This window comes from Hemitrygon akajei, unplaced genomic scaffold, assembly GCF_048418815.1.
Source record: "Hemitrygon akajei unplaced genomic scaffold, sHemAka1.3 Scf000062, whole genome shotgun sequence".
Taxonomy (NCBI): Eukaryota; Metazoa; Chordata; class Chondrichthyes; order Myliobatiformes; family Dasyatidae; genus Hemitrygon; species Hemitrygon akajei.
Window position 1 is genome coordinate 4,957,322 of NW_027331948.1, and position 72,089 is coordinate 5,029,410.

Sequence of the window (72,089 nt, forward strand, 5' to 3'; positions counted from 1 at the left end):
CATAGGCATTGATCCTACCCTAAACCCAATTCATCGTCTCCAACTTCCCCGGGTGACAGTTTTCTGTGTTCAATTAATCTTTTGATCATTACGTGAAAGAACCAGGACATCCTGGTCTAGTGTCACCTCCTGAGACCCCGCTATTTCATGATGTAAGAGGATGACACACCAGGAGCAAGATGACTTTAGCCTGCCCCCTAGTCTAGGCTGCCACTCACTGGTCTATCTGTCCCATTCCAACACCAATACACAAGAATTGAGAAGTCTTTAAAAAGCAGTGAATACAGCCCACTCAGTCTCAGGAGACACTCTTCCCACCATTGGCCACATTTGCAAGGAGTGTAGACACAAGAAAGCAGCATCCATCATCTGGGACCCCCACCATCCAGACCATGTTCTCTTCCCACTGCTGCCTTTGTGCAGGAGCCACAGGAGGCTTGAGGCTTTTATATCTATCTATATAAATACATTGCCTTCGAAAAATATTCACTCTCCGACCTTTAGTACACATAAATTAATATTCCAATCAGGTATTTAATTTTCCACAATGTGATGGAGCAAGATTTGCCCATTACTCCGCGCAAAAGTACTTAAACTGTGCCAGGTTATTGGGGAGCAGTGGTGGACAACAATCGGGAGTTCTTGTCAGCGATGTTAGATTGGTTAAGGACAGAAATCTGACTGGGTCACTCAAGGACATCAGTTTTCTTTCTTTGAAGCCACTTCAGGGTTGCGCTGGCGCACTTCCTCATCTGTTTATGCTTTCTGGCAGAGCCAGCAGGTGTTTATCCAGGATCTCTCTGTGTTTAGAAGCATTCATCTTGTCAACATTCCTGACCAGATTTACAGTCCCTGCTCCTGAAAACCATCCCGATAGAATGATGCTACCTCCACCAGTTTGTCTTTTACTTTGAACTCGGAAACAACTATGGTCATAAAAATGTGCAGCAAATTCAGGCCTTTTGGCCCATCCAGACCATGCTGACCATCACGTATCTATCTGTATTCATCCCAGTTAAACGCAGTTGGTTCATCGCCTCCGACGCCTTGCTGCTCCTCCATAATTATTCTATCAGAAACTGCATTCCAAACTCCGAGGAACCGCTGGGTTAAATTAGAGTCGTGAAATCTGCTGTGAAACTTTGACTACTGACAGTAGAACTGCACCCTCTGGTAATAACTCTCTGGTCTGAGAATGGCTCCTGGCGACATCTCGGCATTGTGAAAACTGAGAGAGATCAGCCAGCGATTATTGCTTCTCTTGGAATCAACAACAAAGGGATGACATGTTGCAGTGTCTGGGTTGATGGATAAAGATCTCTGCCATGTACTCTGAGATTAGAAATATGAAGATTTGTCAGTGATCGCGTGGCTAAAGTGATATTTCAGAGCAGCGGACTGAAATTATACGGATTTAAATTTTAAATTTTACGATAATAAGACAGTACCTGGCAAATCATAAACACGAGATTCTTCAGATGCTGGAAATCCAGAGTAACCCATGCAAAATGCTGGATGAACTCAACAGGTCAGCCAACATCTATAGAAAGGAATAAACAGTTGACATTTCGGCCTGAACCTGAGGGGGACCAATATCATTGTGAGCAGACTTGCTAGAACTGTTGTGCAGGGTTTGATTTACTTTGGCAGGGGAATGGAAACTCGAGTGATATATCTGAGGATGGGAAGCTGGTACACAAGTGGATACGGTGTATGGCTTAGACAGTGAGGAAGGATCGTCAAGGCAAGTTTCTGTCATTGAAATACGTTCATGTATACAGTAATTAGCATTTGCCTTCACTGTGAAAGACACCATCAGTATGACAGAATACCAAGTATCGAGGGCAAAGTGAGTGTAGTTGCTATTACTAAGAAGAAGGTACTTGGGTAGCTTAACGTAATGGGGATGATTATGGAAGCATTAGTGGTGATCTTTCAATAATCACTGGATTCTGGAATAATTTTGAGGGAACGGAAAATTGCGAATGTAACTTCACTCTTTAAGGAGGAAATTTAATAACAAGAAATTATAGGCAACAGGAAACACATAGATTTGAGAACAAAGAGCTACTCATTTCACTCTCTCAGGTATCAAGTGTTGAAAGCCACAGATGCAAATTCACCCAGAGACAGAAGTGAGAGGAGTTCCTGGAATAGGGTCGTGAGCTGAATTGGGTGACAGTATGCCAGAAATTCGAGCGTGTCAGGGGGCAGAATGAGTGTGAGTGCTTCAAACATCATCAATAAATTTGCCAATTGACAGCTGTTGGCAGAAGTTTAATGGCGACGAGGTGGTGTACAGGAGAGTGATAGATGGACTAGTCAGCTCGGAGAGAGAGAAAGATAAATAGAAAGAGAAAAGTTAAATAGAAATATAAATAGAAACAGAAAAGATAAATATAAATATCATTGTGGGACAATATAATTGTCTAATCCCGCTGCAATCGCATTGCTTCTTTGGAACTAACTACCCGTCCCGCTATTTTTGTATCAATCACAAACCTTGACACAAAGCCATCAATTCTATTAACTAAATCATTGACAAACAATTTGAAAAATAGCGTAATCAATGCTATCCTCTGAGGAACACGATAAATAACTGACGGCCAGCCAGTTTCGCCTCTGCCTGTCAGCTATTTCTCAATGCATGTTAGCATCTTTCCTGTAACGCCGATATTTCCTGAAACTTGAAATTGTAACAGAATCTAATTCTACTCGAATGATCGACGACATTAACAGTAGCTATTGCTCAAATTGGCGAAGTGCTAATTTACAAAACTATCTGATATGGCAGTAGGGAATTGTATAATTTAAATAACCCCGGCGCTGAGATGGGCTTGACGTTTAATTTAACTCAGCTCCGAAGGAAACAGAATGTTATACATCATCGACTTAATTTCAATGTTCACATTTATCAATATTATCTTATGATTCGGGGCCGTTCTGCATGGTTGTTGGCGTACTCTCGTTTCATATTATGTACCTGTGAAGGCACGTACAGTACACGTTGTGGTTCATTACCACACTGCGTTAATTTATCTAATTTACAAAATGTACTTTTCAGGAGTGGGTTTCACTGATAATGTTCAATACGAAAGTTGAGGAACGGAGGATGAGAGGTGGCTTGATAGATGTATACACGGCAATGAGAAGCATTGAACGTGTGGATAGTCAGAGGCTTTTTCCCAGGGCTGAAATGGCTAGCACAAGAGGGCACAGTTTTAAGCTGCTTGGAAGTAGGTACAGAAGAGATATCATGGGTAAGTATTTTACGCAGAGAGTGGTGAGTTTGTGGTATGGTCTGCCGGCGGCGGTAGTGGAGGCGGAAACGATAGGGTCCTTTAAGAGACTCCTGGATGGATACATGGAGCTCAGAGAAATAGAGGGCTATGGGTGGGCCTAGGTAGTTCTAAGGTAAGAATATGTTCGGCACAGCTTTGTGGGCCTAAAGGTCTGTATTATGCTGTAGGTGTTCTACGTTGCTATGCATCACTACTCAACCTTGTAGTCTAACACCTTCTGAGGCGCCGAAGTTGCCCCGCTCCAGCACATTAATCCCATGGTCCCAGCACTGAGCAGGTAAATTTGTATATAATATTTTATGACATCATAACAAAAAAATCAGAATTTTTGTCTCCTTACATCCATCAGTGTGTGATGTAGGAAATTCCTTATCAATCATATACTTTGTAGATGACAAGGTGTAAGACAATCTTTCTTATGTCTCTTTAAATCTTTGATACAGTGTCATATCCAGACCCAGTCATACGAATCTCTGCTAATGGAAATAAAATCTCAGTGACATTCTCATCTAGTGGATTGGTAATAATGATTGCCCAGTAAAGGTGCAACTTTGTAATCTCTCCGTGGAAATCTGAAAAGATCCATCACTGCGAGCGGCTTTGGTAGCGGCACCAAATTAATGTGAGGCACAAGCAACTCCATGCACTTAAATATTGGCATTTTCAGTGCTGCTGGAGATGAATTAACATTTGGCATGTTTAGTGTAACCATGTTAGATATGACAATGCATCTCCACCAGCTATAACAGAATGCAACATCAGTAATGTCCGAGTAGGGTCAATACCCCATTCCCGAGATGTTGCTTCATTTGTTTTGTTCAGGAATGAATCACAAGCTGGAAGGTGAAAAAAAGACGTTAGACTGGAAGAATCATGATAATTGCTAAAGAAGTATTATTATGTGTAAGTTAAAGGCAAGCACAAAATCAGTAATGCCAGAGCCAACTTATTAGTGGTGATTAAGAGTACGCTGTATACAAATACAGTTACCAAACGGAACAGAACCTATTCACTGAATTACTGTGGTTCGTTCTGATGCGATGTTCCCGCAGGGGAGGGGAGCGCTGACGTCACTCCCTCGGGGGATGGCAGTGTTCTGCCGCGGAATGTGAATGAAGGAGCTTCATGATTCAGCTGCTCAGTCTGTCAACTGGGGAACAGGTGGCACTGGAGCGGAACAGCAATCCCTGTTTTATCATTGGTTGGCAGTAACGTCATTTGTTGCAGAACCCGTTTTTCACTGACGCAGAATTCGTTCTTCCTATAAATTGGCAGGCTATCTCGATCCAGGTCATACGCCGATGTGAACTGCACAATCTGAGATAGTACAAACAATCGAAAATGCGTCGACCGGCGATCTTACAAATGAAAGACGTTTGCTACCCTGTTCTAGCAGTGTTTGGTTTACCCGGTAAGTATTAGTAATGCATTTCAAACAGCTATTGGTCATCTGGCAGGGCATTACTTTTATTTATAAAGTATGTTGAGAAGTTTCACCGCAATCTATCCGCTATACAAGCTGCTCAATAAGCGTCGTATTCTTACCTGTCTACATGGCCGGTGAGAAGACATCCTGTTGAACATGTGCGGGTGTCGCCTGTTGTCCGCTACAAAGAGAACGGAGGGATGACATCTCAGAAATCAGCAATTGTGTTTCGTTAGTAAGAACTGTATTTTTCATCGTTCGCGTCAGAGAATCAAAGTGTACTGCAGCACAAAAAGAGGCTATTCGGCCTGCCTTGCCGACCTGATCTTCTGTTGTCTTATCTACAAGCACTCGAAAAAATATCCCTCTGATTATTGACCTTATCCAAACTTATCTTATATGTAACAATAGATCCCTGATCTTTCTCTCCACAAGCAACAGTTTCCACTCTCGCAACACTCTCTGAGTAAATAACTTCTCTTAGATTACCCCCGAAACATTTCAACTTTCACGCTAATCCTATGATCGCTTAAAGTAGCTTCACACAACCTGAAGGGAAAAGGCTGGAGTGCATTTACACGAAATATACCCCTAACGCATGCAACGATTTCTCATTCCCGTCGGTATCCTTGCAAAGATTCTGAACTCTGTCAGGGATTTTGATATAATTCCCGTACTAAGGTGAGTAGAAATGTAAACGATACCACGAATTCGGCTTCAATTCTGTATTGTGCAACTTCAACTCAATAACTCAATTTCCTGATCAGTGACGGCCGATGTGCAAAAATCTCTCTGTGCCACCAACTTTATGTATTGTTTCACTTTAAATGACTGATGGATCTGTATTTACAGCTCCTTTTCTTTTGTACGGAAAACCTCACAACCCACCATCCAGCTTGCAATTGTAAGCTCGTTTGTCCTCCTGAAGGGCAACACATTATCCAGGCTTCCAGTAAATTGCACCTGCTGTTTTCCAGCCCGTTTCCAGCTGGGGAAGATCACACTGCAAAGTGCAGTCCCGTCTAATGAACATATTTCAAACACAAGTTGTAAGATTCACCTGTCTTCCTCCTTTGGTGACGTCTTTTTCTGCTTTTTTTTTTCTTTTCCAGCTAATTTGTTAACAATTATTATTCTGTCCCGGGGAAAATACGGTCTTTCCAAATGCATATCCGCCTACATGACGATGATGGCTGGGTCAGATTTACTGGTCATTCTCATCAATGTCCTTGTCTATGAGATTTTAATATTCCGCCTGTCAAATTCATTTCTGCATTATACGGAAGTCCTGAAAGCCACGATCTACGTTCTGGCGGTCACTCTGGAACTATCACAGTGGTACACAGTGGCCTTCACCTGTGATCGATATGTTGCCATGTGTTGTCAGAAGTTGAAAACCAAATTCTGCAGAGTGAAGACAGCCAGAATCCTAGCAGCAGTAATACTGGCGGGGCTTTGTTTGGAGAATATACCCTTTTTATTTGCATTTCAGCCTCAGCATATAATTGGAAATATTTCATGGGGTATTCGCCCGAAATTGGACGTCTTCAACTCTCCAAACTTTGTCGCGCTCAGCAGATTCAAATCCTTTCAAAACCTGTTGTGCGCATTTGGTTTAGTATTTCTATTTAATGGGATGACGGCCAGGCATATCTTGGTGGCCAGCAAATCCCGAAGGGGCTTCCGAACCTGTAAGAGTAAGACTGAACGTGACACGGAAATGGAGAACAGAAGAAAAGGCATCATATTACTGTTCTGTGTATCGGGCAGCTTCATGCTATTTTGGCTGCCGTGTTCAGTGACCAATTTTATCGCCAGTCTAACCATGTATTCTGATCGCGACTATTACTCTGCCCGATATATCGCTGCTCAAACCGGGACTCTGCTCACGAACATGAGTTCCTGTACAAACACGTGTATTTATGCAGCGACCCAAACTAACTTCAGGGCAGAGTTGAAGACGTTGATACTGTCTCCTTGGACGTTTTTGCGGGCATTGAGCAAGGCAAATGGAAGATCAGCTAAGGTTCTCTCCCCCAATTAGAATTCAGTTCCAGCTCGCACACGTCTTACAACAGGCAACATTTTGTAAAAGATCTGCGCTTTTAGTTTGAAAATAAGATTAAAATTCTCATTTAAAACATCCCGATGCTGGTAACTGAAAGTGTCTCATTTGTACCTGACAAGAATTAGCTCAACGTAGAAATAAAATGTATGAATGCGTGGAATGGGCCGGATGGAATACAATCAGGAATTAGGACAAGCGTCACTTCAATACTAAAGTAACGAAACTATCTGTACCCTGCATTGGATCACTGTAAAGCAGCAGAGAGCTACGGTTAATAACATTCTCATTCCATATTTCCCGAACTGCCAAGCTGTTTCATCTGAAACAGCGAAAAAGTTGGGCAAAAACTTTTCGAATACCGCACAACCGCCTCCAAAAGCCCCAGCAGGATTTGAGAATAGAAAATATTCTTTCCCAGTAATTAGTAGAAGAATACAAATTTAGGAAATAAATTACCTGTTTTATTTTAGCTTACGTTGTGTTGTTGTATTTGCTTCTTGATCGGCAGTACCACTTAGCTGTATCAAAACCTACTCAATTGACCACTCCACCCATTGCCTGCAGAAGACAATCTTCCATTCTCGATCCTCTAACACGTTATATTCCAGATTACCCGCAATATGCCAGTTTATGGAAATTAGCCCTTACAGAAGTCAGAGATTAACACCAAAATATTTGAGTATCTTCTGTGAAAACTAATGAATAAGCAACGATGCAGTACTCCTCGCATTGATATTCTTAAATCATGTACAGATGACGCACACTCACTTTTCAATTAAATCTGAATGTGGTTGATATTTTCGGGAGGCGATACTATCAACAACACTCCACAGTTCTCCCAGGAATCCCATCCATCCCTACATTGCCGAGATTGCGTGAAAACACATTTATTCAGGTTATTAACACAAAACACGAGATGATTCTCAGCTGGTCTAAAGGCTACTGAAAGAAAGCAATCTTGCATTTCTCTTCCACAAGCTTCAATGTCGTTCAAACCTGTCGAAGTGTCTGCCTGATTTATTTACAGCTCATTGTCATGAAGGATTGAACGTGCCGGACCGCGTGCCTTCCCATTTGCTGTGTTTAGACAACAACCATTCCAAAGCATTCGTAACATGATCTCGTCCAAATTCCAAAGAGACATTCCAATTATATCAGCCTCAACTATTTCTACTGTCATCTCGTTCCATGTGCCCACCACACTGAACATTGTGTTACTCAGGAAGCCCTTCAAAACTTCCCTTCTCTCATAAAAATATAGCCACTAGTTCTAGAATCCACTCGGTTGGAGAAATGCTGACTGTCTACACTATCTACTCCATGTTGTTTATATAAATCTTTATATATTCACCCTTCAGCCTCTATCCCAGAGCAAAAAAAAAGTTCCACACAATCCATACTTCCCGTTTACTTCAAACTCCAAGTTCCTATTACATTATTGTGAATCTATTCGGCGTCGTATCGAAGCTTAAACATTACGTAAGCAGTTCCCACTAAAATTCACTCTTCTGCGCAAGTTAACGGACGCACTCTTTTTGATCATCCGTCGAAGGGGCAGGTGTAAAAGTACGAACTATTTTTCCGTATCAGTTCGGTTGATGTTAATGATACAGTGAGCTTGTTGCTGCAGATGTGAATATTGACAGAGTCGCAGAATGACCTTCCGGGTCACGCTGCATCGTCGGATTAACTATATCCCACTGTTCCTGATATCTACACTTACAGGGGATTATCAGCAGGTGGGGTCCGGCTAGCTCCTCGTCCGGTGACTTCACTTATGATCCCAACAACGATCGCTGACGCTTCTGTTAATAATGTTAATAAGTAGATTCACTGCACTGACGCTCGAACTCTCGAATCTCTCTTTCCTGCGGGACCACACAGTCCTAAACGACCTTTGATATTATGAAGTTGTTCCGGGATAGTAGGCAAACCAAGGATAATTGTAACCTGTTCCAGGATTGGATTATTTTAAACTAATTGTGTTAATTAGTTCTGGTAGTTCCGGTGTTCTTCGTTGTTTTAATGTAGAAGTTAAACAAAGGCATATGTTTGTATAAATAAACGGGTGGACCTAGAACTTGTAGAGTGTTGTCTATATTCCACCGACTGTGAATAAACCACGAGGTGCAACTATGCAGTGCCAGTCAGCTTTGCCATGGGAGCCGTCATGATTGGGTTCACAATTAGGCCGGTAGACTTTTTGCGAACGGCAAACGCTGGGCAGTCAGTTTGCTTTCCACCTGGCCGGTGACAGAATGAAATGAACGATCGGGTACAAGAGAAGTGCGTTTCACCCATAGAGTGGTATCGACACAGAGTGATCTATCACTCCAGGTGTGGAAAATGGAAGGTATTTCACTCTGTGGACAGGGAGAAAAGCGTGATGATAATTGAGAATTGATGAAGTATGATGTTCAGGTTCATCTTGCACAGGATACATTGTGACGCGTGGAACAAGGGGTGTCTGTGGGTCACATTAGTTTTCCCGTGTTCCTCGTACTAGCGCTCGGTAAAGAGTAGGGTACTTTTGCGATATCTGAGCAGGGTCATTATTGAAGAGCACGTGGAACAGTCTGGATTCAACCATATGGTTTGAGGGCCGGCAGATGCCAACCTTCCGTAGATTGTTGCTCATCAGTTACAAAAATTGCCTCCTCACCACACACCAACCACGGGCGTATCTACAGAAAATATCGCCTATGGCAAGCATCGAAATTGCGTCCCTCTCCAAACACCTGACACCCACCTTTTAGTTAACTTTATCATAATATCAACTCAAAAATACAAGTTAGGATCGTTAATCTTATAATTAACAAATGATAGTACTACATGAAAATTATAACTACATCTTCCTCGCTTTCATTGATGCAAATTCGTCTATGATGTGATCAAAGACATTTTTTTCAGCTTCTTCTCCTTCTACACTCAGCAGAGCAAGATCCCAGAGTCTGCCTTGACCCACGGAAGCTCACAGTGTTAGTTTTAACTTGCTGAATGATCTCAAAGCTGGCGGAGAAATCTGCGATGGTTAACATTATCTGAATAGCAATAGAAAAATTGGGGAAGACGCTCTCATCTACAAACGGAAACAATAAATTCAAGAACCTCTTCTGGTCGACCCGCCTTGATAGCAACATTCTGTAATCCAAAATTTCATCATATAGCTGCTGTCCACCAACTTCAGAGCTGGACAGTTCGCCCACATTTTCGCATTTCTTCTTTATGACGCTACAGTCGGAGCCGTAACACAATTCCGCGACATCGAGAAGGAACCCAAACCTGGTGTTCTTGTCGTGCAAATGAGCGAACCTTTCGTCCATTTCTCTGTGAAGACGGTCGAGTGTTCCCTTCATGAATTTTTCAATTTCCTCCTTAGCTGTTAACCCAGCGGCTCTCGAGTTCTCATCAGCCATACGCCTCTTTCGTCTCTGACATCTTTCAACTTCACTATTCCATTCTTGATAAAGACCGGAAACTTCTCCGAGTGACGCACTGACCAACGCTTCTCTTTCATCATAAAAATGATCTCGGAGGGCTTTTAAATCCAGGGGAGCATCGTGGAAGTTCACGCTAGGATCCTGCAGACTCTTTTGAATACAATCTGTGCAAAAAAGTACTTAGTTACAAAATCCTAGCAAAATCAGAAAATCGAAACTCAACATGCTGCCTTGCGTCACTTCTTGTTTCACTGGTGTCGTTTTCATTGTCTATCGTGTCCTGGAGAATTTGAAGTATCTCCTCAAGGTACTTGCTGACGGGCTTCACTGCTTCTGTTCTTGCACTGCGCCTGGTTGCGGACTCCGAATTAACAACCACAGGCACGGCGTTTTTGAGTTTTTCCCAGGGCTGTGTCGAACGAGAGACAAACACGTAGAGAGCTTCGATGATTCCATAAAACATGACCATCGTTGTATCCTGCTTGGCTGCATGTACACCCACCAAGTTGATTGAGTGATTGTCGCAATTCACAAACACTGCCAGATTGTTTTACTCACTTATTCTTTGATGAACACCACTTCTGTGTCCAGCCATCACAGCAGCGTTGTCATAGCACTGTGACAGACAAACATGTAGCTACATTTCGTCCTTCCCTAGCTGTTTCAAGATGTCTTCAACCAAGCTCTCAGCATCCTTCTGGCTGATCTGGATAAAACCAAGGAAGGACTCTCACGGACTGTTTTCCTGTTTTCCTCTCAAAATCATCTTCCGCATATCTCACTACTTCTGACATCTGCTCACGGTGTGCCGAATCAGGAGAGGAGTCGAACATGAGGCCATAGTACTTGGCTTTACGAATGCTTCTCAGTAAACTCTGGCGAACAGTGGATGCCATCACGTGGATGAATTCGTTCTGGACACATGGTGAAAGATAAGACGTGGATCCAGGATGACTTTCCAAATGAGTGAGTTGTTCTTTTATCACAGGGTCAAAGATGGTCAGTAGTTTCTGTAAGCCGAAGAAATTTCCCACATTGGAGTCATCGTCTAGCTGAAGTGATTCCCTGTGTCCTCTCAAAATCAGCTTCTGAGTCGCAAGGGATTTTATGCAGTGAAGGATTCTCGTCAAGATACTACGCCACTTCTGCTTTTCCTTCTCAATATGTGACTGAAATACCGCGTCAATAACTCCTCTGTTTCCAGCTAAATTTCTTTCCATTTCTTTCCACTGTGTGAAACGTTCCCAATGATTCTTGGCATTTTCATGAACACTAATCCTTTCGGGTGCTTTCCACTGGTTGAATCCACGTTCCTGCTCCACTGAGGATTGATGGCCTGACCGGGAATAGGGAAGACAACAGATACAAAATGCAGACTTTTTGGAAGGGGAATAGATCAGCCATGAGCGAGTCACTTCCTCACCACGACCATTTCCGAATTTTCTTTTGAACCAACTTTTGTTCATTGAGCGGTTATTTGTTGGTAGGAAAGGCAGAACAGTATTTCCACTGTTCTGGAAATATTTCGAACCCAGCTTTATTATTTCTGCTCTCGACGCGTCAGGCAGAATTGTTTTTCCAGTATCCTTGTCAAACTTCAGCAGTCCAATGTCATGTTGTTCAATCACTTCTGGTCCCAGGCTCTTTGACACCATCCCGTTCATTAGGTTCAGTCTCGTCAGATAAAATCTCGTCAATAAGCTCAACATCACCACCACCACCATCGTCTTCTCCTCCTATCATGTCACTCTTAATCTCGTATTACTGGGATTTATCTGACTTGACTGGCTCCACAGCTTGTGACGCACGTGTACTTGATCCACCTTCGGATTCCAACAAACTTGTAGCAGGTGCAGGCGACTCCATGGAACGCGTCGAACTACTTGTTCCGGGATTTTCAAAGAAGGGCACAAAGAACTTGCTCGACTTCTTGGCTTCCTCTGCCTCCAACTTTCGTCTCTTCCGTCCTTCAGCTCTGCTTTCCTTCTTCCTCGTGAAGAAACGTTTCATGGTCTTCTTACAGAATGCTCTGAAAGAAGGCCATCCTAGTGCTTCTCACCCATGATAATCAAAGACAGATCATAAGCTGAAGAAAATTATTTTTTTTCACTGTCCGACAATGGCTTGTCTGACTTTAATAGAAACTGCTCAGTGGCGCCCCCTTCAAGTGGTGTCCAGGGGACATGCCATACCTGCCATACCTTAGGTATGAGAGGAGAGTGCAGGATGGAGCTGTGGAGGCAAAATCGCTGGGGTGGGGCAGAAGTACAGCGCGGGTGGTGGAGCAGGGATGAGAGCTTGTGGGTGGGGTGTCGCTAGTAACGCGGAGTGTGGGATTGTTGTCACATTTAGGAGAGAGCAGGGTAAGGGGCAGTGGAGAACATTCGGGGTTGGGGCGGCAATAAGATCGCGAGGGTTCTGGTGGCGAGAGGATATAGGCGCCAGGAGATCCCAGGGTGTGGGTCTGTGAGGAGATTGCGGTGAGTGTGTGAGTTCGCGTGGAGTGTTGGGTAGAGATGAGAGGACAGCGGTTTGGGGCGGCGAGATTATGGGGTTGTGTGTCGGTGAGGAGACCGCGGGGATATGACAGTGAGTACAGCGTGAGTGATAGGCATTGGAGAGCGTGGGGAGTTGTAGTAGAACAGCGAGCACGGTAGTAGTGCTGGGCTGTCGAGGAGATATCGGGCTGTGGGATGGAAGGAAAATCGCTGAGGATGGCCTGCGAATATATCACGGGATTGGGATAGCGTTGTGCTCCCGGGAGATGGGGTATCGAGGAGAGCACGCGCTGTAGAGCAGAGAGGAGAAAGCAGAAGCGGGGTGGGTTGAAGAACAGTTCTCGTGGAGGCGATATCGCTGAGACAGTGGCGGCGAGGAGAGCGCAGAGTGGGACGGTGGTGAGATCGTGGGGTCTAGCGGCGTGAGGAGTGGAACGGGTGATGCAGCGAGGCGACCACGGTTAAGGGCAGTGGGGAGAGAGCGGGCGGTTGGATGTTGAGGTGTGTGCGTGTTTAGTGGCGGAGAGAAATCCTCGTCACCAGTTATTTGACACTGCCATGCTAGTCTGAGGTGCTCTAGACCGCTTTTACCATATAACATATAACCATATAACAATCACAGCACGGAAACAGGCCATCTCGGCCCTCCTAGTCCGTGCCGAACTCTTCATCTCACCTAGTCCCACCTACCCGCACTCAGCCCATAACCCTCCACTCCTTTCCAGTCCATATAGCTATCCATTATTTTTTTACCTTAAATGACACAACTGAACTGGCCTCTACTACTTCAACAGGAAGCTCATTCCACACAGCTATCACTCTCTGAGTAAAGAAATACCCCCTCGTGTTTCCCTTACACTTTTGCCCCCTAACTCTCAAATCATGTTCTCTCGTTTGAATCTCCCCTACTCTCAATGGAAACAGCCAATTCACGTCAACTCTTTCTATCCCTCTCAAAATTTTAAATACCTCGATCAAATCCCCCCTCAACCTTCTACGCTCCAATGAATAGAGACCTAACTTGTTCACCCTTTCTCTATAACTTAAGTGCTGAAACCCAGGCAACATCCTAATAAATCGTCTCTGCACTCTCTCTAATTTATTGATATCTTTCCTATAATTCGGTGACCAGAACTCTACACAATATTCCAAATTTGGCCTTACCAATGCCTTGTACAATTTTAACATTACATACCAACTTCTGTACTCAATGTTCTGATTTATAAAGGCCAGCGTTCCAAAAGCCTTCTTCACCACCCTATCTACTTGAGACTCCACCTTCAGGGAACTATGCACTGTTATTCCTAGAACTCTCTTTTCCACTGCATTCCTCAATGCCCTACATTCACCCTGTATGTTCTATTTGGATTATTCCTGCCAAAATGTAGAACCTCACGCTTCTCAGCAATAAACTCCATCTGCCAATGTTCAGCCCATTCTTCTAACCGGCATAAATCTCCCTGCAAGCTTTGAAAACTCACCTCATTATCCACAACACCTCCTACCTTAGTATCATCGGCATACTTACTAATCCAATTTACCACCTCATCATCCAGATCATTTATGTATATTACAAACAACATTGGGCCCAGAACAGATCCCTGAGGCACCCCGCTAGTCACCGGCCTCCATCCCGATAAACAATTATCCACCACTACCCTCTGGCCTCTCCCATCTAGCCACTGTTGAATCCATTTTATTACTCCAGCATTAATACCTAACGACTGAACCTTCTTAATTAACCTTCCATGTGGAACTTTGTCAAAGGCCTTGCTGAAGTCCATATAGACTACATACACTGCCTTACCCTCGTCAACATTCCTCGTAACTTCTTCAAAAAATTCAATAAGGTTTGTCAAACATGAACTTCCACGCACAAATCCATGCTGGCTACTCCTAATAAGATCCGGTCTATCCAGATAATTATAAATGCTATCTCTAAGAATACTTTCCATTAATTTACCCACCACTGATGTCAAACTGACAGGACTATAATTGCTAGGCTTACTTCTAGAACCCTTTTTAAACAATGGAACCACATGAGCAATACGCCAATCCTCCGGCACAATCCCCGTTTCTAATGACATCTGAAAGATCTCCGTCAGAGCTCCTGCTATCTCTACACAAACTTCCCTCAAGGTCCTGGGGAATATCCTGTCAGGATCCAGAGATTTATCCACTTTTAAATTTCTTAAAAGCGCCAGTACTTCCACCTCTTTAATTGTCATAGGTTCCATAACTTCCTTACTAGTTTCCCACACCTTACACAATTCAATATCCTTCTCCTTCGTGAATACCGAAGAGAAGAAATCGGTCAAAATCTCTCCCATCTCCCACGGCTCCACACATAGCTCACCACCCTGATTCTCTAAGGGACCAATTTTATCCCTCACTATCCTCTTGCTTTTAATATAACTGTAGAAACCTATCGGATTTACTTCCACCTTATTTGCCAAACCAAACTCGTATTTTCTTTTAGCTTTTCTAATCTCTTTCTTAAGATTCCTTTTACATTCTTTATATTCCTCGAGCAATTCCTTTACTCCATGCTGCTTATATCTATTGTAGACATCCCTCTTTTTCCGAACCAAGTTTCTAATATTTCTTGAAAACCATGGCGCTTTCAAACCTTTAACCTTTCCTTTCAACCTAACAGGAACATAAAGATTCTGTACCCTCATAATTTCACCCTTAAATTACCTCAATTTCTCTATTACATCCTTCCCATAAAACAACTTGACACAATCCACTCTCTCTAAATCCCTTCGCATCTCCGCAAAGTTAGCCTTTCTCCAATCAAAAATCTCAACTCTAGGTCCAGTCCTGATCTCCATAATTATATTGAAGCTAATGCTATTGTGATCACTGGACCCGAAGTGCTCCCCAACACATACATCTGTCAGCTGACCTATCGCATTCCCTAACAGGAGATCCAACACTGCCCCTTCTCTAGTCGGTACTTCTATGTATTGTTGCAAAAAACTATCCTGCACACATTTCACAAACTCTTAACCATCCAGCCCTTTTACAGAATGAGCTTCCCGATCCATGTGTGGACATTGTCCAAGGTACTGCAGGGCTACAGAAAACCCAGGTTACTTTTACTCCTCAAGTCCGACACCAAGACACAAAGTTATAGCGTTTTATTGATTTCATTGCCAAGAAGTTATAGACAAGGAAGAGGCAAGAGATCTAACAGGACTTTTTTGAACCGGTGGACCGGTCTGCATTCTGGGATTCACCCTTGAGTCTGGATGAGAGCAGTGTGAGCTACCTGGATTACTACTGCCCAATCGCACTCACATGTAAGGTGTTGTCGTGCTTCGAAAGTTGGTCATGGCTAGAATCAACTCCTGGCTTAGCAAGGACCTGGACCCACTGCAATCTGCCCATCGCCACAATGCCTACGGCACGATCGCACAGGATCTCCACGCCGCCTTGCATCTCCTGGACAATACATTACCGATGTCAGGGTGCTGTTTATTGACTACAGCTCTGCGTAAAACATCATCATTATTATTATAGTTAGTCTCCACATTTCTCTCTGAAACTGAATGCTTGACTTTCTAAAAGGTTGACGACGAACTGTGCAGCTAACGTATCCACCTCGTTAACAATCAGAAGATTGTCTGCTTAGCCCATGGCTCTATTCTCTCTACACTCTTGACTGTGTGGCAAGGCTGAGCTCAAATACGATCTATAAATTTGCGGATGACCTGACCATTATTAGCAGACGCTCAGATGGTGACTAAAGTGCATGCAGGAGCACAATATGCCAGGTCGATGAGTGGTGTCAACAACAACATTGCACTGAACGTCAGTGAACTGATCGTAAACTTCAGAAAGTGTAGGACACACCAGTCCTCATTGAGGAATCAGAAGTGCAGGGAGGAGCAATTTCAAGTTTCTCTGTGTTAACTTCTCTGAGGACCTAATCTGGTCGCAACATATCGATGCAGATATAAAGAAAGAAAGACAGCGGATATCTTTCATTAGGAATTTGTGGGAATTTGGTATGTCGCCTGCTACGCATGAAAATTCCTACAGATGTACCGTGGCGAGTATTCTGACTGGATGTATCACGGTGTTGAGTGGTGTCACAGGATCATACTGCACATGATCAAAGCAAGCTGCAGAGAGCTGTTCAATTAGACAGCTCCACCTTTGATATCAGACTCCGCAGTATCCAGGACATCTTCAAGCAGCAGTGCCTGAGGAAGGCGGCGTCCATCAGTAAGGATCCCCACCACCCAGGACATGATATCTTCTCAATGTTACAATCGGGAAGGCACACACTCTGCGATTCAGGAACAGCTTCTTCCTCATCATCATATGATTTCTGATTGAGCTGTGTTCCAATGAACTCTACCTCACTACTTATTTTATTTCTTATTTTGCAGAACTTATTTAACTATTTAATATACATATATGTAAATAGTGTATATATTTCTTCATTTGTTGTCATGTATTGCATTACATACCTACCACAATGTTAACTAATCTCAAGACATATTCTGATGATATTCAAACTGATACTGATTCTTATGACAAGTGTAAATTAACAGAGTGTGAACTTCTAAAGTGCGGGACAAAATAAGCTGCTTCCGATTAATTCACAGTCACACACAATTAACTGACCGGCGAGAACGAGCGACAGGTTGAATAATCAGTCCCGTTTCTCACCGTTACTCTGCGTCGGAGAACAGACGATTATAAAATCACGCTTCAGGGCCGTGTGCGAGATCGCTACAGAGCCCTGCTTACTGCAGAGTTATTTATCAATCTAACATCACAACACTGACCACACTGCTGAATGTATTAACCTTAGCAGAGTGATATTTCTCCCCAGATAATCAATCCGAGGACTGCTGTCCGTTACTGAGCTTCGCCCCTGGACACCTCCTGATTGCCTAATTTTCCAGGGTCTCCTTTGGGGGAAAATTCTGACCCGGGAATCCGGTGTAAGCAGTGCCGTGAAATTTTATGACTGTGATTAGAATCTAATGTGTAGTGCAGTTGGAGTCAGTTAGAATGGTTGGATATCAACCCTGGAGCATGGCGATTAAAGAGAAGGGCAGGGAATCGGCCAAATATTCCCATCCCTTGGGAGAAATGTTCACAAATTCAGATGTTCACAGGATCACTCTCAGCGTGGGTCTGGATTCCTGCAGTTTCATCCTCCCGGTCTCACTGAACTGATTCCTCACCAGCCTGTAACAGATGGAATAAAGTGGAAATAAACAAATGACACAACAGTGTTAACAGCAGAGGACTGTGGTTAAAGTTTCAATAACACTCACAGACAAAAATCACCAGCAAAACCATGGATCCACTGATATTTTATCGCATTGAACTTTAACACAAACTCTCACCAGATCCACTCCAGACTCCGACGAGTCAGTATGAGGCGGCGGAGAGCGGGGATTGATCTGTCTGTGAGCGAGTTCAATCCCAAATCCAGCCCCGTCAGTGTTTGATTTGTAATGAGAGCGGAGAGGATATCGTCGGCACCAGAATCTGTGAGACCGACACAGTTCAGCCTGGAGTTAAGAGAGAGGGTGGGTGAATGACACAGATAGACAGGAGATGGTACAAATTCCCAGTGTTTAACACAATTAGTGATCATATTAATGTTCAGTGTCAGACACCCAGTGACTGTAAACACAATCTCCCACAGTCTGGTACTTACCCCAGTTTCTGTATTTTACACTCCGGGTTCCTCAGAGCCGCAGACACCAGTTTCACTCCTGAATCTCCCAGTCTATTTTTATTCAGGTCCAGCGCCATCACTGATCGGTTTGTACTGAGAGTGGTGGCGAGATCCCTGGTACCAGAATCTGTGAGACCGACTTCAATCAGCCTGCAAATATAAGAAAGAGGGTAAAGCGCAGGTAGACGGGAGATCACATAACTATTCTGTGTCAGAAACCCAGTGACTGTAAACTCTATTTTCCACAGTCTGGTACTTACACCAGTTTCTGTATTTTACACTCCGGGTTCCTCAGAGCCGCAGACACCAGTTTCACTCCTAAATCTCCCAGCTTATTTCCGCTCACATCCAGCTCCGTCAGTGATCGGTTTGTACTGAGAGCGGAGACGAGATCGTTAGCACCAGAATCTGTGAAACCGACTCTCTCCAGCCTGGAGATGAGAGAGAGAGTGAGGGTAAGAACACAGAGAGACAGGAGACGCTACAAATCAACAGTATTCATCAGTAACAGAATTACTGATTCATTAATCTTCAGTGTTAGACAACCAGTGACTGTAAACACAATCACCCACAGTCTGGTACTTACCACAGTTTCTGTATTTTACACGCCGGGTTCTTCAGAGATTGAAACACCAGTTTCGCTCCCGAATCTCCCAGTGTATTCCACCCTAGTCTAAACACACAGACAAATTCATGAAGAAAGTGATTCAAACCATAGATCTGAGTGAATTTCTCTCACTTGGCAATTTCAGAAAATAGTAGACCCTTCAGTAAATCACTGCTCGGAGTTCCCATCACTGTCAATGTCCCTCACTGCCCAGCTCCAGGGTATTCACCGAATGTCGGTAATTTGGTCTGTTGGTATGGCCTTGGTAACTCCACATATTCTGTCACATTCCCCGACGTGGAGCAACATGTTCCTGATGTGAGAGGGTCATAAGGGCAGGGTTGAAGTCTGGGCGGAATTCCCACAATGAGGAATATTTATTAATGGGAATGTGTCGATGGGAGATGGAAAAGGGATAGGAAAACGGAACCTGCAGAGGAAGGGGATGGGGAAGTGCGATCCCACAGGAGGAAGGGGGAATGAAGAAGAGCAATCCCACAGAAGGAAAGTGGATGGTAGAGAGATCCCACAGGCGGAAGGAGGATGGGGAAGAGAGATCCCTACGGGAAGGGGAATGGAGAAGAAGTCGCGCAGGAGGAATCCAACGGGAAAAGATGACCCTCAAGATTAGAGGATGCAGAAATAGATTGCATGGGAGGGGTGGGTCTGAACGGAGTCCCACGGTCGAGAGGTGGTGCCCGCATGGAGATTCGGTATCTAGTGGTGAGATAAGTCACACAGGTGGAGTGATGGTGATAGTCACACACGGGGATGAGCAGAGGAGGGCAAACTCACAGAGGTAAATCGTTTCCCCTCACTGGGACAGTCCGCTGACCCTCTCTTGTCGCTCACTGGGAAGGCGGTTTGCAGCCCTGGTGCACCTGCCACAGTCAGTGTCTGTTTGAGTGTCAGTTGGAGAAGGAAATTTGTCAATGGACATGTCACAGGCAGCGAGAAACGGCCATTCCTGTGATTTACTACATTTAAACCAATGGCCGTTTTTCACGGATCTGATAATGACTCCAAAATATCTTCAGAAGGAAATTCAGACCTTTACTTCCCTTAGAAAGTTACTGACCGACCCCCTGGTTAATTTCTCAAAATTCTTTACTATCTGGTTTACTACAGTTTTACCCAAATTCCTGAACATTGAGAAAAGACAATGGAACAGCTTCTCAGTTCAAAGTGAGAGATAAATCAAGTTACCTCAACTTCTGGCACTTGTGCAGCCCAGGTTCCAGCCGATGGATTCCTTCACACTGAATGCGGCAGTTCCACAGGTCCAGGTGTTTTATTGTATCACAGAGTCCAATGACATGAGACAGGACCGCGCAGTCAATCGGGGTCAGTGTCATTCCACTGAATGAAAGTGTTTCCACAGATCCCAGTGTGTCCTGTGCCAGCCCACGATTCTGAGACTCAAACAGGTAGAGTAATGTTTTCAGAAGGCATCTTTTACCATCTACACTAGATGTGCTTTCAATCTGGCGGTTAAATTCCTCTTTTACCCACTCAATCACCCGTAAGGTTGTCTCGTGAGGAAATGGTCCCAGAATGTCCTCCAGGCAGGGAGTTGTCATTGGGGAAGAGAGACCTGCAACAAAACGCAGAAATACCTCAAATCGCCCATCTGTCGTATTGCCGGATTCAGTGAGGAATTTCTGCATATCCCCAGGATGTGGATTCAGAAATTGTGCGAGTGCAGCTACAAACTCTTGGATGGTGAGATGTGGGAATGTGTACACCACACAGCGGGGAGAATCCTCTCTTTCCAAAAGCTCCGTCAGGAATTGCAAAGGCTGCACATTGTAGTTTAATAAATCTCCATCTGTAAACACAACCTTCTTCTCGGACACTCCTCTGTAGGCCATCTGACCAACCCTGAGTAACACATCACGGGGGTTCTCTATCTCACCTCTGTGGTTTTTCAGGATGTTGTAAATATAGTAGGAGTACAATTGGGTGATGGTCTGGGGAACTCGCTGCGGGTCCCTGACTTCTTGTGAGAAGAAGGGGCCCAGTACCAGAGCGAGGATCCCGCAGTAGGAGGGGTTGTAGCTCATGGTGGACAGGATCTCATTCTCCTTCACGTGTTTGAAAACAGCTGCTGCCACCTTCTGATCTTCAAAATATCTGATGAAATATTCCTTTCGTTCCTCACCAACAAATCCCATGATTTCAGCCCGGACACTGATCACTGCCTTTTCCAATAAATGTAACGCAGTGGGGCGGGTGGTCACCAGCACTGAACAACCTGGGAGCAGCTTGTGTTGGATTAAACTGTACACAATGTCCGACACCTTGCACCTGAATTCAGGATCTGTGCAAGCGTACTGAGATTCTGTGTTTCTCCGGCTGTCAGCAAAATCAATTCCGTCATTGAATTCATCCAATCCATCGAATATAAACAGCAAACTTTCTGGGTTCTTCCACAGTGTTTCCAGAATATTCCTCAAGTAGGGATAGAAAAGCAGCACCAGATCCGAGAGGTTTATTATACAATTGATCATGTTTAACTCTCGGAATTTGAAAGTAAAGACAAAATGGAATTGATGGTATATTTTCCCTGTGGCCCAGTCATAAACAATCTTTTGTACCATTGTTGTTTTGCCGATCCCCGGGATTCCGGTCACTACTGCTGAGCTCCCGGATTTGAAGCTACTTCGGGAAAAGTTGCTCTGGAACAAGTGATCCGTCCGGAGATTTTCCAGCTTTCTGCAGCGATGTGTTTTTCTCCAATGCTCGTGGTCTCTGCCTTTTGCCAGCAGATCATGTTCCGCAAGTCTCCGATCTCCAACAATAGAAATGACCGTGAGCTCAGCGTATCGATCAACCAGCTGGAAAACCTTCACCTTCTCCCTCATCAGGATCGTGTTCACTCTTATTGTTTCAGTTTGTCCCCGCAGAAACTCCTTGTGTTTCTGTTGAACATCTTAAATGGGAAAAGAAATAAAATGATCACCACATTACACTTATCAAAAACATAACTTGAAAACTGCAATCGGATCTCGGTACTAATATAGCAAGAATTGAAAGGTTCTATGGAATACAGTGTGGACTATAAACCCTGGTACATAGACAGCGGACACAATGATATTCAACAACCAACAATATATCAGATTTGTACAATCTGATAGTTAGCAATCAGAAAACGTCAACGTTCACTCTGATTCTTTTTGTTGTTATACCCTACCTGTCCAAGTTATTGCACTTGTGGGGTTTCCAGAGTTTCTCTCCGACGCCCAGTGATTCGTTAAATATCATTGCTAATGACCCCGCCAACACCCTCCTGACTAACTACTCCAACGTTCCTCGTTCTTCTTCAGCCTCAACATGTCTGAAAATACCCGTTTCTCAACCCTCAGCAAGCCCCTTTCAGGCTGCAGCACCTTTCTGCACTGAGATCACTCACTAATATTTTGAATTAAATTCCTTTACTCTTAGACTATTTCTGCTGGTCACGGTCTCTGTAATCTGTCCCAGCAAACGGCCACATTCGCCTTTGTTCCATTAGTTCAGACACTCAGATTCTCCACACTTTCCACCGACAAACTGGATCTGAACTATAATATACATTTCCTGAAACTCCTCAAACCCTCCCAGAACATCTTTATTATTCTGTTTATTATCCGGGATAATGCAAACGCCAATCGGGACAGAATGTGCAAAGTACATGTGACATGAATTTCTAGAGAAAAATCATATGGAATATTCCAGGCAACTATGGATACCAGCTCGCTGACAAAGGTCCTGGTTACACTGCAGAGGGAATGGAACAAGCTTGTACATTATGAGGAATTTTAGCTGACGGATGCATTCACTTTCTCTCTTTGGCCTATAAGCTGGTCTATTATTGGGATGTATTGCAATATTATAAACAAAAAAAAACTGATAAACAAGAAAATAAGCCGTCTTAAAGATTGCAAAATAATTTGACGACATTTAAAATGGAGAAGAACGAAAGGATCAGAAGCATCTATTTTCTCCTATCAATCAGGTTAGCAGAACTGTGGTCAATTGCCATGCATTGGTTAATAAATAGTTGTAGCAAATGGAGTCGTTAGGAAGTGGATGCATTTCCATGGACACTGGGAATCTGAGAAGTGGTCTATATTGATTTGGACATCTTTACTTGCGCGCTGATTTATTTGGACCATGGCACTCTTCGATTCCCCTTCCGATTTCCGTCTCTGAAACTGCACCTGGTTCCACAATATAAGATCATAAGATATAGGAGCATAAGTAGGACATTCGGTCCATCGAGTCTGCCCCACCATTTAAATCATGGGTTGATTTAATTCCTCCAGTCATCCCCACTCTCCTGCCTTGTTCCCGTACCCTTTGGTGCCCTAGCTAAACAAGACCTTTTCTATCTCTGTCTTAATGTACCCAATGACTTGACCTCCACAGCCGCTCGTGGCAGAAAATTCCACAGATCTACCACACTCTGACTAAAGTAAATTCTCGGAAAATTACCTTATCAGTATTTAATATGTTCACCAGCGTCAAGTTAGAATCCCAACTCCTGCCCATAAACGTATTGAATAAAAAAAGAAGCGTAGCAAATCACAGAGGACTTGTCCAACAAAATATTTACTTTTTTGAAGAGAATGTTTATCTATTTAACTGTGAAGTGAAAGCCAACTTTTAAACGAACTTAGTTCCTTCCCTACTGAAAAACTTGCGACCACTCTGATTCAGTTATACCACAGACCTCTGAACAGTCAGCAGGAGATGCTGGAGTATATAAATCACACAGAGCTGTTAAGAGTGCAGTAGGAGCCGGGGTCTCTGACTTTCCCACAAGGAACTTGGATCGGTTTGGAGAGGGTGTAAAATTTAATGTGCGTTCAGGAAAAGTTCCTTTGGCAAAATCATGTGGACAGTAATAGCTGAAGTGGGCAGAACTGGCCTGTTATTTTATGTAGCTTTTTGGATATGTAAATAATGAGGCTGAGCTTAATAGCAGTCATGGAAAGGAGTAAAGGTGGATTGGATATAGATATCCTGAAGTCGAGGAGGAATGATTTTGAGTGTATATGACAGCGGAGACGATTGAACGTAATTGTTCATCCAGTAAACCAGGGTCAGGTAGAAGTGAATAGTCGGAAATTGGGGACAATGTGTCCCCATGGGCTGGGAAAGGGTGAATTGTAAGGAACTTTGAACATTAAAGGATTTACTAATAAAACAAGGTTTTCTCAGATATAGAGAATTAAAAGCAAATAAATTATTCTGGGAAGATTAGAGGAGAATGCTCGAAAGGAATTGTGAGAGCAGTCTGCGACATGACATGATGATGTTTGAGAAAAATGCAAAAGCGTTTTGTGAATATATTAAAGGCAAGAGAGATTCATTGTATCAGGACACTTCCCTGTGTGTTAAGATCCAGACAAAGCTGTCGGCAGTTTTACGGTGCAACAACAATCTACGCGGTCGAAATGTGAACTAAATGAAGTATAGTTGTACAGGTCTGTAGGTCAACTGGTCGCATCAGTGTGATTGGCTGGTGTGGGCGCATGGGCTGAAGGAACTGCTTCATTATTTTTAGAGCTACAGCTCAGTAACAGTCCCTTCCAGCCCATGCGCCCACACAAGCCAATCACACTGATGCGACCAGTTGACCTACAGACCTGTACATCTGGACATAGACTTATTAAGAATAGTCTGCATGGCTTCATGTGTGTAGGAGATGTTTAATTAATCTGATGGAGTTTTATTCTAGGCAGTAACTAGGGGAATTGATAAAGGAAGATAGTCGATGCTGTCTACACAAACTTTAGGAAGGCATTTGATCTGATCTTGCATGGGAGTTTGGTCAAGAAGGTTCAGTCGCTCAGTATTCAAGATTAGTTAGTAAATTGGATTGGTGTTGACTTTGTGGGATCAGCCACAGTGCGGCAGTTGATGTTTGTCTGTCTGACTGAAGGCCTGTGACTTGAGTCCTGCAGGGATAGGTGTTGGGTCCGTTGTTTTATTTTTGTCATCTATGTCAAATATCTGGATAATGCTTTAACTAGCTGAATCAGCACACTTGCAATGAAATCAATATTGTGGGTGTGATGAACAGGGATGAATCCTGTCATGACTAGCAGAGGGATATGGAACATATGGGAAAATGGACTGAAAATGCAGATAGAAATTAATGCAGACTTGCTCGATGTGTTTCACGTTGGTAGAACAAGCCAGGATCCTGCACAGTGAACGGCAGAGCACTAAGGAGCAAAAGGATCCGGAATACAGGTTCATCATTCACTGAACGTGGTGTCACAGGTAGATAGGATCAAAAAGAAAACTTCTGGACCTCATAAATCAAAATATTGAGATGGGAAGTCATTTTGAAGTTGTATAAGACATTGGTGAGTCGCAATTACATTATTGTCTGCAGCTTTAGTCATCTAACCTACAGGGTAGATGTAACTAAGGTTGAAAGAATACAGAGAAAATTCACAAGGATGTTGCCGGGTCTGGAGAACCTGAGCTATAAAGATAGGTTGATTAGGTTGGGATTTTATTCTTTGGAACCTTGAAGATGGAGCGGAGATTGGATAGCGGTGTACGAAATTATGATGGGTATAAATAGGGAAAATGCAAGCAGGCTTTTTCCACTGAGATGGCTGTGACTACAACCAGTGGCTATAGTGAATTTTTAAAGGGGATGTTTGGGAAAACCTCTTCACTCAGAGGGTCGTCAGTGCGTATTACGAGCTGCCAGCTGTAGATTGCTGGGTGTAGATACCTGAGTTACGCTTATGGCTGGATTGTCGAAATAGTGAACTGAATTATTTGCACAACGTCGGTGGAAATGGTCTGAAGTATAACAAAAACTCTAAATACATATCGACAGACCATTCCTCTTCACCGAAACTTACACCTGGATTCCCACTTTCTGTGAACAATCGCTGTCTAATATCATTTCTGTGAAGTAATCAGGTAGGATCGTTTATTTCATCACTCACCCTTCAGATGCGAGGATAACTCATAAAAGCTTCTGGTTATATCCATGTGTTCATATGGATCAGGACCTGTTGACATTGAAAAGCTTTCATGAAACCATGCATTGTTAAATCTAGAAATTTTCAGTCTGTTTTATGGCAGAGTGGGTTATTTCACTGTACCGAGTTCCTGGATTTCCATCAATATCTTCTCCACCTTCGGTAATTTCTTCCTCATTTCCACAAAGGATTCCCACATCACCCTCCGGGCCTGGGCGCCTTTCTCCTTCACTAGACTGAGGAAGAGTTTGCAACTCTCTGTCCGTTTTCCCATCTCCACGAGCTCAGTGACTTCCTGTGAAGAACAGTGAAAAGAGGATGGAGAGGTACAGAATGATTAGGAAAATATCTGCTCACTGATGGGACATTCAGTTAGTTTCACGGACTAAATGCACACGGACAACCACCGGTCGGACTCCAGGTCTATTCTGTAAATCTATAGGTTCAGACGTTGGAAACTGAGGACAATTATATGCTGACTTTATTGTCGCAGTGAGGTTATCTCCGCTGCCAAATTCGTTCATAACTCCAGTGGCCTTATTATATGGTTGTGTTGGTGATGACAATATGAGGTAGACCTTGGGCCATTAACCCGTGAATTATGGCTCGTTACAATTCCATGCTGCTGCACGACCCATTGGCCCATGGAATAAAAGCTTTGACCTGTTCTCCGGTTGGGCATGTGTCTATCAGTATTATGGAAGAGACAAGTGACATAGAGATGCTCAGTATGATCATTCCTTACCTACAAATACTTCAGGTGAAGACCTCTGTTGATGTATACCACAGTGAAAGGTTGAGTATGTTTGATTAAATTGGATTGTGTCTGTGAAATTCGCAAATTTCTGTTCAGGACATTTACAGTTCCAGAGGAACTTTCCAGGTGACCCGGGCTGATGTGCCTTGATCTAACGTGAATCCATCAAGTTAGTTCTCAGATTCTATGCCATTAGTACATTCGCAGTGTCCTGGAAAGATGGAGCTGCTGAGACACAGCGACGCTTTACTGGCAGCAAGCAAAACTCGAACTACTCTATCAATGACACTTCATCTGGACTGCAATTACTTCAATCAACAGCCTGTAATTTTCATTTGCGAATTTTTATTGTTGAACCAACTCCACGAACTGGCATGTGTGTGGTGCTGTGATGAATTCGGCGAGCTGGTGTCACGGCTGTATACGTCTGCCACGGCACAGTTGGTGGTGACTTTGGGTCCAATCGAGGTGGCAGGACTTGTGCTTGAATGATGAAAATGAATTGTTGATTGCCTATAGCTGCAGCGGAATTATCAGCCCGTCAAAGAGACAAGACACGGGCCCGAAAGCGAGAAATAAGCATGTTGAAACAGTTGGCCAGACGAAATGATTAAAATGTCGCCATCCTGAACGACAGGCGGGCCGAGGTCCATTTCGTTGCTCACGGGGTTGACTGCAGCTGTGTTCTAGGCTCCAGGAGCGGCTCACAGTGAATGTAGCTCCGTGGCCGAGGACTCACTGTCGGTCTCTACGCTTCATGTTGTGAGTGTGAATTGATTACCTTTAGTGCCTGGACGACCTGCTCTCTTTTATTTTTCTCAGGTTGGGTGTATGACGGTCTATGTTCTGTGAGTTTTTATTAATAAGTTATATTGAATTTCATTGATACTTGTAAGAAAGCGAATCTCAAGGTTGTGCACTGTATTCATACTTTGATAATAAATGTTATTTGAAACTATGAAATGTTGAAGATAATTGGACAAGAACGTGACAGGGATGTTTTAGAGCGATATGGCCCCTTTTCCTGTTGTGTGGTTCCAATTATAGGGCCACAACATTTCAGCATCTGGCTGTGTATGGAGGTGTTGTGACGATATCGACATGGTGGGCAAAGGTTATATCTGCACCGTGGTTGTAGGGAATGAATGTAATCCGAATATAACCAAAGACATTGATGGAGGTTTGAATCCGATTATTAATTCTGTTTCTGACTCACTGAACACATTTCTTTTACTACTGTTGAGTGCAGCATATTTGGATGGATGAGCTGAGATTGAATCTACAGTTCCTAATTCTCACCACCGTGGTTTTAGTTCTGGTGCCCGAGAATTTGATACAAATTGTTCAATAATCACTGGAGTGAACTGAACCGAGAGGATGAGCCAGACTGACCTTTGTCTCTCATCCCTCTTTAACTAAACGGAACACAAACTGTTCCTCCTGCTCACCTTGTGTTCACTTTCACTAAAATGTCGCCCCTGTCTCAACTTCAAGCTGAGTCCATCTACTCCATTTTCCATTGCAGGTTTCAGTCCTTCCTGGTAGAAATTTGTCAGAAGGAGCAGTTCATAATCCTCGAACTGTGCCAGGACATCTGAAATTATAGGCTTAGTATCTGCAAATAGAAAAGTGGAAAATGCAGTCCTGTGCAACGTGGATCGGAGAGCGTGTTGGTAAATCCAGCGGGGAGCAAAGTATATTGGGAATACTGCGTGTGGAGCACTGCAGGAGGAGAGATGTTCAGAAAGCGGAAGGGCTGTGGGACAAGTGGCAGAGAAGAAATGCCGGGGGTGGCGTGTAGCGCGGGTGCAGATACATCCTGCACTGAGATACCTGTCAAGGCCATTTTGTTTCACACAATTGGCTTAATGATCACTACAGAATGTCTCTCCGATGCTCCCTCCTTTACCCTTATCAAACCATGCTTCCACCTTTTAGTCCACAATCTAAAACAGAATCAAGTTTATTATCACTTACATAGGTCACCCATTTTTTTTTTCTTTTTTAGACGACAGAACAGTCCTATGCATAAACTTTCGACTGTATTATGCAAACATCTTTAGCACCCTGGCTATATATATGTCACTAACAATTTTGCACAGTGTTGCATGCATCGCCAAAACAAGACCTTCCTCACATTAGCCCAGTACTGTGAGCTACACGGAACAGACTTGCCCTTACCATCATTGGTTTCATGAACCTGTCTTTTGTTTCACTAACATAATCATTCCCACCGCAACTGTAATGAAGTAGATGCAAAATATTTTATCCCCCCTCATGTGAACAGCATTGCCATTTTTCCTGTTGTGTGTGAAAATTGCCTGAATATACACAAAGGGGTTTACATGGGGTGGAGTTTTTCGGGTTGTTCAAGAACGTTTCCAGACGCAACATACAGGTAAGCTAACTAGAGGACAGGCTGTACTTTGTCTGGTATTGGGAAAAAAATCAGGTGTCAGATTTCTCCTTGGAAGAGCATATTGGAGGTCATGATCACAAATCTATCTCCTTTACCATAGAGTTGGAGAGGGGTAGGAGCAGACAACTTGGGAAAACGTTTAACTGGGGTAGGCAGAAATATGAAGCTAATAGGTAGGAACTTGGATTAATGATTTCAAGTCATAAATTGGGAATAGATGTTCTCAGGGAAATGCACGGCAGAATTGTGACAAAAGTACAAAGGACGTAGGAAATCTAGTTAAGAAGAAAAGAAAAGCTTACGAAACTAGATACTGTTAGAGCTCCAGAAAATTACAAGGGTGCCAGGATGAAAGTAGAGAGCTAGAAGAGGCCATGAGAAGGTCTTGCCGAGCAGAATTAAGGAAAACACCAAGGCATTCGACAGGTATGTGAAGAGCAAAAAGATGAACCGACTGAGGATTGGACCAATGAGGTGCGATAGTGCATGGAGCCGGAGAAGGTAGCAGAGATACTTAATGAATACTTCGCTTCACTATTCACTAGTAAAATGGACATTGACATTTGTGGGGATGATTGACAGCGGACTGAAAGGCTTGAATGTATCGACCTTAAAAAAGGGGATGTGCTGGAGCTTTTGAAAAGTATAAAGTTATAAGTCACCGGGAGGCTGGAGATTCCTGAGCCTCTGGCGCTAATTGTTGCATCACCAATAAGGACAGGTGAAATACCAAAGAATTGGAAGGTTGCAAATCTTGTTCCCTTGTTCAAGAAAGTGAGTAGAGATAACCCAGATAGCTAACTCAGTTAGTCTTACTTGATGGGTGGGCAAGAATTTGGAGAAGACACTGAGAGGCAGAATTACTGGGCATTTGAAGAGACATAATCTGATTAGGGATAGTCAGCATGGCTTTGTCAGGTGAACGTTATCCCTTACGAACATGACTGAGGATGTAACAACGCATATTGATGAAGGTAGAGCGGTGGATGTAGTGGGCATAGATTTCAGTAAGGCACTTGATAAGATTCCCTATGCAAGGCTTATTCACAAAATGATGAGGCTTTAAAATCCTGAATGGCTTGCCCAAATAATGCAATTGCAAACGGTGTTTGTAGATGGTTCATGGTCTGCATGGACGATGGTGATTTTTAGTGTTCTACAAGGATCTGCTCTGGTAACCCTCCTCTTTGTGATTTTTATAAATGACCTCTATGAGGAAGTATAAGAGTCGGTTACTAAGTTTACCGATGACACAAAAGTTATGGATGGTGTAGATAGTCTTGAATGTTGTCAGAGGTTACAGCGGGATCTCTATTGCATGTGGAACTGGGTTGAGAACTGGCAGATGGAGTTCAACACAGATAAATGTGGAATGGTTAATTTCGGAAGGTCAAATTTGAAGACAGAATCTAATATTAATGGTAGAACTCTTGGCAGTGTGGAGGATCAGAGAACTCTTGAAATTTGTGTCTATAGGAAACTCCAAGCTGCTGCGCAGGTTAAGAGTGTTGTTAAGAAGACGCTTCGTGTGATGGCCTTCATCAGCTGTGGGATTGAGATCAAGAGCCGTCAGACAATGTTAAAGCTGTATTAGAATTAGACTCCACTTGGAGTACTGTGTTAAGTTCTGTTCCCCTCACAACAGGAAGGATGTGGATATTGTAGAGAGTGTGCAGAGCAGATTTACAAGATATTGCCTGGATTGGAGGACGAGCCTTCTGAGAATTGATTGAGTGAACTTGGTAATTTCTACTTGGAGCCACCGAGGATGAGAGGCGCATATGATGATGAGAGGCAATGATAATGCGGATAGCCAGAGACTCTTACCCAAGGCTAAAATTGCTAAAAGGGGTGGCCACATGTACCACACACACACATTTACCCTCCTTCTGCCCAATCCTCACATTTTCCCTCCTCCCTCCCGCATTTTGAGAACACATAACCCTCATATTTCACTCACCGTTTCCTTGCTGAGGACTTGACAATTCCGTGTTTAATGAGCTCGCGAGCTGACAAGCAGTCGCCTCACATGTGCCCGTTGCATGGCCCTGATCGGTGTCTCTGACACCACTCTCTCTGGGCTGACTTTGCTCACCCTCTTCTGTGGCCGAACTGCATTCAACTGGGACATTGCTTTCAATCTGACCCTGCTTTGGTACATTGTTTCCCGCTTCCCGATCAACTTCCCTCGATGAGCGGCCTGGTAAAACTCTCCCGAATACTTTCCGTAGCCAATTTAATTTATCATCTGAAATAGGTGATGAATTAATGTAAATTAATACTAGAGTGATCTAGAGCCGAGCAGAACGAGGATTCACAATGGGTGGCTACAATAAGAACATGAGGCATGTAATAGAATTAGGAAATCGATCCTGCTCCACCAATCAATCATGGTTGATCTTTTTCCCCCCTTCTCAACCCCATTTCCCTGCTTTTGGATGAATGTAAGGTGGGGGGGGGTTATATGGGAGGCAGAAATTGAGGGTCGGCACAACATTGTGGGCCGAAGGGTCTGTAATGTGCTGTACTATTCTATGTTCTATGTTTTTCTTGTAAACTTTGCTGCCGTTTCTAATCAAGAACCTAAAGGTGTCTGCCTTAAATACATCCAATCACCTGGCGTCCGCAGCTGCCTGTGGTAACAAATTCCATAGTTTCACCACCATCTGGCAAAACACAGAGACGCAGAGACCCTGAGGCTGCGTCCTCTTATCCTAGACTTCCCCAGCATGGGAAGCATCCTTTCCACGTCTTCTCTGTCGAGGCTTTTGAACATTCAAAAGGATTCATTGAGAGCCCCCCACCACCTTCAAATTTCTAAATTTGAGCGAGAACAGACCCAGAGCCATCAAACAATGGGGCCAAGAATCTAGCTGACCATATTGTGAGTGGGACTGTGCTGGTGAATGTAAAACGCATTTCCTGCCAGGTGATCATCCCGAAAGGCTGGTGATCAGACACATCCACCCCCAGAGAAAGAACAGAATAGACACAGTAATAATGATCACTGGCTATGTAGTAGTTGAACACATTGATGACCAGAGGATTTTAATGGAATGGTGTCATGTGATAACTGAGAATATCGATGGAATTATTTTCCACAAGCAAAAATCCCCTGGGTCACAAACTGTTCAGTCACCTGTGTCGCACATAAGTCAGCCACTGGATTACACATTCCCTGGATCACATACTCTCCGTCCGTTGTGTCAAAGTGCCCCGTCCCCTAGGTCACACATTGACCATTACCTCGGACCACACACTGTCCGGTCGCCCGGGATACATTGTCTTGAGTCACACACTGTCCAGTCTCCTGGGACACAGACTACCCATTACCTAGATACACACAATGTCCTGTCCCAGGGTCACACAGTGATCAGCCAACGGATTACACTGATGGGTGCCCCATTTCCGTGTGTACCCCCAAACCCGCTGAAATCACCACAGATATATTAGATCTTCCGAGAGCAAAACTGTCCGTACCCTTTGACATACAGTGTCCTGTTCCTTAGATCACAGATTGACCATTTCCTTGACATACCCTTTCCATCATAATGACATCCATCCTGTGCCCTACCTACGTGCATGAACAGCTCCAGGTAATCGTGCATCTATATCCTTGGTCATCCCCACCTCCCATTCTACAATAATTTTCAGGGATCTGAAATTTACTGTGCAACTCCTGTGCTGGTTTAACTTTAGAAAATGAACACATTCCTTGGAGCACTTTTCACGTTCGCCTCAGTCTCCTTGTAAATTCACATAACCCCAAATTACCAACTATTTTGAAGCCATCTGCAAACTAATGACCAGCTTTAATTTTATCTACCAAACCTTTAACATAAAGGGGAAACAGTGGGCATAGCACCCATCCACACCACTGGGCACAAGCCTCCAATCTGAAAAGCACTCAATTATTAACCGTCTGATTCCTTCCACCTCGCCCGTTTCATATACAACTGGTTGCCTTGCCCGCAAGGACATGAATCTCAGTGTTATATACGGAGATATACATGTATTTAGATGATAAATTCAGTGAACTTTGAAATTTTAATACTCCAAAGATTACAGGTAGACAATGTGTGGGGTCGACAGTTAGCATATTTGCTGTCATTGGCTGCAGCACAGAATACAGGCGCAGAGCGATCTTCTGACAAGTTTATAAACCGTTGGTTGGGCCAGTTGGAATAAAGCGTGCGGTCCTGGTAACAATGCTACTGGAAAGATATATTAGTACTGGAGAGATTTCAGATTGAAAATTTCAATTACAAAACATTGCATCGGATATGAACATTTTCTGATTCAGCGAAAATCATTTCCCTCTATGGACGATGCCAGACCTGCAGAGTTCCTCCATCTTTTTGCGTGTTACCCGCTGTAGTTCACCTCTCGAAACGTATGTGATTCACTTTTATCCTCCTCACCAATGCCATTACATTGTCCAGATCGCCTTCTTTGATTCCATGTTTGACTTCTACTCTTTTGTATTTCCAGTGCCAGAACAGCATTGAAGCTCCTTTACCGTATTTTGAGAAAACCAAGTTCACCATTTGTCCACAGCCCAGGCATTCACTGGGGTATTAAAACACTGAAGCAGACCATAAAATTATTTACAATTATCTTTCTCCTGATTCTTAGGTATTCCCAACGCTGGCAATGTTCTCTGCTCGGCTACAGAAAGCATATTTCATAAACACACCTGAATTTCATCTGCTTCGCACAGCAATCGAGAAACCCAGGCGGGAGTTGATAGCTACCCTTCCAAAACCTGAAATACTGTGTTATCACACAATCTCTAAAATCCCGGAAATGCTACAATCATCTGTCTGAATTTTATAAATGATAGTTGAAGGTGTATTTTACCTCGAAACAGGCCCTGATGTGCAACAAATATTGAACATGGATTTTTACGTAACAAACAACACCGCTGTCACATTCCAGTCTGTGTTTCACTCACAAACACTTGATTCAGGATCTCCTGCTTCTTTCACTCAGCTGAATCTTTCCATGGTGAGCGGAGTGATTCGACTATTACCGGGGTCACGTGACTGCAGTGAAACTGTTGGATTGATCCATTACTGAAAGCCTCTTTACCAAGGGATTCAATGACCATGTTTGATGTAACTTTTAGTGCCCGTTAGCACCTATGTAAGTTTCTTCATCTGAACTATTATGCACAAGCGCGACGGAAGTTTAATTATAAAGATCCCAGTGAACATACCTGTAGCCATTCTGGTTCTGACTGAGAATTGTTGATTATCTTCTTCTTGTTTATATTCTGGTCCCGGCAAAGGAAAGTGCCATGTGGCGGTGATGCTCTGAATTACATACAACCAGCAGACATTGAGTCACAGAGAGTACGATTACTTTGTAAATATGATAGTATCTCCATCCCCTGCATCAGAGCAGCAGTTGGCTTAGGGACTAAACATTCTTCGTTTCCATCGATTTCCATTCCATGTCTGCACATTCGTCCAATGATATCTGGCGTATCTACTGAAGGAATCACAGAACAAGAGATCACAAATACAGACCGTTCAGCCCAAAGAGACACTGCCGACCACAGTGTCCACAGAGATGGTCCCAATTTCCTGCGATGGGCCCATTTCCCTCTGGCCTCTTCACTCCATCTATACATCCCATCTGCTTCTGGAATTATAGAATTGTGCCTGCCTCATCCACTTCCTCTTGCAGGTTCCTCCACACATTACCAATCTCAGCGTGAAACCGTTGCTGCTCGTGTCGGTTTTGCAATATATTTATCACTCTCCTGACCATTTAGACCCCTTATAAGCTACTATAATTTTCACTATGAACACCATGTACTAATTTTGTGTTATTCGCTTACTCACTAGTCATGCCTTGTGCATTCACATCCAAATCATTGCTATAAAATAACGACGATGAAATGTCTCAACTTGTAGCCTTGTGGCACACCACAAGTTCACCACCTCAATCCAGAGAAGAAACTTTCAAAAACACCTCTTTGCTTGCTACCTTCATGAAAATACTGAATCCATCTAACTTTTTCTCCCTGGACTGCATGGGACCTTATCTGCCTGCTGAACCTGCCATTTTTCACCGTGTCAAAGGTTTTGCAGAGGCCCAATGTGCAATATCCACTCCCCTACCCTACCCTCATTGATACTCATCATCAAAACCTTCAGAAGTATTGTTGAGCACAACTTTCTATGTACAATCAGACTCCTTATCAGACTCTGTCGATAGAAATGTCGGTGTATGACTGGCGCATATTGTGGAAAATTATCTCTGGCACCTCCCATACAACTTTCCCCACTCACCATCAAAAAGGTCAAGTGGCTACCCGTACTAAGGTAATGCTTCCATAATGCTCAAAAATCCTGTCTCAGGCATTTGTTCCAAGCGTTTGCCGTCACCTATGACATTTGCCATACCCCAATCATGTGTTACTATCCCTGTGGCCAGAGACGATACAAAAATCAATGTCGATGCCTCGTAACCTTTCCCTCACTTCCTGTAGTAATGTGGTGTATATTGAAAGTTTCAACAACACCTCTTTTTTTACATTGCTATGCTCCAATACTAACGTCACAATAACCGTCCATCTTGGTAACTCTGAAGCAAAGCATTCATTCAGCACACCACCTTGTATCCCAACCTCCAGGCACGTATCCATCTTTACTCTTGAATAGTCCTATCCTCAATCTATTTATCCTCATGTTCTTCACCGACATGTAGAATACATTGGGGCTTTCCTTGGTCCTGCTTGCCAAGGACTTTTCAAGTCCCCTTCGACCTCGAAATCCCCTCTTAAGCTCCTTCCTGGCTCTCTTATAATTCCCTAGCGCCTTGCTTCAATTTTGCTTACTAAACCTGAATAATGCTTCATTTTTCCTCTTATCTAAGTGCCCCTTATCTCTTGTGAACCATGGTTTATCTGTATGAGCATTCTTTCCCTGCCTGTGGTGCAAACCTATCCAGAACCTGATATACGTGTTCCTGAAACAATTTCCAGAGTTCCATTGTGCATTTCCTTCAGAAAGTGGTTTCCCAATTTTAGTTTCCATGTTGCTGCGAATACCAGTATCATTATCCATCCACTAAACAAATACTGTCCCGTATCGCCTGCTACTATCCTTGACCACGTTCATGATAAATGTTGGAGTGTTGTAGTCACTATCTCAAAAAGGTTACACGTCGTGCCATCTGCCTTGTACTAGTTACAGTGTGGCATCACCTCAAGTTGGTCCATTCACAGGCTATGTAAGGAATCCTTCACAACACATTGTGCCCTTGGACCTATTTTGGAATTATGACGTGGGAATAAAAATCAGGAAATTTGAGGTCAACAATGATAACAACCCTGTTGCATTTTCCCGTTTTCAAAATCTGCCAAATGATATGCTCATCATTATTCCAGTGGCTTTGGGGGAAGCCTATAGAATAACCCCAGAATGATACTGCCCGTACCGTTTCTGACTTTCACCGACACGCAGTCCGTCGATAGTCCTTACATGATGTTCTCCATTTCTGTAGCTGTGATACCATCTCTTGATTAGCACTGACAATTGTCCCCCTTTAACTGCCCTCCATAATTATTCTGAAACAACTAAACCCTGGAGCATCATACAGCCAATCCTGCACTTGTAACGGTCAAGTCTGTTTAATGGCGATAACATGTATCATCCATGTACTGAACCATGTTGTGAGTTACTCTAATTATCAATACTAATTGTATTGAAGCAAACACACTGCAGCCCATCCAACTGACCAAATGTTACCCTGTCCACAACCGATCCTTACACAGTCAATCTGAACATTGCATCTACCTTTATATCAACTTGCTCCATCATCTGACCTAACACTCTGGTTCCCATCCCACAACGACAGAGTTTAAACCGACTCCGGCATCTCCAGCAGACTTGACGTCAGGGATATTCGTTCACCTCAAGTACCGGTATGACCCCTGCTTTTGGTACAGGGTCGAATGGGAACATTGCAAAATCCATTTCTGCTTAATCATTGATTAATATGTTTTGATATTTCATTAGGAGAAAATTCTTGATGACGCCAGGGTATGTAAATACAGATTATTGTTTGGCATTTGCTAGTTAGGACTGAATGAAATGTCCTTCTGGGCCATTTGGCTTCAATAAGGATTGCTCTTAGCAGACGCTTACAGGACCATATACGCGAGGGGAAATATATCATTGCAGCTTGCAATAGGCGGAGGAATCAGTAACATGTTGCTGTAGTCCATGGTAATTCCACATTTCTGCAATCGCTACAGCAGGAAACAGCTGCAGCATCTAACAAAGGGAGGAAATTCTCAGGGCATTTGGAGATTACTGTGACCTAACACAGCCTAGCAAGCAAATATCAGAACTGGTAAGAGTTTCAAATGAGCCAGGAATATGAGGGAATATGCGTGGCTGCACAGGGCTGGCGTGTTGACAGCAATTAGCAAATCTGCAGTGATTTTTAACTCAAAGCAAGAGGCGGAGAGGGAAGAAGTAAAGGTAGCTCGGAGAGAAGCCGTTTTTTTTTAACTGATCGGTGCAAAGAGGCTAGACTGGTGCAGGCGCGTGACATAGCGCGCCAAAGTTTTAAAAGAAAGACCGCATATACAGCGGCCGTCGTCGTAGCGGCCATAGTCGGAGTGGACTGAGGCAGAGTGGGTCTGCTTTAGCTCAATCAGGCTTCGGTGGGGACACCCCATCAGCGACAAGTTGCATTGGTTGCGTCTCTGGCACCGAGACAGGACCCTCCGCTCAGAAGGGAAGAAGGAAATAGAGGAGAGCAGTAGTGAAAGGGGATTCCATAGTTAGGGGGACAGATAGGAGGTTCTGTGGAAGAGATCGAGAATCCCGGATGGTCTGTTGTCTCCCTCGTGCCAGTGTCCACGATATCTCGGATCGAGTTCTCAGCATTCTCAAGAGGGAGGGTGAGCAGCCGGATGTCGTGCTCTATGTAGGGACTAATGACGTGGGTAGGACGAGTGAAGAGGTCCTGAAAGGTGAATTTAGGGAGCTAGGCGCCACGTTATAGGACAGGACCTCCAGCTTAGCAATCTCAGGATTGCTACCAGTGCCACGTGCAGGTGGGTTTAGAATTAGTAAGATACTACAGATCAACACGTGGCTGAAGACATGGTGCAGGAGGGAGGGCTTCAGACTTATACATAATTGGGCAGTTTTCCAGGAGGTAGAACTTGTTCCGGCGAACCGGTTTACATTTGAACTTGAGGGGGAAAATATTCTTGCAAGTAGGTTTGCTAGAGAGGCTCCAGTGGATTTAAACTAGATACGAGGGGGGAGGGGAACCAGAGTGTAGGAACAGATGTATGGGAGAAGGAAGAAAAATAAGATATGAAAGTTGTTTGGACCATGAGAGATAAACAGAGAAGAAGAGGTGGATAATTTCTTAAATGCATTTATTTTAATGCTAGGAACATTGTACGAAATGTGGATGAGCCTAGAGCATGGATTGATCCCTTGAAATATGATGTTGTAGATATTAGTGAAACATGGTTTGCAGGAGCTGTGTGATTGGCAACTAAATATTCCTGGATTTCATTGTTTCAGGTGTGATAGAATCGGAGGGACAAAAAGGGGATATGTTGCGTTGCATGTCAGAGAAAATATTACAGCGGTGCTCTGGCAGGATAGATTAGAGGGCTTGTCCAGGGAGGCTATTTGGTTGGAATTGAGGAATGGGAAAGGTGTAGTAACACTTATAGGAGTGCATTATAGACCACTTAATGTGGAGCGAGAAATGGAGGAGCAGATTTGCAAGGAGATAGCAGATATTTGTAGTAAGCACAGGGTTGTGATTGTAGATGGTTTTAATATTCCACACATAGACTGGGAAGCACATTCTGTTAAAGGGATAGATTGTTTGGAGTTTGTAAAACGTATGGAGTACAGTTTTTTGCAGCAATATATAGAGATAACAACTTAAGAAGGGACAGTGTTGGATCTCCTGTTAGGGAATGAGATAGGTCAGGTGGCGGAGGTATGTGTTGGGGAGCACTTCGCGTCCAGTGATCTCTATGCCATTAGTTTAAATATAGTTATAGAGAAGGATAGGACTGGACCCAGGGTTGAGATTTATGATTGGAGAAAAGCTAACTTTGAGTAGATGTGAAAGGCTGTAGAAGGAGTGGATTGGGACAACTTGTTTTATGGGAAGGATGTAATAGAGCAATGGAGGTAATTTAAAGGTGAAATTTTGAGGGTACAGGATCTTTATGTTCCTGTTAAATTGAAAGGAAAGGTTAAAAGTTTGAGAGAGCCATGGTTTTCAAGGAATATTGGAATCTTGGTTCGGATAAAGAGAGATAGAGACAATAAATATAGGCAGCATAGAGTAAATGAGGTGCTCGAGGAATATAAACAATGTAAAATGAATCTTCAGAAAGAAATTAGAAAAGCTAAAAGAAGATACGAGTTTGTTTTAGCAAGTAAGGTGAAAATAAATCCAAAGGGTTCCTACAGTTATATTACTAGCAAATGGATAGTGAGGTATTAAATTGGTTCCTTAGAAAATCAGAGCGGACAGCTATGTCTGGAGCCAAAAGAGATGGGGCAGATTTTGAACAATTTTGTTTCTTCTGTATTCAATAAGAAGAGGGATATTGAATTGTGAAAGGTAAGGGAAGCAAGTAGGAAAGTTCTGGAAACAATGACGATTCAAGAGGAGGAAGTACTGCCGCTTTTGAGGAATATAAAATTGGATAAAACTCTGGGTCCTGACAGAATATTCCCTAGGACATTGAGGGAAGCTAGTGTAGAAATAGCAGGGGCTCTGACAGAAATATTTCAAATGTGAATAGAAACAGGGATGGTGCCGGAGGATTGGCGTATTGCTCAAGTGGTTCCATTGTTTAAAAAGGGTTCTAAGAGAAAACGTAGCAATTATTTTGACGTCAGTGGTGGGTAAATCAATCAAAAGTATTCTTAGCGATAGTATAAATAATTATCCGGATAGACAGGGTGTGATTAGGAACAGTCAACATGGATTTGTGCGTGGAAGGTCATGTTTGACAAATCAATGAATTTTTTGAAGAGGTTACGAGGAAAGTTGATGAGGTAAAGCAGTGGAAGTTTTCTATATGGACTTCAGTAAGGCGTTTGACAAGGTTCCGCACGGAAGGTTAGTTAGGAAGATTCAATCGTTAGGTATTAATATTGAAGCAGTAAAATGGATTCAACAGTGGCTGGATGGGAGATGCCAGAGAGTAGTGGTGGATAACTGTTTGTCAGGTTGGAGTCCGGTGACTAGTGGTGTGCCTCAGGGATCTGTACTGGGTCCAATGTTGTTTGTCATTTACATTAATAATCTGCATAACGGTGTGGTAAATTGGATTAGTAAGTATGCAGATGATACTAAGATAGGCGACGTTGTGGACAATGAGGTAGGTTTTCAAAGCTTGAAGAGAGATTTAGGCCAGTTAGAAGAGAGGGCTGAAGGATAGCAGATGGAGTTTAATGCTGATAAATGTGAAGTGCTACATTTTGGTAGAAATAATCCAAACAGGACATACATGGTAAATGGTAGGGCATTGAAGAATGCAGTAGAACAGAGGTTACTTAGAATAATGCTGCATAGTTCCCTGAAAGTTTAATCTCATGTGGATAGGGTGGTGAAGAAAGCTTTTGGTATGCTGGCCTTTGTAAATCAGAGCATTGAGTATAGGAGTTGGGATGTAATGTTATTGTTATACAAGGCATTGGTAGGGCCGAATTTGGAGTATTGTGTACAGTTCTGGTCACCGAATTATAGAAAAGATGTCAACAAAATAGAGAGAGTACAGAGAATATTTACTAGAATGTTACCTGGGTTTCAGCACCCAAGTTACAGAGAAAGGTCGAACAGTTTAGGTCTTTATTCTTTGGAGCATAGAAGATTGAGGGGGAACGACAGAGGTATTTAAAATTATGAGGGGGATAGATAGAGGTGACGTGGATAGACTTTTTCAATTGAGAGTAGGGGAGATTCAAACATGAGGATATAAGTTGAGAGTTAGGGGGCAAAAGTTTAGGGGTAACACGAAGGGGAATTCCTTTACTCAGAGAGTGGTAGCTGCGTGGAAGGAGCTTCCAGTAGAAGTGGTAGAGGCAGGTTCCGTATTGTCATTTAAAGTAAAATTGGATCGTTAATGGACAGGAAAGGAATGGAGGATTATGGGCTAACTGCGGGTAAAGGGACTAGGTGTGAGTAAGTGTTCGGTACGGACTAGAAGTGCAAGATGGCCTGATTGTTATAAGGTTATATGGTTATATGATTGCAACCGGAAAACCGGCACTTTTAGGCTTATTCGGTTTCAACTATTTCCTACCTTCCTTTGTAGACGTATGTAATATCTAAAGGAACAGTGTTTGAGTAAATGGAACTCACCAAACTTTCTACTGACTGAACAAATGGATTCTCCGAATCAGCAAAGTCCTCTCCAGTTGATGCTCTCAATCCTCAGGCTGTTTCATTGTTGCTGTTCCCTCGTCTTCAGTTGTGGTTTTCTTCCAGTGCGTGGGCTTTCCTTTCCAGACCAGGTCTTGCTTCAACCAGAGAGATAATGAAGCATATTAACAATACAAACGATAGAAAAACATTAAACTCATAGAAATTTAAATCTTGAACTCATATATATTTATCACTGGAGTAATCTGCAGCTGTCCCTGACAGTTTATAAAACTTGACATGGAACACCAAGGAAAAAGTAGAAAATGCTGGAGGAACTCATCAGGCCAGGCAACATGTGTATTTCGACTCTACTCTCTTCCTTCGATGTTGCCTGGCCCGCGGAGGTCCTGCAGCATTTTGTGTGTGTTGCTTGGGTTTCCAGCATCAGAAAAGTTTCTCATGTTTGTGATGGGATACGACAAACTCATTGTTCAGTCATGTAATTCAGTCATGATATATAGGAGTAGGATTAGGTGATTCGGTCATAATAACCATATAACAATTACAGCAAGGAAAAAGGCCATCTCGGCCCTTCTAGTCCATGCCGAACGCTTATTCTCACCTAGTCCCACCTACCTGCACTCAGCCCATTACCGTCCAATCCTTTCCTGTCTATATACCTGTCCAATTTCACTTTAAATGACAATACCGAACCTGCCTCTAAAACTTCTACTGGAAGCTCGTTCCATACAGCTACCACTCTCTGAGTAAAGAATTTCCCCCTCGTGTTACCCCTAAACTTTTGCCCCCTAACTCTCAACTCATGTCCTCTTGTTTGAATCTCCCCTACTCTCAATGGAAAAAAAAACTATCTACGTCAACTCTATATATCCCTCTCATAATTTTAAATACCTATATCAAGTTCCCCCTCAACCATCTATGCTCCAAAGAATAAGGACCTAACTTGTTCAACCTTTATCTGTAACTTAGGTGTTGAATCTCAGGTAACATGCTGGTAAATCCCCTCTGTACTCTCTCTATTTTGTTGACATTTTTCCTATAATTCGGTGACCAGAACTGTACACAATACTCCAAATTTGGCCTCACCAATGCCTTGTACAATTTTAACATTACATCCCAACTCCTGTACTCAATGCTTTGATTTATAAAGGCCAGTATACCAAAAGCTTTCATCACCACCCGATCCACGTGAGATTCCACCTTCAGGAGCCATTATTCCTAGATCATTCTACTGAAGTCCTCAATGCCCTAACTTTTACCATGTATGTCTTATCTGGATTATTCCTACCAAAATGTAGCACCTCACACTTATCAGCATTAAACTCCATCTGCCATCTTTCAGCCCACTCTTCTAACTGGCCGAAATCTCTCCGCAAGCTTTGAAAACCTGCTTCACTATCCACAACGGCACCTAGCTTAGTATCATCTTACTAATCCAATTTACCACCCAATCATACAGATCATTAACGTATATGACAAACAACATTGGGCGCAGTACAGATCCCTAAGACACACCAGTAGACACCGGCCTCCAACCTGAAAAACAATTATCCACCACAACTCTCTGGCATCTCCCATCCAGCCTCTGTTGAATCCATTTCACTACTTCAATATTAATATCTAACGATTGAGCTTTTCTAACTAACCTTCCATGTAGATCCTTGTTAAAGGCCTTACTGAAGTCCATATGGACAACATCCACCACTTTACCCTCGTCAACTTACTTAGTAACCTCCTCAAAAAATTCATTAAGGTTTGTCAAACATGACCTTCCACGCACAAATTCATGTTGACTGCTCCTAATCAGACCCTGTCTATTCAGATAAATTTATACACCATCTCTAAGAATATTTTCTATTAATTTACCCATCACTGACTTCAAACTTTGCTAGGTTGATAATTGCTTGGTTTTTTCTTAGAACCCATTTGAAATAATGGAACCACATGAGCAATACGCCAATTCTCCACCACCATCCACGTTTCAAATGACATTTGAAATGTTTCTGTCAGAGCCGCTGCTATTTCTACACTAACTTCCCTTGAGGTCCTAAGGAAGATCCTCTCAGGACCCGGAGACTTATCCACTTTTATATTCTTTAAAAGTTCTAGTACTTTCTCTTCTTTAATCATCATAGTTTCCATAACTACCCTACTTGTTTCCCTTACCTTACAGAATTCAATATCCTTCTCCTTAGTCAATATCGATGCTATGAAATTGTTTAAAATCCCCCCCATCTCTCTTGGCTCCACACACAGCTGTCCACTCTGATTCTCTAAGGGACCAATTTTATCCCTCACCATCTTTTTGCTATTAAAATAACTGTAGATACACTTTGTATTTATTCTCACCTTACTTGCCAAAGTAACCTCATATCTTCTTTTAGCTTTTCTAATTTCTTTCTTAAGCTTTCTTAAGCATTCTAGTCTGCTCCATAATAATTCGTGCAAGAAATGTTCCCAACACTGCATTCTTGCTTCCCTGCTATAATACTCAACCAATTTAGCAATACAAAATAAGAATATACACAAAGATAGCTCCAGCACCTTCTGTGGTGATATATTCCACATGTCACCCAACCTGTGACTAAAGCAATTTCTCTCATCTCAGTTTTAAAGTGAAGTTTATTTACTCTGAGTCTGCAGTCACAGATTCCAGACTCTCCGTCAAATCAAGACATCCTCTCCATTCCCACTGTATCCAGGGTTGGTATATTCAATTGGTGTAAATAATAACCCTCGCCCACACTCCCCCCCCCCACAACCCCCAACAATCCACAATCCCTCTGAACTCCACTGAACCCCAGGGCCATCAAATACTCCTCATATCTAAAACCTATCATTCCTCACCTTATTCTTGTCAACCTTGTTATCAACAACTGTGCTGAACACATTCCAGGATTAGGAGGACAATTGGTACCAGGATAATTTACTGGGAAAAGCTCTGGTTTCTTTACACTTCGACCAACTGTCACAAAACGAGTGCTACTGCACTGGTCCATTTCCAGGAGAATTAAAGTTTTCCAGGATAAATGTAATAAAGAGGAAATGGAATCACTAGAAACGCTCAGTAGGTTGGGAACAGCTGTGGGGAGAGAGACAAAGTTAACGATTCGGTTTCCTAACCTTTAGTCAGAATGGATTCAAACATTATCCAGTTTTTGGTAGACATTCTTGGATTGTTTTCCTGGGAGCGGAGGGGACTGACGGGAGAACTGATGGAGGTTTATAAGATTATGAAGGACATAGGTAGAGTAGACAGAATCAGAATCAGAGTCCGAATCAAGTTTATTATCACCGGCATGTGACGTGACATTTGCTAACTTAGCAGCTGCAGTCCAAAGCAATACATAATACAAAATCTAGCAGAGAGAGATATAATTGAAATAAAACATAACAATGAATAAACAAGTAAATCAATTAATTATTAATTAAATAGATTATTAAAAATGTGCAAAGAGAAAAATACTATATCTTAAAATAAAGTGAGATAGTTTCCAAAGTCCATTTAGGAATCGTATGGCAGAGGGGAGGAAGATGTTCCTGGATCACAGAGTGTGTGCCTTCAGGCTGCTGTATCTCCTACTTGATGGTAACAGTGTGGAAAGGGCATGCCCTGGGTACTGGAGGTCTTTAATAATGGACGCTGCCTTTCAGAGCCACCACTCCCTAAATATGTCCTGGGCATTTTGTAGGTTATTATCCAAGATGCAGCTGACTAGATTTACAACGCTGTGCAGCTTCTTTCGGTCCTGTGCAGTAGCTGCTCCATACCAGACAGTGATGCAGCCTATCAGAATGCTTTCCACGGTAGAACAATAGACGGTTTTGAGTGCATTTGTTGACATGCCGAATCGCTTCAAACTCCTAATAAAGTATAGCCGCTGTCCTGCCCGCTTTATGACTACATCAATATATTGGGACCAGGTTAGATCCTCATAAATCTTCACAATCAGGATCCTGACAGACAGGAAGTAACTTTTCACTGGTTAGAAATGTCTAGTATCAGAGGACATGCATTAAAGGTGCGAGGGAGCAGATGCAAAGGACATGTGAGGGTAAGTTGTTTTTACTCAGAGAGTGATGGATGCCTTGTATTTGCTGTCTGTGTAGGTAAGACTGATAAGTTTTGGGTAGGGTTTGATTTACTTTTCAGCTGGTTTAACAGAACATTGTGGGCTGAGAGGCCTGTTCTTGTTCCTGTGATAGTGTTCTATGCTCTGTTCTATCTCGAGCATCTTGATTTTATATTTGACTCCCACTGACCCACAGACAGGCGACAGGGAGGGGTAATTTCCAAACATAGATTGAACATTGAAACCACTGGTCTATTACTACTGGTGCAAACACAAAGCAGCATATTTAATCACAGCCTCACCCCCTGAGGGGCGGAACAAGAACTCAGTCTCTGCTTTGCTTCCAAAGGAACTATATAATCCAACATCTGTGAACGAAACAGAAATACTAACAGATCACCACATAAAGCAGAGCAAGTTGACCACCGGATTCGTTCTATCTGCTTCAAAACATGAGTGCTATCACAGGTTCCAACCTCACAGGGTCACAGCCCACACCGAGAGGCTTGCATATGTTTTCACATCTCACACTGGGTGGTGTAAACAGAGAATCCTTCTGATAGTTTTCAACCTAACTTCCCAGTTCCACACACCTTCATTTCACAAGAGACTGAACTCGTTCCAAGGCAATGTACTAAAATGCTGCAAACGAAATGAACGCTCAACAGATAAAGATAATCTGTGGAAAGATAATATTTCAAGTTTAACACCCTGTGGCAGAATGGGTTTGAACAATTTCTGATTTGATTTCAGGTCTCCAGCATCTTGAAAGTTTCTTTAATTTCCAGCTGCTCACAGACAGGTGAAAGTGAGAGAGAATTTCCAAACACGGTGAGAATACTGAACCCGGGGTAAATAACCAACGATGCAAACATTGAACAGCTCATTCCGTATACTCACTACCTCTGTGTATTGAGATTACCTCTCTGGTCTCTCCTATATCTCCGCAGTTTGTGTCTGTGCCCAATGCTGGGAAACGAATCCTGGTGTATATGACTGGGCATGAAAGATTTAAAGATCACGTAAGGAAAAAATAGGCTTCACTGTACCAGTGAAGACCCCCCTCCATGGCACTCTAAGCAATGTTTCGAGGAATGCAACAGAAGCCAGCCAGGAAAGTTAACAGCTTCAGAGCTGAGTGGTGTGCACATCAACGCATTGACGTCTTCACGGCCATCGCCAGCACTTCACTCATCCAACATGCTTGAAATCAACCACCATCATTCCTGTACCAAAGAACTCTACACATCAGAACAAAGCGACTAATGCCCGGTGGACCTGACGCCAATCAGCATTCAGTGTTTTGAACGGCTGTTAATGGCACACATCAAAAGCCCTCTTCTTGTTCACTGGGCATTCACCAATATGTTTTCCCACCGAATCGCTCTATGGCAGCTGACATAGCATCCCTCATTCACCTTGGCCTGACACATCTTGAAATCAAAAACATTTTTGTCAGAATGTTGTTTCTAGATTTCAGTTCGGCATTCAAGCTACTGTCCCACCGACAATCCTTTTCCTCTGTCTAAACACACCACTGTGCAACTGAGTGTTGGACTCCCTGATCAACAAACTACAGACAATCAGGGTGTACAACTGGTCCTCCCTTCCCATCATACTGTGTGACCCTCCGCCTTGTGCTGAGGCCTTTGCTGTACACTCTGCTCACGCGATAGCAAGTCCAAACACCAGAGCGAGGTCGACCCGCCATCAAGCACAGATTCCAGAAAGATGCTGGAAAAGTGCCTTAATATCATAAAGGGCCCCACACACCCTGGCCAGGGACTGTTTGTTCCACATCCATCAGGGAAGTGGCTACACAATATCCACGCCAGCATAATCAGCATCAAAGCAGTTATTTTCCCTCGGCAGTAAGCTTGATCAGTACCTCTACACACCCACCACCACTTGTTTAAAATTTCTTGACATGTCCAGATATTCCTCTGCCTGGCATCACTGTCTGGACATAAAATCATTGTTTTTAAGCTATCGCACTGTACATATATATTGTGTGTGTGTGTGTGTGTGTGTGTGTTTTTAAATTAATGTGGTCTCTATCGGTTTTGTTCTGTACTGCTTTGGATGCAGAATAACAATTACTTTGTTCTCCTTTTCACTTGTGTACTGGAATGACATTAAACAATTTTTAATCTTGAACGCTGGGGAAAATACCACGACCAACCACATAATGTACCTTCTCTCTTGCTTTTATAAACATCTTCAATGCTACCCTCATTATCCTGTGGAATAAAGATCCAGCTCCGCCATCCTCTCCCTATACTCTGCCCTCTAGTCCATGCAGCATCCTCATCAATCCCTTCCGTACCCTCTCGAGCTTGATAATATCTTTCCTGCCATAGGGTGAACACAACTGTACATAATACTTGGTGTAGTCCCACCAACAATTTATATACCTGCAATATAACGTCCATAATCGAGAACTCAGTGCCCTGCCTGATGGAGGCCAGCAGGATTAAAGCCTTATTTTCCACCCTTTGTACTTGCACGTCCACTTTCAGTGAACTGTACATTTGTACACCCAGGTAGCTCCGTTCCACAACACTCCCTGTCCTCCGATTCACTATACCAGTCCCACCTTGATCTGACTGTCCATTTTGCACCATCTCCAATTTCTCAGCCCATCTCCATAACTGACCTAAGGTCCCCTTGAAACTCATTGCAACTTGTTGCAGTACGAAGCAGACTCCCGAATATTGTGTCAGACTTGCTAACCACGAATGTACATTCATGCCAAAACAATTGGCATGATTAATAAATTACAGAGGTCTCAATACCGACATAAGCTTGTGACATCGGTCACAAGCTCCCTTTCACTAAGACTATTTTCAGTCGTCAGTCTCTGGTTCCTGTCATCGACCCCGGTCTGAATCCACCTCTCCAGTACCCCCGCCACGCCCCCGTGAATCGCTCGTGTCCGAACTTTTCAGATCAGCTGGCATGCAGAATCTTGCTAGAGGTTGTACCTTTACCAAAGTCCATATGGACAACATCACGGCCCAACTTCATTTATTCCCATAGTTCTCTTCAAAAATCTCCAACATACTTAAAAGACATGGCATCCCACTGAGTGGTGTAGACGGTGATTTCCCCAGAGTTAGCGTTCAAACGCTCGAACTTCAGCTTAACTGCAGACTGAGGAATTCCGATCCCAGCTGTAGAATTACCAACCTGGACTGCAGCCTGTATATTGCCAGTTCTATATTCCTCCTTCTCAATAGTATAACTCACACACAGAGACCCCTTGGATGTATTGGTGCAGGTGATTTGCCGTGGTGTTCCTACCATTTCCGACTCACAAACTGCCATGTTTCCCGCAGTGCAACAGGAACACAATGTAAAATTAAAAAATAGAAAATGCTGGGAACTCAGTTACATCTGTGAAAGGAGAAATGGTGGAAGACACAGTTTCAGAATTGGAACTGTACAAGATGCTGCCGATCAGCTAAGCGTTTCCAGTGTTTTCTTCTTCTTACTTTAAATTTCATTCAACTGTTGTGTTCCCTCTATTTTATTGTACAAATATTAAATGATTGCAAATTGTCTGGGACACCCCAAAGTGTTCAACAACTGTGTCTGAATGCCACCTTCACTCCCACCAGTTTGTAAGCACTCAGTTCATTCCCACCCTGGTGTAACGCAATCTATACAGTCAATGCTCACAGCATCCTTTGCTCCCACTGTCATTCTGTTACCTTTGCTCCTGTGGCCGCTATCTCTACGCTGAAAGGCGGTGACCACAGAGCGATAAAATGTGCAACACCCCTAGCAACTCTGGCGGACTGATACCCTGGAAACGGAGGAAGTGGTTCACCAAATTTAACCGAAAAAGGAAATAACAAACTCAATAACAGATGCTGTGAGTTACATTATGACAAAGATTAACACTGTAGCCATTTTGTAACAGTGGAACTAAAATTTTACTCTACCTCGCACTGTATTCAGTGAAACCTGTGTATTCAGCCGTCCCAGAATCACGACTTCAACCCCCACCCCCCCACCCCCACACCCACCGGCACGGAGCAACAGGTACTGAGCGGCGACTCATCTCAGGCGAGTCGGTGTAAAGGTCCCACAACCCTGACCAATCCCGGCAGGTTGTAGCCAGGAAGCGCGACGAGGCCGCCAGTTCGGGGAAGTAAACGGGACTTACTGCCCAACATCAGGCCACGCCACTCGGGATCGACCTCACTTCTTACCGACGGGAAATTGTCGGTCTCGTTCCCCCTTCGGGACCGGCCTCAATATTCAGCGATGGGAACTTAATTTATTTGCCAGGCACACAAGAGAACCGTCCCCGTCTTCCCGCCGAGGATCCGCTTCAACACAGAACGTAAAGAAAACAGCCGCATCCGGGAACTCTGGATATATGCTAAATAATAACGACGTCGACAGTGCGTGGGCGGGGCCTAGGAAGCAAAAACACGCAGATGCTGTTGTTATACGTTAAAATTGGAGTGAGAAACGGGATCGCATGATCTGTGGAGAGACTCCGAACTGTAACGGTGACTCTGCCACTCGACCCTCACACGCTGCCCGACACTCCTGCCGCATTTTCCACGTTATTTCATATTTACACCAGCTACATTTTTAATATTCCCTCTGTATCTTCCCCGTCGGCATTGTTCTGCACATCCTATCCCCCGGTTTCAGAGCTATAGGTTTAATACCCATCCCGGTCCCACACATAATTCAGAACCAAAACAGGAATTGTGCAGGTTTCCTTCCAGTCACTTCTGTGTTTATAAACAATAATGTCTATTTACATTCCTCCTGTCTGACAGGACAATTACACAGAAACATCAAGTAAGAAACAGCAGGAGGTGGCCATTCAGCCCATCAAACAATAAACAAATGATGACTGCTTTCCCATCTCAGACACCTGTTTCTACCCGATCCCTATTTCCTCGATCCCTTCGGTCTCCACACATCTGCCGATCCCTGTTTTATGTGAGGACAGTCACTGAGTTTTCATCGTCCTCCAGGGATCAGGATGGTATATTGCTCTGACAAATACTCTCTAACCTCTTTGTTAATCCACTATAGAATTAAATTCCACTTTCTACAGCTCCATGGTGCCTCCGCCACTCACCTCCCCAGCTTGGTGCTTTATCCAACCTCACCTCCCCCCCACCACCGGTATCCACATTTTACTCCCCAACTCCTGCAACATCCCCACCCCTCACCTCTTCTCTCTGGCTATTTTCCATCTACTCACAGTCCGGGGGGGGGGGGGGTGGGGGTCTCAGCCCAAACTGTTGACAGTTGATATCCCTCAGCAGATGCGAACTGAGTTCTTCTGCAGTTTGTTCTTTTGTCTATATAACCCGTATTAATATACGGAGCGGGATTTTGCACAATATTCCTGATATATTCTCAACAAAGCTCAAGTAAGTATTAGGGTAGTTAGTTCACTTAAACACTAGGAAACCTGCAAACGCTGGGAATCCTAAACAAAACATACAAAATGTTGGAGGAACTCAGCAAATCAGGCAGTATTTATGGATAAAAGAACCTTCTTCGTTACTGAAGAGGAAGAGGGAAGATATCTGAGTAAAAAAAGAAGGTCGGGATGGAGAAAGAGACGAGCTGGAAGTTGATAGGTGAAGTCATGTGTAGGACAGTTCAAGGGCTGGAGATTAAAGAATCGGAGAGCTATCAATAGGAGAAATGGAAGGAGGGCACTCAGCGGAATGTAATAGGCGGGAGAGGAGAAATGGGAAGTTCAGAGTGCGGAATGGAGATGTAGGAGAGTATTTGTTTACTGGAAGGAGAATTCAGTATTCATACAATCAGGTTGGAGGGTACACAGATGGAATATAAGGTGTTGCTCCTCAACCCTGAGGGTGGTTTCATCTTGGCACAGAAGCAGACCATTGATCGAGACATCCGACGAGGAATCAGAGATGGAGAAAGAGAGAGAGAGAGAGAGAGAGAGAGAGAGAGAGAGAGAGAGAGAGAGAGAGAGAGAGGAGAGAGAGAGAGAGAGAGAGAGAGAGAGAGAGAGAGAGAGAGAGAGAGAGAGAGAGAGGAATGAAGAAAGGGGACAAAAGTGTCATGGATGGACCAACATACTCAGTAACTTTTGCAATAAATTCAATGTAGCTTTGACCTCCCTCGCTACCTACTGCACCTTTGTCCCTCACCATTTAAAATACACCCAATGCTTCTGTTTCTCCTTCAGAAGTGGGTGATCTCACATTTCCCACATTGAGCTCCAAGTGAGCTGATGTTCCCATTCCCATTCCCATTCACATCTCTTGTCTCTGTTACCCCCGAAAAAAAAAGTAACACACACAGAGAACATAGAACAGTACACAATAGAAACAGGCAATTCGGCCAAGAAAGCTGAGCTCAACCAATGAAATTAGTAATCAAATGATCAACTGAACTAATTAGTTCTGTCTACACAATGGCCACGATCCTTCCATTTCTCCACATTCACGTGTTAATGTAAACATCTCTTCCAGGTCGCCAATATATCTGCCGCTACGACGACCCTAGGCAGCACATTTGAGGCACAACACTCTCTGTGGAAAAATAAACCTGCCTCTCAGATCTCCTTTGAAAATATCCCATTCGGCATTAGACATTTCAACTCTGTGAGAAAAATATATTCTCTCTATTCTACCTATGCCTCTCTTAATCTTATAAACTTCACTCAGGTATCACTCAAGTATACCTGCCTACTCTAGCGAAACAACCCAAGTTTACACTGAAATGATTTGTTTCCTAGGAAATGGACTCGTGTAGAACACTCAATCTAAATTCATTCTCCTACAGCACAGGGTTTATCCAACCTCTCATTGTAGCTCATACCTTACAACCAATATCCACCCACCCGACCGTAAACTTCTGCTTCATTGAAGAAGGAGGAACATCCAGTCCCACCTGTAGAACCACAAATCTGGGCCAAGGCCAAAGCCTAAACACAGCCAGGTCGGTATTCCTGGAGTCCCATCCCAGGATTATAGCCGAAGCACCAACACTCCTAGGACTCTCTCCAGTCAATGATATGCTGCAGTGTCTTGGCTATTCCTCGTTCTAAAATTAACATTCCTCCCCATCCCACAACTGAACTGGAACCTAATGATTATTTAACTGGGCGGCGGACCCGGGACATGTGTCACCAGCGATTGGGAATATATTTTAACTTCTCTCCAGCAGGTAAAGCACATTTGTTCATTATCTTATTGCTGAGTGGGATCTGGACCAGCGAAATTCGCCGCCACGTTTTCCGTCAATTAACAAGAACAAAATGTTTTAATATGAAATTGGAAATAAATCGCTGGAAACTCAGTACATTTGTGTTTTCCTTTTGATTCACAAGTATTGACAGATTGCAAGATGTTTGAGACATCCTAAACAGATTTCCATCAATTCATTCCGTACATTCATTAGTTACCTCTTCATTCCAACACAACCATCATATACTCCATACAGTAAATGCTCAGGGATTCCGGCCATCCACATCCGCTCCTGAGGTCACTGCCTCTCCCCTGAGGGACAGTGACCAGACAGCGAGAGAAATGTCGAACACTTCTTGCATTTCTGGTGAACTGTTAACCTGGTGTAGGAGGAACTGCAGTCCCGAGGCGCATCGAGTAAATCTGTCGGTAGTTCTACCTCTACAAAATTTGTAGCAGTACAGAATCTGGTCCAAAGTCGAAAAACATTGTTGAATGCGGCATGTCTGTTCCAAATGGAAATTATGGAATATATGCAAAGGACATCGCACAATACACTGTGGTGATTACCATAAAGTTTCTTTCTTTGTGCATTTAAGTGGTTAAAATACCATCATATTCTCGTGTCTGCAAATAACTTATAAGTACGATCAAACCCAGGCATTGCTACAGGGGTAATTCAGATACTGCTACCGGACAGAATGATTGAACGGAAGGTTCCCACATACAATCGACTGGGATGAGATTATGATCTCACTTCCTAGACCCCCCTACTATTGAAAACATCTTGTCCCCAACCACTCTATCTGGACCTCAGGAATTAATTGAGGTTCCTGTTCTCAGAGTCACCACATTTCCATTGAGAGCAGGTCCGCAGACAGCAAATGTTCCCTCGAACATGAAACTTTTCATTCCGGAATCACTCTTCTAAACTCTGTAACAGCAACTGTAACGAGCACATTTCCACGAATAACAGAAAATTTGGTGGCAGGATAATTTAATGAGAAAAAACAACAACTTTGCTTTCCTTACAGTCCAATTAACTGTCAAAGGAGATCTCCTGAAGATCATCGTACTCACCTGGTCAAGGACCGGAAAGGGGAGGGGTAGATCTTCAAATAATTTTCTTTACCTGTATTAATTTGGGAGACAGATACAAAGACTATTGAAATCTGGAAAATTTAGTCAAGTCATGGATTGTGTACAGGTTACAGAACAGCTGTTGACTAAATTGGAATGGATAATTCCCCAAGGCATGTCAAGGTATTCCCACGGACCCTATGGGAGGGAAGCGTAGAAACTAATCGAACACTGGCAAAGACATATAAAATGCCCATAGCTATGGGCGATATACCAGAGGATGTGAGGACAGCTGGTTCTGCTCATTTGTGTTAGAAAGACTCGAAAATATGGAAGGGATACTATAGCTCACGTGATCCTGACATCAGTCTTGTGTGTGTCCTTGAAGGGTATTTTAAGAAACAGAGTGAATAGGATTTCGAAAGACTGGGCCTTGTTGAGGGATAGTCGGCGTTGCAGGTCATGTCTAATTAAATTATTGAGAATTCTGAGGAAGTTATCAAGTAGCGTGATGATGGGAATGTGGAGGTCATTGCCTACTTTGACATTAACTAGGCGTTTGACAAAGTTCTGCATGGGAGGCTGGTCCAAAAGGGAAAAGTCCTTATAATTCAGAATGAAGCAAGTAGAGAAGCAGTAGAGTGCTTGCAGATGTTTCTCTCTGAATGTAGGCATGAGACTGGCGGGGTGCAGCAGGGACAGCGACTGAGTGCTTGGTATTGATATTAAAGAATTAGATAACAAATGAAGATGTGGAAAATTCGAGCAGCAAATATGTGGATTAACCGAGATGGGGATGTAGTTGGCAGTGCGAAAGGCTACCAAAAGGTACATTTTTCTCTGAAGCAGCTGGGAAGTTAGACTACAAACTAGCAGATGACATTTAATGCATAGAATCGTGGGCTGTTGCAATTTGGCAAATGAAACCAGGGCATGACTGACATAGTGAATGCCAATGGCCTGCGCTGTGTGACAAAACAAACTGACATTGGATTACAGATCCACAATTCCCTGAAAATGACACCACAGTTAGCTGTATCCAGAAGATACAAATGCATGGCACACTCAAGCGATAAAGAACTGAAAATAAACGAAAGGGGAAATAACTGACTTCACATGATTTGCTGTGAACTTCATTATGACAAAGGTTAACACTGCAGTAAATTTGCAACTGTGAAACAATTATTGTAATGGCTGATTTACTTTGTGTGGTGTTTTATTCCATTAAAACGCTAGTAGTTCTAGCTAACATCAACCGAGTCCTGGATGGCTCATTGCGAAAATAGGTGCAAAACGGTCCGTTACAGTGAAAGGAAAGGTTAGAGGAAACATTACTTATATATAGTTAATTGATATATAATTACTGAGGTGGGGGATAAGGACTGGACAGAGGTTGAACAAGACGGTTGGTGAATTTCATTGAAATGATGGGTTTCAGGCTGGACGGAGTTTGAACAAAATCGGCATGGATTAAGCACATTGAACCAGGTGGGAGAAGGGATCATTGCCAGTAGCCAGTAGTCTTCCAGCAATAGACTGATACCAAATTAATAATACCTACTAATGCATAAAAATATTCAAAATGACAGAGATAGAACAAACAGTAGGAACTCTGGCATGTGACCTTTGTCCCTCACCAAATTTCATCAACTTACAACAGAGAGTATCCCAATAGGATACCTTACTCGTTCGAATAACTGCTGCATCACTCGTAAGTGCAAGGAACTCCAGAAAGGGTTGGACAGCTGAGGACATCACGGAAACCAATCTTATCACCATGGACTTTGCCTGCACTCTCTGTTGCATCAGTAAACATAACCTCACTCACTCTCCACCTGCGGCGAAGATTTAAAAAAAAATGGAAGACTCTACCTTCGGGCTCAGGTTTGGCTTCCATTCTACTGTTATAAGCAAATTGAATGTTCCCCGACGTTATACGATGGGCTTTAACCTCATAATGTAACTTGCTATGTCCTTGCACCATATGTCTACCTGTTCTTTAGTTTCGCTGTTATTGTTTTACTTTATATCACTTCAATGTCCTGCTGTGTTCTATTGATCTGTATGGATGGCATGCTAAACAGGATTTTCATTGCATCACGGTACATGAGATTAATAACCAGATTTCCCATTTGAATTGTGTGGAGATAATAGACAGGCTAGGCCCAAAATTCCATAAAACAAAAGAAACCAAAGGCGCAAAGAGAATTGGCAGTGCTTGTGCAATGTTCCTTACAGGTTTTACTTGTGGTGAAGAACGAAAATGGGATCTTTGTATTCATTTCAAGAGGGCTGTAATATAAAAGAACGGATGTACTGTTGAGAATTTATAAAGTCCTGATGAGCCGACACTTAGAGTATTCTTTGCAGGTTTGAGCCCCTAATAAGAGAAAAATAGAGAGGGATGAAAGGAGATTCAGGAAAACGATTCCGGGTCTGATTCAAAAAGAGCGTGTTCCCGTGGTGTACTAATCTACGTTTTATGGTATGTTCTATCTCCATTCGATAATACCATATCGGAGCAGAATTATGCCATTTGGACTATTCAGTCTACTCCACAATTTCATCGTGACTGATCCAAATTTCCGCTAATTTCCAGTCTCCTGCCTTTGCACTATATCCTTTTATGCCTTGACCAATTAGGAATCTATCAACTTCTGTCTGGTATATACACAAAGAGTCGTCCACCACAGCTGTCTGTGGCAAAATTAAACTTCCACTGATTCAGCATTACATGGCAATTCCTGCTCACTCCGTTCTAAATGAGCGGCTCTCTATTCGGAGGAAGGGTAATCTGCTTGTAGACTACCCCAATAGAGGAACCATCCTCTCCAAAGCAACTCTATCAAGGCTTTTCAGCATTCGATAGATTACAATAAGGTCACCCTTCAATTCTCTGAATTCTAGTGAATACTAGCCGAGAGCCGTCAAACGCTGTTCATCTGACAAGCCATTCAATCGTGAAATCATTTTTCTGAACAGCCTTTGAACCTTCCACATTTCAGCACATTCCTTTCGAAGTTAAGAGGCCCAAACCAAGGCCTCACCAGTGCGTTATACAGTTCCAATATTACATCATTTTTTTAAATATTGTATTCCTCGTGAGATGAATGCTAATATCGCATTTGTCATCCTCACCACAGACTTAAACTGCAAATTAAAAGGACAGCCAAGTACCTTTGCACCTCAATTTTTTGTTGTATTTAGAAAATAGCTAACTCTTTCATTTCGTCTACTAAAGGGCATGACCATACACTCCTCGACACTGTATTCCACTTCTTTGCCCTTTTTATTAATCCATGTCCTTCTGTAACCTTTCTAATTGCTCAAATCCACATGCGCCTCCACATATCTGCATATTATCTGCAAACATTGCCTTCAATTCCATCGTCCAAATCATTAACAAATGGCGTAAAAGAATCGGTCCCAACACAGACCTCTGTGGAATATTACTAGTCACTGGGAGCAATCAGAAAAGGTTCCTTTTATCCTCAAGCTTTGCCACATACCAATTAATCACTGCTTTACCCATGTGCGAATCTTTCTTGTAATGCAATGGTCTCGTAGATCGTTAAACAACGTTATGTGTGGTGGCGTAGCAAAGACCTTCCGAAAATCCAAATATAGAGTATCAACCGATTGTCTTTTCTCTATCCTGCTTGTTATTTCTTCAAACAACTGCATCAAATTTGTCAGCTAAGACTTTTCCTTGAGGAAATCCGGCTGACTACGGCCTACTTTATGATGGATCTCCAAGTGACCTGAGACTACATTCTTAATAATTGACTCTAATATCTTCCCAACTACTGAGACCAGAAAACCTGTCTTATGGGTTTCCTTCTGCCCTATTCCTTTCCTGAAGAGTGAACTGACACTAGCAATTTTCCCGTCTTCAGGAGCCATTACAGAAGCTAGTGATCCTTGAAAGAACGTTATTAATGTCTGCTGATCTCTTCAGCCACCGATTTTAGAAGTCAGGGGTACATGCCATCCAGTGCATGTGACATAGCTAACTTCAAACTTTTCTGTTTCCCAAGAAACCTCTCTCTAGTTATGGTAACTTTACACACTTGATGTCCCCTGACACCTGGAACTTCTGATATACAGCAAATGTCTTCCTCCGTGAAGACTGGTGCAAAATTTTTATTCATATCATCGGTCATTCCTTGTCCCATTTACTATATCCCCAGTAACGTTTGCAGAGCTCTCATATCCAGCCATACCTTTCATTTACACTCTATGTATCTGAAGAAACGTTTAGAAACCCCTTGAATATTATTGGCTCTTTTATTTTGATATTTTACATTTATTTTGTAACAACTTTTGTTGCCTTCTGTTTGTTTTTTTACAAACTTTCCAGTCTTTCAACTGCCCAGAAATTACTGCTCTGCTGTCATCTCATCATTTCCAATCAATTCTGACCAGTTCCTCTCTCATGCCTTGGTAATTCCCTGTACACTATCGTAATGCCGGTACTTCTGTAATATCGATGCGTCTGTCTTCAGCTTATCCTGTTTGTCTTTCTATTTGACTACCACTAGTTGAGAGAGAGGGGACCGTGAGGGGGACTTTCCAAACACAGATTGAACACTAAGCACCGGATTTACTGCTGCACAGATGGAACTGCCCATTAACTCACAACCTCTCACTGGGAGAGAAGGAGCAGCAACTTACTCTCTTCTTTAGAACTCCAGAACCAAATATCTGAGCACAGAACATTAATACTAACGCATCACCTCATACCCCTGGGCAGCATGAACGACGGGTCCATTATATAGGTGTCGAAACCTTTATGATAACCCAGGACCCGTTCGTGCATCGCTCCCCACGTCTTACACAGGATAGTGTAATCAGAATTCCCCGCAACCCGTGCCTGTCTGTCCGAGACGACTCTTTCTTAGCGGAAGGAGGAATGTCCAGTGCTATTTGTAGAAGCAATAAGATCGGGCGAACAACAAACACTGAAAATTCCTTTTTCCTGGACTCCTCATCCCAGAATTATAACGAATGGCCGAGCTCTCTCAGGATTCTTTTCTGCCGCTAATGTGCTGCAGATTCTCAGCTATTCCCAGTTCAGAAAGACAACACTCTTACACCAAACCATCACGGAATTGTTATCTGAGGAACCGTGGTCTGGACGGGGATCGGATTGACTTCCGCGCCATGGTTCACAAAATTGTCCCCGATACATTTCATCATGTCCCCACAGATAAATTGGGCATATTACTGATTATTTTTTTGCTGAGTGGGATCTACACCGTCAGTTAGCCGCCACATTTCCCGTAGTGTAACAGGAATAATATATTTTAATATTAAATAGTAAATATAGATCTGGAAACAGAGTACAGATAGTTTTCTATTTTTCATTTACAAATATTGACCGATTGCAGGACGTTTGTGTTATTCTAAAAAGATTTGTATAAATGCAATCCCAACATTCATTAGTCATCTCTTCATTCCAGCACAGACATCATATACTCCAAATAGTAGATGCTCAAAGCATCTTCGAATCCACACTGGATCTTGAAGCCACCGAATCTCCGCTAAGGGGCTGTGACTACAGAGTGATAAAAATCTTCAACACTCCTTGTGGATCTGGTGGACGGTTTCCCAGGTGACTGAGGAAGAGGCCCACGAGAACTAAACGAAAAAGGAAGTAACATTCTCAACCTCACAGGCTATAAGTTTCCTTATGACCACAATGAATACTGAACACTCAGCCATTTTGTAATGGTGAAGCTAAAATACCAGTTACTGTTTTAACCCTTTCGAGGCGCACCCAGTCTATCTGCTGGTAGTGCAAGCTCCACAGAACTTCAGTAGTGCAGAAGTTGTTCCAAAATAAAGCACTTTGCTGAATACGACCAGTCTATGCTTCAAACGTCGGTAATCCATTATTTACTAAAGACAATATATTGTGATATCCGTGAGGTTTCTGTCTTTGCTTAGTTAAGCGAGTAAAAACGCTATCAAATTTCAGTACCTTCGAGTAACGTAACACAACATTTGACAATGCAATCAAGTTCGGGCCCTGCTACTGGATAGAATGATGGAGGAGAAGGCTTCTAGATACAGCTGAATGGATTGTGAGGTTTTGCTCTCAATACCTAGACTCCACTACTGATGAAAAAAAAATCTTCACCCGTCCTCTCTATCAGGACATCAGTATTTAGTAGGTTTCAATAATATTCCTATTCCCAACATCCCCATCCCGCTCTTGAGAACAATCCCAGAGACAGCAATTGTATCACATACATAAAAATATTCATCCCAGGAATCTTTCTTGTAAACAACTACTAAGATGAGAATATGTCCATGAATAACAAACTTTTCGGTGGCAGGATAAATAAAACAGAAATCCGCTTGTTTCTTTACTGCCCCATTAACTGAACAAAAGAACTTCTGAAGTTCAGAGTGCTCCACTGTGCAAGGAGCCAAAAAGAAATGGAGAGATCTTCAATGATGTATTCATGACTGCATAGAACATAGAACCATTAAAAAAAAAACTACAGCGCAATACATGCCGTTGGGCCTACAATGTTATGCCAAACATGTCCCTACCTTAAAAATTACCAGGCTTACTCATAGCCTTCTATCTTTCTAAGCTCCATGTACCTATCCAAAAGTCTCTTTAAAAACCCGATCGTATCGGCCTCCACCACCGTTGCTTGCAGCCTAGTCCCCGCACTTACTAGTCTCTGAAACGCTTACTCCGACATCTCCTCTGTACCTACTCCCCAGCACTATAAACATGTATCCTATTGTGACAACCATTTCAGCCCTGGGAAAAAAAAGCCTCTGACTATCCACATGATCAATGCCTCTCATCATCTTATACACCTCTATCAGGTCACCTCTCATCCTCCGTCGCTCCATGGAAAAAAGGCCGAATTCACTCAACTTTTCTCATAAGGCATGTTCCCCTATCCAGGCAACATCCTTGTAAATCTGCTCTGCACCATTTCTATGGCTCCCACATCCTTCCTGTAGTGAGGCGAACAGAACTGAGCACAGTACTCCAAGTGCGGTCTGACCAGGGTCCTATATAGCTGCAACATTACCTCTCGGCTCCTAAATTCATTTCCACGTTTGATGAAGGCCAATGCACCGTACGCCTTCTTAACCACAGAGATAAACTGCACAGCTGCTTTGAGTGTACTATGGACTCGAACACCAATATCCCTCTGATCCTCCACACTGCCAAGAGTCTTACCATTAATACTGTATTTTGCCATCATATTTGACCTACTAAAATGAACCACTTCACACTTACCTGTGTTGAACTCCATCTGCAACTTCTCAGTCCAGTTTTGCATCCAATGTAGCGCTGTAACTTCTGGCTGCCCTCCACACTATACACAGCACCTCCAACCTTTGTGTTATCAGCAAACCTACTAACCCATCCCTCCACTTCCTCATCCAGGACATTTATAAAAATGAGTGGGTCCCAGAACAGATCCATGAGGCACATCACTGGTCACCGATCTCAATGCAGAATATGACCCGTCTACCAACAATCTTTACCTTCTGTGGGCAAGCCAGCTTTGTGTCCTCAAAGCAATGTCCCTTTGGTTCTCATGCTTCCTGACTTTCTCAATAAACCTTGCATGGCTACCTTATCAAATGCCTTGCTGAAATCCATATACACTGCATCTACTGCTTTTCGTTCATCAATGTGTTGTACTTAGGAGACAGATATAGAGACGATAGAAATGAGGAAACGTTCGTCAAGTCATGGATTGTATACAGTATACAGAGCAGGCGCTTGCTCTCTTGAGGTAAATTTCGATGGATAAATCTCCAGGGCCGGACATCATGTTTCCTCTGAGCAATTGGTGCGCTAGTGAATCTCTCAGTTTAGATTCATTCTCCTACAGTGCAGAAACAGGTCTTTCAGCCCGTCCGTGCCATTTCCTGCAATGTCCCTTCCACCTGCACCCGTGTAATTAGCCCTGGATTCCTTCAAACAGTAAAGGCTCGCTTTATTCCCACTCATTGTCTCCTACCTACCAACTACTGCTTTATTCATGCTAGAATTTCTCCAGTTATTACCGGGGCTGGTAGCTTATAGCACTTACCCTTCCAGATGCTGCATTCAATTAAACCTCTTATAGTTCTATCTAACGAAAACCGATTCCTGGAAAATTCAATGAGATGAAGGGTGCAAGATAATACTTCACAATGAAGTCAAATGTTAGATGAAACTTTACTCATATGCTGTACCTCATTGAGGTGGGTACACATGGGTTGGTGAGGGGTTACGCAAGATGTGAGTGAATGAGGAGATGGAACCATGTGGGTGAGGGATCAAGGACAGTTACTGCTGGTCATTCATCAATACACGGGTAGTGAATAATACAACAGGAAAATAACCTCAAATGACATCCCCAGATCAAGCAACAATAACTTTGCCCGTTCCCAAACCTTATCAAGGCACCAAAGTATCCCATCCGGATTCATGATGTCACATGCAAAATATCCCATCTTTCCTAATTATAATAACCTACCATTGACTCAAGGAACTGCAGAAAACTGTGGGCACAGTTGAGAAAATGGTGGAAATCAGACTCCTCTCCCTGGACTGTGACTGCACTTCCCATTGCATCAGTAAGACAGGCAGCATCAAAGATCCTCATAACCCTCGATATTCTCTTCTTCTCAGCCCTCGATATTCTCTTCTTGCAATGATTTAAAATAACATTGCAAGCACACAGCATTAGGCTCCAGGAAAGCTTCCAGGCTGCTGTTGTAAGCACATTGAATGTTCCCAGCGTGATAAGTTAGACTCTTGATCTCACTGTCTAACTCGATGTATGCTGCACACTCTCTCTGTAACCACAATGATTTATAACAATCCCTTACTGTTTTACCTTATATCACCTCGATGTGCTGATGTAATGTAATGATCTGTGCGGATAACAATAAACAACAGACAATATGTGCTGGAGTAGGCCATTCGGCTCTTTGAGGCAGCACTGCCATTCAATGTGATCATGGCTGATCATCCACAATCAGTACCCCGTTCCTACCATCTTCCCATATCCCTTGACCACACTATTTATAAAAGCTCTATCTAACTCGCTCTTGAAAGAATCCAGAGAATTGGCTTCCACTGCCTTCTGGGGCAGAGCATTCCACATATCCGCCACTCTCTGGGTGAAAAAGTTTTTCCGCATTTCTCTTCTAAATGGGCTACCCCTTATTCTTAAAGTGCGGCCTCTAGTTCCGGACTGCCATCCGCGGGAACATACTTCCTGCCTCCAGCGTGTCCAATCCCTTAATAATCTTATATGTTTCAATCAGATCCCCTCTCATCCTTCTAACATCCAGAGTATACAAGCCCAGTCGCTCCAATACTTCAACATATGACAGTCCCACCATTCCGGGAGTTAACCTTGTGAAACTACACTGCACTCCCTCAATAGCAAGAATGTCCTTCTTCAAACTTGGAGACCAAAACTGAACACAATAACCTAGGTGTGGTTTCACCAGGGCCCTGTACAACTGCAGAAGGACCTCTTTGCTCCTATACTCAATTCCTCTTGTTATAAAAGCCAGCATGCCATTAGCTTTCTTCACTGCCTGCTGTACCTGCATGCTTGCTTTCATTGACTGATGTACAAGAACACCTAGATCTCGTTGTACTTCCCCTTTTCTTAAATTGACTCCATTTAGATAGTAATCTGCCTTCCAGTTCTTGCCACAAAAGTTGATAACCTCACACTTATCCACATTAAACTGCATCTGCCATGCATCTGCCCACTTACCCAACCTGTCAAAGTCACCCTGCATTCTCCTAACATCCTCCGCATATTACACACTGTCACCCAGCTTTGTGTCATCTGCTAATTTGCTAATGTTACTTTTAATCCCTTCATATTAATCATTTATGTATATTGTAAATAGCTGCGGTCCCGGCACAGAGCATCGCGGTATCCCACTAGTCACTGCCTGCCATTGTGAAAAGGACCCGTTAATGCCTACTCTTTGTTTCCTGTCTGCCAGCCAATTTTCTATCCATGTTAGTACCCTACCCCCAGTGCCATGTGCTCTAATTTTGCCCACTGATCTCCGATGTGGGACTATATCAAAGGCTTTCTTAAAGTCCAGGTACACTGCATCCACTGGCTCTCCCTTGTCCATTTTCATAGTTACATCCTCAGAAGTTCCAGAAGATTAGTCAAGCATGATTTCCCTTTCGTAAATCCATGCTGACTCGGACTGATCCTGTAACTGCTATCCAAATGTGCCGATATCTCATCTTTTATAATTGACTCCCCCCCCCCCCCACCAATGTCAGGCTAACTAGTCTGTAATTCCCTGTTTTCTCTCTCCCTCCTTTCTTAAAAAGCGGGATTAAATTAGCTACCCTCCAATCCTCAGGAACTGATCCTGAATGTACAGAACATTGAAAAATGATTACCAATGCGTCCACCTCCCTAAGTAACCAGGGATGCAGACCATCAGGCCCTAGGGATTTATCAGCCTTCAGTTCCGTTAGCCTACCCAACACTATTTTCTGCCTAATGTGAATTTCCTTCAGTTCCTCCATTACCCTAGGTCGTCTGGCCACTATTACATCTGTGATATTGTCTGTGTCTTCACTAGTGAAGACAGATCCGTTGAAGGAATGCTTAACTGAAGTTTACAAACATATGAGAAGCTCAGTCAAATAGAAATGACTTATTTCTCGCATTTAATGGGGTTCTAAAATCGGAACAATTGGCTACACTCGGCAAGTCGGAATAGTGGCATGAGTTAAACAAAAATAAACACAACGAATGTCACCTAAAACAAGAGGCCGTGAGAGATCTGGACCTCACTGCCTTGTCTAAACGGGCGAAAGATGGATCTACTCAGACAGATGGAGCAGTGTCCCGAAGGTGCGATTACTCGGTTTAACCTTCTCTGTCTGCAAGAACACAACAGGTTCAAGGGCCGCTTCCTGTGCCCTGGAATGATTTAAAACAATTGTAGACATCGGCTATCGATCCAAGTGAAGTTTGGACCCGATGCGGGACCGGTTGACGAAGGTAAAGCTCCAAGGATAAACCTCAATGGATGAGTGTAGTCTCGGTATCACCACCCCAACACGCTCCCACGTCCAGGGCAAGAGGGGCCGAGCGGCGGCTCATCTCAGTCGGTATGTTGTGAAGGTCCCACAACACTGACCGACCCCGGCGGGTTCTGTCCAGCAAGCGCAGGGAGGCCGCCAGAGCGGGGAAGTAAAATGGATGCATTACCTTACATCAGACGTCCACACTCGGGACCAGCCTCAGTACTCACCGATGAGAACTTGTTTTCACGCCCGGACAGTGAACCATCCCGCTGATTCCCGACTCTGGGGGAGATGGTCGTCTCCAAATCCGGATCCTACAGCCGATCCGCCGCCGCCGCCGACCCGTTTCGACACAGAACTGAAGGAAAGTCAGGACTGTAATTTATGTCATCAGAGCTGGGGGCGGAACCTCGGAAACAAGGCAGATCTGCAGTAAAAGGGGAGCGGGAAAAGGGCTCACGTGACTTACACATACATGTACTTCTATGAAATTTTGCAAGGTTTTGCAATTTTCGCCATCGGTTGATATTCTAACAACAAAAAATACATAAGAGCATGCGAATATAGCACGGATCTTGTAGCTATGTTTAGATAGACAAACATGACAGATTGTACAGCAGTCGACTGAGCACACATCTTTCAGGTGTGTCTGTGTTAACTATGTTACGTACCCGTAAAGGTTTAAATGAACCAGTAGCAATAGATCCCACCTGGAGTCAGGTTTGATGTTAAAACCACCCTCTTTATTAGTATCTACTTAATATAGCAACTTAAACAAGAATGATTAAAAGTTAATAGCGTTATGAGTATGCATATGTGTCAATATAACTCCCAAGCTATTGAACTCGGGGTGGGGGGGCACCATGCTTAAAATCTTCAGATTGTAAGGTATAAAAGTTCAGTTTATCCACGGATTAAAGGATGTGAGAGAGATATTTGTAATCCTAGGTGAATGTTGAGTGAAGACCTTTATGTCGTATTCCACAGTTTCCACGATAGTAAAACATAATCACAATCGCTTTAGGTTTTACCAAATCCACTTACGAATCATCACCAATCGTAGTTTATCACAGGAATACCTTTAAAGTGAACTAACACATAGGCAGCTTCCACCAGGTTGCCCCAATCACAAATCGTGATAGCCACATATCGATATTCAACCAACCCTTGTGAGCACTTGTAAGTTCCAACCAGTGACTCCTTAGTCACTGACTTCCTTCCATTGCCCGACTCCAACTGCGACTGAATGTGTGTGAGAGAGTAAATCAAAGCAAGCTGCATAGTCCCATAGCTCCGCCCCCCCCCTCTCTCTCTCTCACTCTCTTAGTAAGAATCAAACAGGAGCCAAGAAACCGGCGGCTGACGTCACTCAGGCACTCTCTCTTAAAAATGACAGCCCACGGCAAGACCAACCTGGGGGTTCAACGCAACACTCAGCGAGGACGAAGTAGTTTTTTTACTTATCTGCATTGACTGCGAACTCCCGCTAGGGGAATTGCGGATCCAGTTGCAGAGAGAGGAGCAGAGCCCGACTGAAGCTTGTTGATTCGTACTGAGCGGATGATGGTGTTAAACGCCGAATTCTATCCGTGACAGCAACCTGAGGTGTTCTTGCTGGTTGTGTGCGGTTGTTTCCCAGGCAGCGTGGAGAGCCGGTGAAAGTGTATCACTGAGACTGTAAAACCCGGCAAGCAATGATTAAATCCGTCCGTGATTTTCAAATTCCTGCAAACCTTCGATATTTCCAACAATTACTCTATTTGTTCCTGTCTCCTCTGCTCAGGTAAATTGTCGGCATGTTTTGTTTCTCTGTTCCTGCTAATTCTGTTCTCCTCAAATCTGTCTGTCCTGAGCCATTCATGATCCCACGGAACAAACCTGCAGAAAGCGAGAGAGCGAATGGCGTGCCATCAGGGACAAGATGCGGCAGTTCGCACAGAAAATGCACAAACACCTTTGTAACAGCAGAGTCAGGCGAAGAATATGGCAAGGTACAAATACCAAACGGATTACAAGTGAACCCTACACAACATTAACTGCGACGCCTCCAATTCTGATCGGTTGAATGCTTTGTGTGCACCATTGGACCAATGGAATTAGGTGCCATTGAAAAAAATCCCCGTCTCTTCCAGAGGATCAGACACCCTGTCAGGCCAGAGCCGAAGTGAGGAGGACACTACCCAGTGACAACCCACGCAAAACCGCAGAGCCGAAATTTTACCCAGTCAGGTACGAAGTGCCCATATGGCCCCGATAAGCGAACTTTAAATTTTAAAATCTCTCTGAAAGAGTCCGATGTCTCTTCAAGCTTCAAGGCCGCCGCCATGATTTCGGTGCCCAGGAGAACAACGATAACTGGGCTAAATTAAATTATAATTACAGTGTCACTGTCTTCAACAGTCTTGCTGTGCATTGAGAACTTGGCACTGGGTCGAATAAAATATCACCTTCCGGTTACATTGGGTCATTTCATTTCTTCTACCGCTCAAACGGTTCCATTGATGATGTCATGGTCTTGCCCTTCTACCCGACGTGTCCCACCGAGAAGACGATGGGTCCTATGCCAGGATATTGTTCACAGACCTCAGCTGGGCGTTAACCCAGTCATATCTCTAAGGCTGGTGGGTAAAGTACACTGAACTCCTCTCCGAAACGGGGTTTTGGACTTCTTGACGGGAAGTCTCAGTCAGTTCGTGTTAGTAGCAACATTACAGACTCCATTACGCTGAGCACTGATCACCCCCGCCCCTAGGTTATGTACTCAGTCAAACTATTGTCTGACATCTGCACTGCCAGATTCAGCTCGAACAACATCATCAGCTTCGCTGCTGATTTTACAATTTGGTGGCATCATCAGCAAAAATGGTGTGCCAGCATACGGAGAGGAGGTAGAGGCGCTTGTTAAATGGTGCGAGAACAACAGCAGGAGTGTCCGCGTGGAGAAGTCACAGAGAAACGATGATGGGGGATCAAGAAGTCACAGATCGACCAGTCCCCGTTGCCCATCAATAGCTCTGATCTGGAGAGGGTCATGTGCACGAATTTCCGTGGTGTCCACATAAGAAACAATCTAACCTGCACCCACAACACTTCCTCACTAGTCAAGAAGGTGGCGCAGCATCTACCAGAACAGCATGGAGAGTGTCATGTCAGGCTCCATTTTTCTATGCTGCAAAAGCTGCAAGGCATCGATACACAGGATCACTGGTGTCTCTCTCTCACTCGGCATTTTGTGTTTGTATGGCCTATTGCCTGGATCAGGAAAACTTCCTGATGTCGCACTTATGGTGGACTGCGGTAGACAAAACTATACGTCGTACTGCACTCTTGCCTGTAGCAATACAGCACAAGGCCCCGTGACTCAAGTGTTTTCCCTCTAGAGTGTTCAAAACAATGCCAAATATGGAAATGCTGAACAAGCCATACCCGTTCCTATCAACTATAAAGATTGGAAGCGGAGTCGCTGCTCTGCGACTGGCTGCTGGCTCACAAATAGAGAAAACTAGGAGACTGTGCGTGAGGGTGGATAGGCAGCTGATAGAGAAGGGCCGCGCTCAGACCGAAGGATTGAGATGTGTCTATTTTAACGCATGGAGTGTTGTGAACAAAGCGGATTAGTTTAGAGCGTGGATCAGTGCTTGGAGATATGATGTGGTGGACATTACAGAGTCTTGCATGGCTCAGGGACAGGAATGTTTACTTCAAGTGCCGGGTTATGGATGTTTCAGAAAAGACAGGGAAGGAGGCAAAAGAGGTTGGGCGTTGATTAGAGAGAGTGTCAACGTTGCAGAAAAGGTGGACGTCATGTAGGGATTGTCTACGGAGTCTCTGTGAGTGGAATTAGGAACAGCGACATGTTACAAGATTATAGGTTTGGGAAATGATTTTCGGACTCTTGTGAATAAGGGGTTAAAATTGTTGCAGGCTCTTGTTGTTATGATCCGCAATTTGCTTGCATTGCTTTCAAACTGACAAATTTGCAAGCGTGGGCTGACGTTTCCTTATCTGTCTCACACCTATAGCTGACATGGCTTCCAAGAATTAAACTGAGCGCTCTTGTCCCATTCGACAGTATCACGACTAAACAAGAAATAGGATCGAGAGGAATCCTGTTGAAACCGTGACCCTTATCATACCGGTACAAGCCAGGATGTGGTATTCTAACTATAACCGCTTACTATAAGAAAACGTTGAACTAAGGCTAAAGATCAGAAACAACGTCAAAAAGGTGAGAAATTATCTCCTGGTACACATTGTCCCAGTAGTCTGAGGTCGACTACCTTTTTAGGTAACTAAGTATTCTTTCTCTAAAAATATCACTGTTGCAGGGCATCTGACCAGGGTGATAGCTAAGAATTTGCTCCTGTGTACGTGACAAAAGAGAGTGTGAAATCTTTGTACCTGTGTGCCTTTGAGAGGGAGACCCTCTCTCCAGCAGCGAGCTACTGAATAAAAAGCTGTTGCTTATTCTCCGTAGTACTGTGTCTATTTGCATCGGGTAACAGGCAATAATTAAAGGAAAGTTTGAAAATTTTGCGAGCCAGCCAGGAGTCCAAGATGAGGCATTTCCATGAGACGGCGTCAGCGAGCGGCTCGGTGGCAACAACAAGGTAAGATTTACCTTTATCTCTCTCATTATTTGTCCATTTTGCTGATCCTTTCGTCTACGGGCAATCCTCTGACGGACTCCAGAAAAACCATTAAGATTACCTGAGTACTACTTTAAGAAGGGGGGACTTGAGGATTCGCCCTGGTATAAGAAAAGGTGGGCTTGAGGATTCGAAATGGGTGCAAACAGACACGGCACGAGATTAATGAGTTAAAGAAAAATGTGTTAGATCGTTAATAAGTCAGGACTGGAATCCCCGTTGTTCAAAAATTGTAAGCAAAACCTAGGGACGACAATGATATTCATGAATCATCTGCCTCATTAGATATGAAATTGGGAAGTGAAACGGACCGTTACGGTAGACCTGAAATGTGAAGAAATGTATTAAAATAAAAGACGGAATGTGTAACAGATATTCAGGTGAAAAATGGAAGATTTTAATGGGAACATGGAAAAAAAAACGGCCGAGAATTAACCAATAAGTCCAGACAAAGAAGCTGGAGCAAACAATGCACGTAAAAGAGGGGCTAGTGAGTGTGATGGTGAAGCCAAAGCCAAGGCTTGGGAAGACTTGAAGTTTCAGTATTAGGAACATGATAAAGGAAAGAAAAAAGGGAGAAGACAGGAGACGGAATTGGACAGAGACATGAGGTCTTTAATTTTCAGGGTAAAATGGAAGTACCTCCGGACAAGCCTGGTTTACCGATGTTGTTCCATAATGAGACTGATGATACAAATGAAACTGGGGAGGATTGGCTAGTTCTCCCCACGGCCTCAGTCTACCCTCCACTACCTCAGCAACAGGCGTCCAAACCACTACCTCCTTAAACACCTCAGGAACTTGAAGAACAGGGACAGAAGGAAGTGCAGGGTTCAGACCAATTTAGTGATCCCATTGCCGCTAGAACTAGAAGCCAAACTGAACGGCAGTCTCAGAAAAAAATGTACCCCGCGGCCGTAACGCAAAAATCCAATTCGTAAGAGAAACTGCTTATCAGGGGACGCTCCCTTGATTGTCCATGATGAGGAGTATGAAAATAATGACTACTTTGAAGCTGCGGCCCCGGATGCACACACTCCACGTTTGCTCCCGACTCGAATTGTCCCCAACCCCCTTGGAAACGCAGATCAACCAACCCTGCGTGTTTATATCACATCATGAAATGTGCATGATTATGAGCAAGGCACCTAACTGTTAGACGAATCCTGATGGTTCTATTGACTATATAATAAGTAGCATTCAAATATGTCAGAATATTCCCCAAGATCTTTTCAGTTTGTGCTGTACGGCCCTCACTCAGGATGAACAGACTAAATGGTACGAGGGACTAGATAATCACAATAATTGTGAAGCATTTTCGAGAGCGACCCCAGACCCAACGGGACAGGTGCACAAAATTAAACACAAAAATAAGACCCTGTAACAACTCTTTGACATGACAAAGGTCTTAGAATGTAAGCCCAAAGAAGGAGAAGACGACTCTGACTTTTGGGAGCATTTCTGTTCCAATTATGCAACCTATGCCACCCACAATGCTGGTCATACCTCACGTCAGTATAATATACCCCTGAGAATATTGCTGCTGCCATTAGGACAAATAATATGAACTGGTCAGATAATTCCCGACCCCAGGTGAACAGAGCACTCCTTTTCTATTGGAACACGAATAAAGAATCCACGCCTACAAAGATCGTGATGGTCCAGCGACCACCTCAACCTCCCCGCCCGAAACCTGACAATACGGGATACCAAATGGAACCTCAGTATTATGTCCAACGATGGGTACGCTGTCTACCCTAATAGACCCAGGGTACCATTATATGTGTCGCCCCAGGCTCCAAGACCCCGACCTGGTAGCGGCTATGCCATTGTGAATGATTCGGCTATGGTCGATTCAGCATCCTCACAACCTCCTGTCTCAGCACAAAAGGCACAGATATTTGCCTCGATGAGAGCCTGTATATTGGCCAATCATAAAGTGGTCAATATTTTTACCGACTGCTCTCACGCTTTTGGTGTGGCTCATGAATGCGGCCAACACTGAACCCATCGGGAATTCCTTACTTCCACAGGTACCCCTATGCAGAATGCCGCATACGTAGAGAACTTCCTTGGCGCCATCCTCCTCCCAAAACAATTGGCTATTAATAAGTGCTCAGCGAACCTCTCCGAGTCCTCTACAGTTACCCAGGTTAATAATCGGACAGATAGGGCAGCCAAATTAGCGGCGCAAACTGCCATTTATATTGTCTCCACGACAGAGGAATTGGCTTTGGCTTGCAGGCCGACCACAACGATGAACGGTATTCCAGACATGGACACTGTATAACAACTACAGGGGTCTCCCCTGATTCAGAAAAAAAAAAATCTGAGACGTATTGATATTCGCACTCTGTGTCCGAGGGCATCTGGCTCACTCCAGTTGGCCAAGTTTGTAT

At 43.4% G+C, this 72,089-nt stretch overlaps 1 protein-coding gene across 1 annotated transcript; it reads right to left on the bottom strand.

Annotated features, from left to right (window-relative positions):
* Positions 1-17,612: 17,612 nt before the first annotated feature.
* On the bottom strand, positions 17,613-50,032 carry LOC140721832 (NACHT, LRR and PYD domains-containing protein 5-like). The gene is made up of 13 exons (XM_073036641.1): positions 49,869-50,032; positions 41,601-41,758; positions 34,441-34,715; positions 31,183-31,470; positions 28,252-28,418; positions 26,170-26,341; positions 26,011-26,076; positions 20,258-20,645; positions 19,031-19,117; positions 18,705-18,875; positions 18,424-18,594; positions 18,107-18,274; positions 17,613-17,945 (listed from the first exon to the last, which is right to left on the bottom strand). The coding sequence occupies exons 3-13, from the start codon at positions 34,448-34,450 to the stop codon at positions 17,867-17,869; spliced, it is 1,767 nt and encodes a 588-aa protein (XP_072892742.1). The 5' UTR covers positions 34,451-34,715; positions 41,601-41,758; positions 49,869-50,032; the 3' UTR covers positions 17,613-17,866.
* Between the last annotated feature and the right edge of the window lie 22,057 nt (positions 50,033-72,089).

Coding starts and splice junctions, on each gene's coding strand:
- LOC140721832 (XM_073036641.1), bottom strand. Junction 28,419..31,182: donor AAGTCCTCAGCAAGGAAACG/GTGAGTGAAATA, acceptor TTCTATTTGCAG/ATACTAAGCCTATAATTTCA. Junction 18,595..18,704: donor TGTAAAATACAGAAACTGGT/GTAAGTACCAGA, acceptor TTATATTTGCAG/GCTGATTGAAGTCGGTCTCA.